Source organism: Etheostoma cragini, chromosome 11 (genome assembly GCF_013103735.1).
Source record: "Etheostoma cragini isolate CJK2018 chromosome 11, CSU_Ecrag_1.0, whole genome shotgun sequence".
NCBI lineage: Eukaryota > Metazoa > Chordata > Actinopteri > Perciformes > Percidae > Etheostoma > Etheostoma cragini.
In genome coordinates, this window is record NC_048417.1 from 16,303,176 (window position 1) to 16,364,259 (window position 61,084).

Sequence of the window (61,084 nt, forward strand, 5' to 3'; positions counted from 1 at the left end):
GTCTGTCACAAACCCCCCCCCCCCCCCCCCCCCCCCCCCCCCCCCCCCCCCCCCCCCCCCCCCCCCCCCCACTTCCCCAACACCACACTGCTTTGCCCCAAAAAGGCAGGCAAGCACGCAGGCACACACACACACACACACACACAGCCCTTTTGCCTTGGATGCACATATGTACAGTATCAAATCTATGCTTAAATCCTGCAAACATGCACGTATACTAAGTGAACAAACCAGTCACTTTGAGTAATATTTTTTGCCGATTTCTCTCTTTTCCTCTTGAATGTTGCTTTTTGTGTTGTTGGTGCACCCCGCTAGGAGTCAACCAGCAGGTCAATATAGCAAAGGTCATACACCTCCTTGCCAATCTCCTGCTGTAACTGTACACCACACACATTTAGTGATCATAATGATAGCCCCGGTTCCTTCTGTCCTCAACAACTTGGCAGGGGTCTCACTTGCCACTGCCCCCCTGCTGTGATAGACCACCTACTCTAACAACAAATCATACAGACCGCACAGTCACTGTTTGTGGGGTTTTCTAATTGGATTGGATTATTGGTCTGATAAAGATGCAGGGACACCAAACTTTGGTTTGGAAAAGAAAGATCATTTGATTTAATCCTAAATATTATGATTTTTTTTTGGTTTCTCAGTGACGTGGTACATTAATTAACCCTTGTTTTTACTGCCAACTTTTAGTCGTTAAACAATTAGGAATTTAAAAGTTAGATGTCCTTATAACTAATGGAAGGTTATATGTATTTGATTGCGAGACCATCCTGTAAAAAGGTCCAAGATGCTTGTAAAAAAAATAGCAATATCCACAGTTTTACGCCAAAAGAAAACCAGACACACTATGGACACAGAAGACAATATTGGATACATTTACATCCAGGGACAACTTTAAAATGCTCTCTTCCTACAATATCTGTGAATCGCAGCTACTGTACTTTGTAAAAATATTGTGGGTATGGCATATTATCTACGGTTCAGAGTTAGGGTTCAGACGAGTAAAATCCTTAAAGAGAGATTGTGAATACAGTTAATACAAAGGCAAATGTTAACTGCAGTGTTAGAAAAGCTCCACTCCCTTAATTTCCGTCTTGTATAGAATCGTCCAATATGGACATAATGCAATAGCACGGACATTGGGCTGAGAAGATTGGAGGGCAGGTGAGTACATACTTCACATATCTTACGTTGCGCTGAAAATATTAATATTAAGGGTTGATATTTGCCTTCAGAGATTTCTATGACCAAAGAGAATAACTGTAGCGTGACACTGAGCAAAACTCGAAAGGAGAGAAAAGTTTAGCTGAAGTTCAACAACGCTAAAAGCTTCGGTTACTTACAGCTTCAGCTTCTTTATGACATATTAAACCCAGAACAGCTGTGGTATTTCCTGGCTGTTGATGACATTATTTACCATACAATGTCTGACGCTCAATCACACCTTCAGAGATTGGAAATCTGTGGCACATAAGTACAATATGGTTAAATCCAATTGAGGAAAATTGCATGCATTTTTAGGGATCATTAAGTTATTAGCATCACTAGAGGGGGCAGAAAAACACTTCACCAATCTCTCTGCTAATTGCAATCAATTTTTTCCTTTCAGAGAAACTTGTGATGCCTTCCGGGATTCTGCTCTTTATGGATTTAACGTGGGGCTTGGCGGATCTTATCTTAACAACAGCAACCTAGTTGTTGGCACTAACAACGGATCTGTTAAAACGTGTCTGAGAGAATATTGTAGTTTACTGCAATAGCTAATAAGGTACTGGTCTGCATATAGCCTTAGCCATAAAGTGCAGACAGGAAGGACCCATAAAAAGACCTAATTAATAGGAAATGGGTAGCCTGTGATTGGCAACCGCTGAAAGTGAAACAGACAGAACTAGGAACTGATAATGAGTTCTGGCATTGGTGAATAATTCCTCTTGCTCCGGGGTGAAGAAGAAAGGTACCTTTCCCTCCATAAAAAGAAAGGATAAAAGAAATAAGTTGGAGAAAATCACTGGCCGGCTTCCCTCCGTCAGCTGAGTGTCAGGGATTTGCTGTCATAAAGATAGTGAAAGCTCAAGAGCTGGTGCTTACCAAGAATTAATCAGTTTAGGTTTTGGTCCTGAACATAAAATGTCAGACATTGCCTCTCACTCTTGTAGGTGATTTCTTTGAGCCGAACAACACAATAATCCCACACTCACTTCTATTGAAGGTCAAAGTTGGTCAGTGAGCCAAGAAATACCATATAAGTATTCCTTCCTCCTCAATTGCCGCAAGTATAAATTATGGAATTACTGTATTGATTGCCGACGATGGCTTCAAGCAATCACTTTTACAGCCATGACAAGATTATTTTATCCTACTTTTCCTGTATTATTATAGGTTGTGTTTGAGTTATTCTACCAGCATAGGAAGTGACAGCTTGAATTTATTCAATAAAGCGGGGCAGTTAGAGGAGCCAGTGAGGCAAAAAACAGAAGACATGGCATGAAGGAGAGAGACAACATTCCTGCCTGCAAGCCTGCCATCCTAAATAAAGATAGATATCTGCCCAAATGGAGCGCTGATCAATACATTCATACAAACACAAGCACATCATTTGTTAACTCTTTGGTGAGTGTTGCACAGGGGAAACTGCAGGAGTGAGACAAAAAAAAAAGACATCATAAATTACAGATAATAGAGTTTGATGATTTGTGATACTGCACATAAATGGAATATGCCTTGTTGTGTTTGATTTCATATTTGTTAGCAAACTACAATGCGTCGAAATAGACAACAAAGTGATATCATTTTTCAAATTATTCAACTGTGTCATTACACTTAGGTATTTTTTACATGGATCAGATTGAAGATAAAGGCAACCTGAGGAGGTCTTGACTATTACTGTTATTTTAGAGAGCGGTGTTTAGCTGAATGGGTCCTCATGTTGTTTGTATTGTGTCTTTTAACAGCCGGCACAAAAGGACTCACATGCACCCGCATAGAAGTGACAGGACACATTTCAGTTGCCTGAAGAAGGCTGTAAACTTTATGTGTCTGAAAAGAATTAAATGTGTTTGTTAGGCCTTAATAATAAAAAACAGCTTTGGTGAGAAACACTGACTGTAAACAAAATTGCATTTTCAACAGAGATGGGAAGTAACGAAGTACAAATACTTTTGTTTCTGTACTTTATGCTATTTTTACTTTACTTTTTATTTATGTGCTGTCTTTTTACTTTTACTCCTTACATTTGAACACAAATATTGGTACATTCTACTCCTTACATTTAAAAAAATTGGCTTGTTACTTTATTTTCAAATAATTTCACTGGAGTTACCGTTATTATTTCTTGCATCATCAATCTCAAATTCAATCTAATTGGATGGGAATATACGTTGCACTTGACGCACCACTACAAGGCGACTCGACAGATTCGGCAGCATTCATTTGAGGCAAATCATAGGCAGTAACGTTAGCACATAGTATGGATGGCAATATGATGGAAAATGAAGAAAACAGAGATCCTAGAGATGCGGCAGACAAGCAGCAAGACATTCCCAATCATCCTAAACCTTATCTGAGAGAGATGTTTGAGATAGTAGGCATAAAGAATGACTCCTGGCCTATGTGCTGCGTAACTCTAAAAGTATGGGGAACTTCTTAATCAATGTATGTTTAGTAATTCATATTTCATCCTTTATTTTTTTTCCAGAAGCCACATTTGAGTTCACAAACAAACATGTAGATTCCTTTAAATGTGAAGGGGAAGATTAAAAAAGAGAGACTGGATCTGTGAATTCTCACAGAATCTTATTAATCTGGAGTCCCAGTCTTTGTCACAATAATCATATTTGTGATGTTTTAGGCCTATTGGAAGACATCCATTTAAAATGTAGGCAATGGCAAATAAAGAGCCTTTTATCCATGTCCACTGTAGTTTTTCAGCACTCTAGTAAGTGTGTGGTCCAGGTAGCTTTGTATAAAAAATGGTTGTCATTCGCAAGGCTACTTTTACTTTTATATTTTAAGCACATTTCCAAGCCTGTACTTTGTTACTTGAGTAAAGAAGTTAAATCAGTACTTCTATTTTTACCAGAGTATTTTTTTAACACAAGTATCTGTACTTCTACTTGAGTACGGGAAGTTAGTTCTTTTGCCATCTCTGGTTTTCATTTCATTGAACTCTACAGGACACCATTAAATGTGTCTAGGAAAAAGGCACAAAAATCTAAAACTTCCTTTTCCACAGGTCATAAAAACATCGTACTCTCCAAAGTTAATCACCAAGCTACGGGAAGGCAGTGGCATCGCTACAGTGACTGGCAAGAAATGAGCAGACAAATATGTATTTTAAAGTGAACTCGATTTGGCTGTAATAATCACTCAATAAAAATCTGTGCACAACGTTGAACCAGTAATTCTGTCAGTAAACTGTGATCGATGTTTACAATGGTTGGTTCATAATATTACTGTTCACCTTTGTTCTGTTTTCCAAAGTGCACTAATCTAGAGGTTTGTTTAAAACCTGTACGATCATCTGACTGCTCCTGTTTTACCGTTCTTTTAGCAAAGCCACGTTTTTAGTGAACTTGGGGTGTAAAATGTTAAAGTGCAGGTTAAGGGCATGTAATGACTAAAAAATGATAGTTTAGATGATGCTGAATCATGCTTACAATGTTACTCAGTGGCTTGCATGCACACACACATTGAAGATAAACTACAAAAACCCCTGCACAAATACAACTGGCACACAAAAATGTATCAAAGAAACCCAAAATATATACAAAACTTAACATGTAATAGAAACATTTTTGGGCCTCTGTTTATGACAAACTGAAGATTCTTGCTCTTTTGTGCTGCAGCAGCTGGTCGAGTGAAAAAGCAATAATACACGTGTGATGTGATTGATGTACCTTCCTATTCATAATCAAATTTGTATTGATTTTCACTTATTCCCAAAGTGCCTCAAAAGAATGAAATGTAAAGTATAACAATGAGACATACTGTATAAACAAGGATAAACTACAGGCATTAAACAAAGGTCTATTCTATTTTTTAAAAATAAATTACACACTTATTATATATATTACCATAGATGTAAAATATTAAGCGCAACCCTTTAAATGAGATAGTGTTGGGAATTTGTAACGTGGTTCATTTTTGAAAACATTCATTTTTGGAGTCCTAGTGATCAGAGGAGCGAGCCGATTCAGTTTCCTCAGTGACCAATTAGAGACTAGCATGATGTTACATTAGACTATCTACAGCTGTCTTCAATTAAGTTGTTAAGATGAATATCTAGAAACTAATCTGTGAAAATAGCATTACAGACTGAGACAATTCCTCAGTCTTGTACATGACAAACGCGCGTCTCCGGCTTGTATAGCATCAAAATGACAGGACCCAACACAAGTAATCTGACACATCTTGATCACAGCACAGTCCTGATCTTTCTGTCACACTGGGGATTAAAACAGAAACACAGGGCTAACAAGGGTCAGATATGAAATTTCAAGGAAGTGACACATGACAGGACAAACAATTAAGTGTCAGTATGCCGACCTTGGGGCAACAGTTTTACACCATGACCCTCTATGGAGTCACTCCACCCGCAGCACAAAGGGAGGAAAGAGGAGCCTCACTGCTCTTGTTCATCCAATGCCACAAGCCCAGTGTTGTTCATTGTTTAGTCGTTGATGATTAAAAGATGTACAGCATTATGGAAATTGGAGAGCTTGTGATTTGTCTTTGTCCGGTCAGCCTCCTACAGTATTCTGTGTGAGTTGCAGAGGTGCAGCTCAAGGTAGTTGTGTCTTTATAAAGTTACACAGAAGCATGGATCACAGAATACATGAACACATGCAGAAGTCATTACATTAAAAAGTAAAGACATAATATAAATGAAGATTCCCTCCTTACTGGCTTTTGGTGCTTGGTTCACTATTAAAAGGTGCACCTGGTAAATATTTGGTTATTTAAAAACAAACTTCTTCTTTTAATCACTCTTTGGCTTTTTCTACTGTGGAAGCTGTATAACTGCACCTCAGAAATCAAGGATGTAATTACTCATGCAGAAAGCACAACATGAAGAAGAAAAAGCCATGTTCTGCTGAGTTTTACTTTTAGAGGAGTTAACCAGACAAGCAATGGTGGCGCTGTAATCAGTCAAAACCTACGGCTAATTCGTCAGCTGGGGAGGACTGCAGCATTTTTACCTCAGAAGTATCAATGTCCTTTTTTTGAATATATAAATAATAGTGCTGTCAGTTAAACACCGTAACGCAAACCAATTTTAACGGCGTCCATTTTTTATCGTGAGATTAACCTTCTTTTTTTTTTTCTTTTTTTTTCTTTTTTTTTTACACATGAAGTTGCACCAACTAGTAATGTTTGAAAAACTATAGCGCCACACCGGATGTAGCTAGATTGGAAATAAAACAACAGGCACACCGCACACACTTGTTTGGGTTTGTGAGCCGGCCAAAGATTAGTAACGTAACGTTTTGAGTGGATGGCGAATGGAAAGTTGACTTTTTAAAAGTTGACAAATGACTCCATTGACAAGACCAAAGTGATCTGTGTGTTTTGTCAGTGTGAACTGAGCTATGATCGCAGCACGTCCAGTCTGAAACACCACTTGATGGCCAAGCACACAGCTGATGCAAATTCTCCCCCACTCGCCGAAGTATAGTTTTCACCCTTTTATGTATGGACAGTGTTACACTGTGTGAGAGATTATTTGCTCCAAATGTGAATCAATGCTTCAAGTGACAATGTTAGGTGTGATATTGAACACTATATTAGGCTGCACGCCAACGTTGTTTTCTTTAAAAAAACATTTGCACAAAGCTAGCCGATCAACCTTTCCATGTTGATAAGAGAATTAAAATGAGAACGAAATAATGGAACAAAAAGAAATCAAGGGACATTTAGAATAGATAAAAATGTGCGCTTAATTGCAAGTTAGCTATGACATTAGTGTGCTTAATCACAATTAAATATTTTAATCGATTGACAGCACTAATATATAATTATATTATCTTTTTACAAACTACAGAGCAGCTTCCATTTCATATCTTTTAACCATACTTTTAACCCAGAAGACAGCTTCGCTGTTACATATAAGTTTTGATGTTTCAGTTTTCTAGTTTTTTCTTCTACCTGTTGAACAAATTTGAATGACATTACAATGTTTTGCCTTAAAAAAACACTAATTAACAACCTTATTAAAAATGACACGTTAGGGAAATAATAATGACCGGAACTACCACAGACATGCAAACAAACAAATATCAGCAAATTAATTATTAATTTCTAAAGTTTTTTAATCATCGTAGACGTTGGCCAGCATGGTCTCATTTCTCTGTGACAGCTGGTGATGCTTTCCTGTGATTCACAGTAATCCACTTTTTATTATGAAGAAAATACTGGTATTTTTTTATACAGCTGGGAGTGAGTATAATATTGTATGTGGTAGGGACATATGGTCTAAACAGAACAGAAATGACTAGCCAAATTTTAGGAACAACATTTAGCAACTACTACTTACTCACTGTACTATCTAGGAATAATTAAACTGTTTTGGTTGTGTTAACTTAAAGATTCATAATATCATTACAAGTTGTAGGAATGTTTGTTTAAAGCTGTCTAACTGTTTTAAACCCAAAGATTAGTTTCCTAAAGAAGTAAGTAAGCACTTTTTTTATTTAAATAAACAGGGTTTTATTTTCTTATTACTGGTGGCAGATTAGAGTATGCAACAAAACCACATCCAGACCACTAAATGTACTTAAAATCTCTGGACATCTAAAAGAAAAAAAACTGGGCAAAGTCTGTATTAACCAAATTAACCAAGGCTAACTGCCACAGTTGAGTTTTACATTGTGTTATATCCTATGTTTGCAGGCAGAGCAGCAAACTATATTTAATAATACAGAATCCCAAACACATCAACTTTTCATGTAATAAGGTAACACACCAATGATTAAGTGTAAGCACTTTGCCTCATACTGTAGTTTACCTGCTTTGATAATGCATACTATTATGTAAATGAGCATGACCCAAATCTGCTCTGTGTAAATTAATGTATTTTACCTTTAAGATAAGATGTTGCATATCCACCTAGCAAATGTTAACAGGAAGGAATAGCAGAGATTTAGTAGCTAAAAAGGGGCATACATTACAATAAGATGAAGCTGCTGAGCAACTCTCCACTAAATGATTTGCATACAAAGCATTAATATTATTTTATTAGTAATAATAGTATTTTCAAAGTGCAAAACAAATGGCATTACTCATCTGTGGTCTCTATGGTGAAGCTGGCTGAACCACTGTAGAAACCTGTTCAGTAATTTAATTATGGCCCAGTCAGACCTCAATAAAGTTGACACTGGTGTTGTTTTAGCTCAGGTACAAACCTACAATGCACTATAGGGGATGTTTATAGTTTATATAGCAATCTTTAAATCTGTGGTACTAACAGTTTTCAAATGTAAATTGTATTAAGTAATGAAGATCAGGCCTTCAAAATAAAAGAGGAAAGTTTTCTTTTCCTTTTCTTCAAATTTGACAGAATAACTTTGCGTTGCACAGGCAAAAGGCATTACAGTACTTACATTTCAACATTCCTTTCTTCAGCATAATCTGGAGGGCAACATTTACAAAGAATAAATAAAGAAAGACAAAAGAGTAAAATCCTGACAAATGTAAGCCTGAATTAAAACCATACAAAGAAATGATACCAGGCTTTGCAAATGAAAACAAACACACACAAGTTTAAGAAGCAGATAAGTGGGGTTATGACCGCTACAATATGAAGCAGGGAGGTTGACTGGATGGAAACAGAGGGCTGGGGACACCTTTTTTAACTACTTCTCCTGCAAACAGCATTATCTTGATTGAAGTTTAATTAAGGATCACATTTGGCTGTGCCTTTCATAGCGATCTACATGAGCAGATTTCCTAGGGCTTAACTCTATCGCTGGGAAAATCCTCCTTTATTACTTTCAACCTGTTGTAAAAGCTGTTGGCACGGAGGGACGGCTGCCTCATTCACTGGCCTTGTTTGCTGCTGGAAAAATCCTGAGTCTCAGGAGATCTCCCCACAGTGGCTCAATTTAATATCTGTCCTATCACTACAAGGCTCGGGCTCATTATTAATGATACTATTCATTAATTTCTTGTTGGGCTGATGTTATTTATTAAAATATTAAAGAAAGCTCCTGAGACACTCTCACATAATGAGGGATGTGTCCTCCTTCCACAAACCCCCTCCTCTCTCCCTCCAACCCCCCTCTGCTGGATGGATGGTGGGTGGAATTACCCCACTCGGACGCTGCTAGCCTGCGCACCCTCATTAGTCGTTCTCCAGGGCTGAGTGACACCATAAATCCATTCTACACGTCCACCATCGCCAGCCATATACAAACGCACACCGCTTGCCTCGCCCCGTTAATGAGCCATTCCCATGCACAGGGAATTGACTAGTGTCCATCCACCGTAACTGGACACTATTTTTTGGAAGAGCTAAATAGCAGCCTTGGTATAGATTTAGGGTGTTGGAAAACAGTTTCACTTCTCATTAATAAACTATCATGGTATAAACTTGAAATTGAACCGATTGGCCACGTCTGCAGTAGTAAACAGAGGGGTGCCGATTGTTAAAGCAGCACTGCTATAACGCCTGTAGATGTACAGTAATAAGAAGAGAAATCTATTTTTCCACTGAATTTATGGCAGTAAAAAAAATTGCATACATATTTAATTGTGAAATAGGAACAATCACTTCTCTAAAGTAATGAAGTACCAGGTTAACAAATCTATAATGCAAGCCAACTAAATATAAACACAGACTTAAAATAACGCCTCTGATGAAAACGTTGTGGTTTGAGAGGCTTAGGCATATATTGCTCTGGCACCTTAAATTTGTGTACGTTGCCTGTTTCAAACCCCTAGTATTAATGGTTGCTCACAGAAACCCAAGAATCCATTAATCATAATAATTTATCTGATCCAATTATATTGCAAAGAATATAACAAATTGCAGGGAAAAATAATGATCTATCACTGCCATGTCATCGGGATATGGGACTAAAGCCGTAATTAGACAGAGGGATTTTAAACAGTACACAGCGAGCAAGCAGCTGATGGCTCTACTGTTTGAATCTGATGATGTAATTAGAGAAAAAGTTGAACACAGTATTTTGCTGGTTCAACTAATGAAGGAAAGGTAGAGGTTTGGCTAGCTTTTTAGAAGCAAGATGTAAAAGTAATTCATGATTTTTTAACGGCTGTAAGTGCAACAATGCAATTGTGTTCTTGGGCAAGATTTGGACTTTGTGTAGTACCTTTTACGTAATTATACAGGATTCCTGCAGAGTCAAAGAATAAAAACTTTTAATTTGAATGATTATTAAATACTACATACCGTTTTCACTCTGACTGTTGCGTTTATTTAGATTGCTGAGAGCTCATGAATGGGAAAATATGTGTGGTGTGTGATAGGAATGCAACAAGAAGCTTCAGACTATGAAGATTTTGATCTTAGTGTTGAAGATGTCAGACGCTTATCACAGCGGCTCAAGAGCGTCAGCACAACAAGACCTCCGTGATGCTCTGAAACATGTAAGACGCAATAATTGTCACAGAGCAGGTAAATCCTCAGACATGAAGCACATCCGACATACAGCAAATCTTCTGTTCATTACTAGATAAAACACCATGTACAAACCATCTCAGCACATACAGCACTACTCTGTAGCACTACTCTACATTACTCCGCCTAATCCCAAGTAAGCTAATAAAAGGACAATACAACTGGACGTGAAAATAAACCGCAAAGAAAGTAAAGAGACTGAGAGTTTTCCACAAAAAGCCCTTTAGAAATTCTCTGCTCCTTGTTGTGGAATTGTTGGTGTCTCGTGAGTACAGAATTAATCACCTGCCGGCCTTCCTGATCTCTGTGCTAGGACAGAGGTAATAAGACAAGCCCTTCAGGGACGCACCGCCGAGTATAAATATCAGCTGCTGTGCATATGTAAATCACTCCCAGATTTATTAATTTTTTTATTTCTTCTTAAAGGCTCAAGTGTGCTAATATCAAATAGCAAGCTTTTAGGGAGTGTTTAATGGCTGTTGGTGGGTGGTAGGGGAGCGGCGGACTCTGGAGCGCACGCCAGTTCATGAGTAATTAAGGGGTGTTTTGCCAGGCATAAATAATGCTGTTTGTATTGGCCCTATGCAGGAGTGGAGCGCAGTGAGAAGAGAGGAGGCTTGGGTGGTGGTGGAGGTGAGGCTGGTGGTGGGGGTTGGTGTTGGACAGACTGGAACAGCAGGGGTTAAACCCCTTAACACACACACACACCTCTCCTCACCACTCTGCACCTCTTATCGCAGGCATGGAGAGGCTCATTTGTTAGTTCTATACCACTCAGCATTACTTAAAGAAAATGATTGTTCACGAGGATCACTGTGACGTGGAGAGAATTACTGCGTTTCTTTTCACTAACCTCCCTAATCGTTCTTTGATGAAATAAATGTCATAACGTAAATGCATACACAGCACTGAGAACTAAAACACTACAAAGGCAGACCATTTTTTATTATAATCAATGAATGACGATGAAGCAACATCGAATATACCTAAAATGAATCGTGAAAATATTAAAAAAATAAAGAAAAGAGGATGCTATGTATATATCATTTACTTCATTCGTCATTGTTGTTGTTTTACTTATTTATTTGGACACACCTACTGTACACTGGTTATGCATTTTGGTAGTGTTTAAGATTTTTTTTAGGCTTTTCCTTTTATTCGATAGTGGATAGACAGGAAAGGGGCAAGAAAGAGAGGGAATGACACACAGAAAAGGGCCGCAGGTTGGACTCGAACCCGGGCCGCTGCACAGGACTCAGCCTACAAGGGGCGCACACTCTTACTGGTTGAGCTAGAGGCCGCCCCCTTTCATGTTGTTTTTATTGATCTCATTGTCATTGATTGTCATACAGCACTTTGTAGCATTGCTTTAAGTGTTTTATGAATACTATAATAGTCCATTATTTTAAGTAACCTTGGCACATCATCTTTAAAGGTTTTTCTGTGGGTATGACTTCCTAAACTCATAACACTGTGTTACCGTAAGACTATCATCATGAGGCTTTTGTAACAAATTCAATATTAGAAAGAGGTATTCTGACCAGTGTGTACTGTAAGTCATGCCCGAGCAGATGATTTTCACTAAGATGCAAAATAGAGTTATTTCATCATACATTAGTAGAGGAGTTGACAAGCCATAGAATGTACTGCACTTGAGCGCACTAATGGTCAGTGAGTGACCCCCTCCTCCCCAAAACCACCACTGCAGACACCAAAGAAGAAGAGTCACTTATAGATCCTTTGCTCCAACATGTTCACCTGCACTTAAAAATGATTGGATATGTACAGCGTCCCAAAGATATAACTCCATGGTGAGATTTTCCCAGAAAATAGCACAAAACATTATTTACAATTTGAAATATATATTATAAATTAAAGCAAGTTTGTTCATAATTACAACAAGATCTGAGCTTTATTTTCTACAACACAAAACGTATATCATGCACATGAAATACTGTATGTATCTGGTTAATATGATCAAAACACAGCAAGTAGATTTGTCATGAGAGAAAAACAAAGCTCCAGAGGAAATAAGTGATTCTAAACGGTGCTCTACTTTATGAAACTGTGATCCAATATGCCTGTAACAAAGAGGGAATACATACCCTGCCCTCCTCCTCCTCACAGTTGTAGGTGCCTCAAAGGACTATGTTCGTGAAGAGAAACAGACTCACAATATGGGCTTACAAGTTCCTCTGGGTACAATTATACCATATCTGTCTAGTAACAAGTGGCTTAGGTAAGGGGGACAAGAGGACAACCTCTTGAGTGAAACAATTTAGCTGTCATGACTGTGTGGCAGGACCCAGTCCTGTTTGGGAATCAGTCTAATCCCCAGAGTCAGAGGATAATCGTGTCCAGCCCAAAGAACCAATAAATCAATCTGGTTTAACATCCACTTTTCACAGACCTCGTTTCACTCTATCAACAAAAAAGAAACATTGGTCCTTTTTAAACAAGCCTCCATTAATTTTCACCATTGAATTGACACTCATAAACACCAGTGCACATCAACAGGAAACACATCTAATCTGATTATTTCTCTGAAACTTTTCTCTGTCTTTAAGCTAATTAAAAATGATAAATGCGTCATTGCCGGTGATGCCACAGAACTGTTATTGCTGCTTGATGAAAAATGATCAAAGACAGCTAAGAGAATATAAGTTTATAGCACTCCATGGTCCTGCAACAAAAGACTTGTTTATTCATTAGACTTTTAATAAGCTGAGGTATCAGAGCAGACACATGCTGGGGTTGTTTGTGACTCACCAGGAGGTACTGTACGGCTAACAGGGACTGGCAGCACCTGTGCCCCCACGTTCCAGCTGCCAGCACTGTGCTGCGGGGCCCAGGAGAGCCACATTAGCCGGGGCCGCGACTAGAGCTCTACTAGCCTGGTCATGCTGGGGAAATGTCAGCCGCGAAACCAGCCAGGTCCACTGAGCCCTGAGCCTGGCTCTGGCGCACAGCATGACTCTGACATGATCATGGACGGCGGTTGTGACACATGTAAGCAATGACTCCACACAGCTATCTGATCAGCATTACGCCACTGTCAGAAGGCTCTGACTACAGCAGCGTGATGAGAGCTATGATAGGGCTCCCTCTCTCATATGGGTCAGAAATGAAGGTGGCTGGTCCACCTCCCTGAAAGGACGCAGTACAACACACACTAGCTTCTCAGTATTAACAGCATTTGATGTTTATGAAAAGACTCCAAAAAGAATTTCAGTCAAAAATCTTTTTATTATTTCATTCATTCATTTATTTCCATTTATCTATTTATTTTATTGTTTCTCACTTGATGAATCTATTTTTAATGAACACAAAAGCAGGATTTAAAATACACTAGGAGCAAAACAAGCATTGTTTGTCATAAGCCCGCGTGTGCATCAACCATCAATCATTGCCATCAGAATTGCCACAGTCTGCTGTCAGGCCCTATTAACGTTGAATTCATTTCCCTCAATTAATTCAAAAATCTAACCCCTTGACAGCCACCAATGTATGTTTTTATATCCAACCGCCCACCTATTTGTCAAAATGGACTCAGTGACAGTACAGTAATGCATTTATTATAAAACGAGAAATAATAGTGCAGACATATCATTAATTAACTCAACATTTAGAAAGGACAAATATACAGCAACAGCATTTCTGCAAATACTCTTGTTGGCACTCAAGTCAACATTTTAAACTACATTCTTGGATATTGCCAGTATAAATCCATTATTAATGTTATTTATATTTTATCAGAGAAGAGTTGCCATCTGATAATGTTTGCTGACCCCGCTCATCTTTGATAAAACTATGTTTTTTTCTGATGACAATGAGCTTATAAAGCCAAAGCCCACATACAGGATCCCATCAAATGTCATCAGCAGTGCATTACGGTCTGACCATTTGTCTTATCTAAATCCCCCCTCACACACACACACACACACACATAGTCATGGAGATAAACAACAAAATAAAAAGAGTATATAATTAATGAACAGCACAAAGCACAACTATCCTTATCAAAGAGGCTACTGTATCCTATTAAACAACAGTTTTGTCTTGAGGACGACAAGAAGACTTGCACGCCTAAAATGTAGTGTTGAAATTAATTAAGTGTGAGCAAGATTTAACTTCATCATTTGAAACTATAATTGCCCAGAGGGATTAAAATGAACTCGGTAGGCTGTAGTGTCACCCCACTGGGCTCCCCATGTTGGGAAATGTCCAGTTTTAAAGATTAATTTACATCTTTGAGGAGAAATCTCAATCTTTCTCAAACGTTAAAAGAAGAAAAAGAAAAGGAATTGGCAATCAGATGCCACTTGACTAAAATGTTCACCATGCAGAATCCACAATTACATTTTTCCTGTGCATGATTCCAATCACGTTAGGGGCTGTGCAGGGAGCATTTCACCGTGTATATTAATTACACAGGGGCTTTGTCATGTGAGGGTCACAGCAGCCTTGCTAGCTAAGCTGGGTCATTTAAACTGGGAGTGCAGCTTTGTGAGCCTGCTGTGCACATCACGGCCTCAGTCACAAGGCAAAGAGCTGCAGAGATAGGTTGCTGGTGTGATTACCAGTTCAGTAATAAATACCAATTTCTCACCGGCACCTGCAGAACTCATGCGTCTAAGCAGCTCACAATAGGATTAAAATATGCCTATTAGACTGTGTTTATTACAGATTAGAAAGTTAGGACAGCCAATTTTTACGCCCACCTAAAGTACAAATCTATCAATTCTAGATTAAGTGAAGTAACGCTTGAATACAATGGTTTTCACACCAGTAAAAGAATGAAAATTCGGATAACTTATGCTTATAAGACCTTAACTACAGTTAATTTAACACCATATGTTTTGCTATTCTCCATTTGTGAAACTCTGAAACCTGTTTTTTAAATACATAGATCAATGTGGGGGGAAATTGATACAGCATTGTATCGCGGTATTTTCAGTGGCAATACTGTATCAATACACAGGCGCCAAGTATTGATCTTTTATTATATTTGTGTTGGTCAGTTTGCCGGCCTGACAATCCCATTTTGCCGCAATAAAGTTGAAGTGAGATGAACAAACAGAGAAATGTTTCTTTTTAGATAAAACAGATGTTGACCAAGCTTCATTTTGGGGACATCATATGAAATTGGGAACAATTTGAAGTTGGAAAAAAGGTTTTAAATTGCAATATATTGCAGAATATCGCAATATGTTTAAAATTGTAGTAATATTAATAAGTATCGTGATGACATCGTATCGGGAGGCGTCTGGTGATTCCCACCCCTAGTGTCAACTAAACTCTTTTATTTGTGTTTTATTAGTGTTGGCTGACATGAGCTTATGTGACACTTTGGAAAAGGAACGGCATGAGTTGTCGATGGTTAGCCCTACAGCAATGACTCAGCTTGGTGATGTGTGGGACATTTCTCACATCTCTTTAGGCAAACACGGCAAATAGCTCCAAATAGCTCCCAACAACTCCTGGACCAGAAGAAAAGGGATGCTCTTCCTGATAATTCCAAGGAGCATTTTTAACATGAAATGTTTTGCTTTTAATACATTGTTTTTTTTAAACTTGCATGTTACGAAAAAAGAATACATACCAAGAATTTGAAAAATAATTGGGATTCTTGACAAACTTCTAAAAGCACATTTAGAAGAAGAATAGAAGAAGAAGAATCCAAATTATTTGGTGTTAACGTGACAGTAAAGTGTTGTTTATTCATTATTCAGCGGAGCACAGTAACTAACATCATTACTCTGTATTTAGGAATGAAATCTCAATTAAATGTAACCACACACAAAGCAATCTGCACAGGGTTGGTCGGTCATGTTTATAAAAAAGTGAGGATTGTAGTGTTAGGTTTTATACAAGTGTATGAAGAAAAATAAAGGGGCTCAAAGTATACAGCATACTGTAAATTATATTTCCTGCAATATCAGAAAGCTACACCTACAACTCTGTTTCCTTGAAATAATTACACTTGTACTGTTATGGAGGTCATAAGTCATCCTCATTGCCATGAACTATCCTGTACAAAAGAAAAATCTCAACACACTCATGCTAATGTCTGTAAGCAGTTATTCAGTGAGAAGCATGAATTAGGCCCCACTCAGTATGAAGAAGTGATATCCAAATCCTGTGATGTGTCCTTCTGAGGCACACCTAACAAGTTTCATTTCTGATTAGCTCAGCAGAAACTGTGTGATAGTTTACCTTGATAAATTAGAGGAGGCAACATTTAATGAATGGAACATGGGGGTCACCTTTGTTTCTTGGGGTGATACAATAAGACAAAAAAACAAACAGATTTTTCTTACTGCCACATGCCTCTCCTTAATAATCAGATTTCTCATCCTCCTCGTAATAGAGGGTGCAAAGAATCTCATTACCTCCTCTAGCTGAGGGAAGAGAGGCAACACTTCTTCTTTGACTTCTTCTGTAAACCGTGGAGGGGGAGGGAGAGGAGGAGGTGGTGGAGAGAGCATGGGACACAGAGTTCTGCTTATTTGCACATACATCGACATCCCCTTACAGATATGTAAATGACTCAGGCAAGACCCAAATGCTACAGTCTACACCATTAGTTTTCCACTTCATAATCTCCACATGGGGCCGTTAGAGGGATAATGTACCATACCATACATGGTTTACTTTTAATTAATAGGAAAAACGTATTTTGAAACAAATATTAAATCTAGATTAATGTGAATAAACCTCCCAGATCTTTGAAAGGCTCTGCTCATTTCAAAGAAAGAGAGAACACAGCAAAAGGAATCCACTTGAGAGAATAAAAAAAATAAAAATATTAACTTAATTCAAGCGGCGTGTTAATTGTTAAATGGAACAATGGGATATCCCAAGTTTATTTTTGTGCGAAATAAAAAGGGATAGCGTGGTCATCTTGTTACCGGAGAAGAGATGAAGTCATGCAGTGATTTTTTTTTTTGGACTGACAATATAAACTTTTATTTATTGATTGAGCTGCTGTAGATATTGATTTTAAAGGTGAACAATTAATAAATGCATTAGTTGATCAGCTAATCGTCAACACTTTTTATAATAGAATTGGTGTGTCCCATATAATGATACAGGCTAGATTTTTTCTTTTATTGCTTGACATAGTGCCAAATTTCCATTGCGTTTCCCCTATAATCATTCTGCCGCTGCGCATGCCTTGAACTGCAGTGACGCACTGCTGGGAGTCCAGTAACGAGGAAACTCTCTGTGGTTAGTCCACGCCTGTAACAGCAGGACGTCGAGTGTGTTATCTAAACTGCTAAATTCAGTTGAGCAGGTGAAGTGAAGATAACGTTGACGGTAACTTTAGTCTACCAGTAGTCTCGCATTGCCAGACTTATCTCCAAAGCGCTGACGAATTCAGTGTTTCTAGCTGAGCTAAAAAAGAGAATATGTGGTCAAAAAAGTTCGGTGATGCGGTTTTGCCCTTGTTGTTTTCCGTGATGTTTGCTGGAAGTGATGTAATGATGTATTGTAGCATTTTATGTAGAGTGGAGATCTGCAGGGGATTCCATTGAAAAAAAAACAGCCTTTTAAATGCTGCATTGCTGTAAGGGAATAACAGGAGTTACAGGTGAACAAGCTTTAAAGTCATATATTCATGCCGATGTGAAGCGTTAAAGAAGAAACTTGTAAGTGTTAAGTTGAGAATTTGGTGTGGGGGGTAACACAAAAAAATATCAGAATCATCAAAGTCTGTAGGATTCAACCTCTGGAGAACATAAATCTCTTCACTTAATTTCCTGCCATCCATTCAAATAGTTTTTGAGATACAGTCTGAAGCAAAGTGCTGGATCAACCATCATTGCCATCCATAGAGCTGGCATGGCTAAATATATCAAATATGTGTTGTCTCAAGCCTCTAATAATGAGGTTTTTCACCTCTATCTTTTAAATCATTTTAAATTGAGTAGGTTTGTGTTTTGGACTGTTGGTTGCGCTAGTTGACAGTACCTTGAACACTCATCTTTCTCCAATTTTCAGAATTATTTATAGACAAAACAATTGAAACTGAAAATATTCACTACAGAGTAATAAAGACTGAAAAGCGTCATAAGTTACAGCCCTAACTGGTTTAATATCCTAAAAACACTAGATTCTAAATGCTCATTTCATCAGTGCGACTAAGAAATATATCACATAATACAAAATAAACCAATCATCAGTGTCAGTTTTCTATTTAAGATATTTCAAACTGAAAAAACGCCTATATATATATAAAACTTCCATTCTAAACTCCTAGTGATAAAAGCCTGCAGTGATACAGATTTGGGACATCAGTCTTCTTCTGAGGTTTTAAAAAGCTTCGGTTTGATCGCCTTTGATCATCCTTCTATCCGACAGAACACAAAGTGAAAGGAAAAGGTACAACTCCTCCACCACCCAAAGTGAAAGAGTGCAGTAGTACCCTCTGCATGCTCTGCTCTCTCCAAATGCCAGACTTTATTGCCTGGTTGAGCCCTGGTTAAACCAATCTGCACGTCTTAAATCCCAGGTCCCCACATCCTTTGTGATAAATCCATCTCTCCAACATCACAAACTCTGTTGAATGATACACTGCTCCGTTCCTTCTTCAATTCAACATACATGTAAGTCAAGCCTTACAGCTGAAGATGTGTCTGTTTACATATCTGTCACCGATGTACACTGAACAAGTGGCTCTCCGTTTCTGAGCGCATGGGGTGCTCCTACTCCCTTAAGCAAGAGGTGACAAGGCATTTAGCAGCTCCTCTGCAGTAAGTGAGACATTTGGCTTCAGTTTGCATTAAGCACAACAATTAATGCATGTTAATACTTAATTATCCTAATTTCATTTGAAACGGGCTGTGAGGTTCTAACAGGGTGGCTGGGTGAGAAAGGATGCTTTGGCAACATGGGCTTGTTGTTTTCTCTGGTAATGCTCCTAGCACATTCACATGTCCTCTGGTGTTAGGGACTCTTAATGAGGATGGAAGTTCAAACATGACATGCTCTCAAGCTTATACAATTAATTGGGCTGTTTTTTTATCTGCCAAAAAAAATCGGAAAACTATGTAATTTATTTGTATGAATCCCTGCTTACAAGAGCACTGTAAAACACCAGTGGCCTTGAAAAGTACCTACCCACAGAAATATTCTATGTATGAAACTGGGCGTAGGCCAGGTCCTGTGCAACTTTCCTTTGTAAGTCACAATCAACGTGAAAATGAGCGCACATGAAGAGCCACCGACCCCACCTTGCCTCCTCCCAGTCATTAACATGGAAATTACTGTAAATTTGATTCCGACGTCATTCTTTATCCAAACACAACTTCTTGGAGTTGGAAGGGATGATCGCCGAGGTGGAGGAGAGAAAAAATGTTTTGTTTGGAGGTTTGTCATCATGAATAAATAAAATAATAAATGCCCAGAGTGGCAAATGGTGACCGGGCAGGTAATGCACCGAACCATAGCAGAAATAAAAAGATACAGATACAGAACTTGCATCTCAGTGTCAGTCCAAATTACGCACAATAAGCAGTTTGAACTCACTGATGTAATGACATTTATTTTAATATGTGTTAGTAGGCTCAGTGAGACTGAGTCCAGCGTGTGGGATACCCGACTCAGCGGATGAGAGGTTAGTGAAGCTAGCGTCTCCACAGCAGGTGACAGCGCGCACGGCTCCACTGCGCCACGCATGGATAAAATAACGAAATAGTTAATAGGACTGCAATGACAGAGATTTGTGCAGAATCAAGACAGTCATGACGACCCAGTGTTTGGTGGCACGGGTACACCTTGTTCACTTACATAGTCTACAAACCATCCACGGGATCAATTACACATCCAATGAATTTGCCTACCCGACACGGGGTTTGTTCTTGGGGAGACGGATCCATGCGCCCCGTTTCCTGTACGCCTGAGCCTCAGCTACTACAGACTCACAGATACTATTGCATTTTCCTGTGCCGATCTTCTTACTGCAACGTGAGTAAGATATTTCATCCATGGGGAAAAAAAGATGATAGAAAATATTTTCTACATTGATTTTTATTCATATCCAGTCCTCACAGAGGTCAAGTAGGCTGCAAATGAAACAGTTATTAGTGTGAAAGATGTAAACTATTATCCACATAAATGATCAAACTATTATGGAATATCAGTGGATATAATTATGTTTTGTTCATAGAAAATGTCAAAGAAATATGCCAGTTGGAACCCTTATTTTGTAATGTTTGGTGATTTTCGGCACTTTTCAGTTAGATTTTGCCACGTTACAGAGCCAGAAAAGACATTGCGGACTTTCTGCACATTCCCACAACTGCTCAACAGTTTGCGCGACGGCCCGCACATCCTCACATCAAGTTACATTTTTTATACATTACAAAGTGTCTGTGAAAGCCAGCGTACACAAGTTTTTCGTGCATTTGCAACTTTTATACATGAGGGCCCCAGGGGTCTCATTTATAAACCTGATGTATGGGGCCCAAAATGTGCGTACGCCACTTCCCGCGCAAAGGTTGGGATTTATAAAAAAAAAAAAAACTTGATGAGAAAATGGGCGTACCTTTATGCAAACTCTGAACCATGCGTACAAACATTTTGGGGACAATGGGAATTGGTGATGCAGATGGTGAGGTGGTGAACTGAAGTCTGACTGCAAAACGTAAATGTTGTAATAAGGATTACTCGTTAAACTCTTGCGCAATAGTTACACTTTATGACCTTGTTGTTGGTCTGAACTTTAATACTGTTTGTAACAAAATTCCCAAGCATCTGAGTTTTTTTTTGCTTTTTTACCGCCAGTCGTCATAACTTGGCGTAGCGAAAAGAACAGCTGCCAGGGTAATTTACTGTACATACTGATCAGCATTCGTAAGCTGCTTTGCATTGACTATATATGGTTCTATATAAAATAGGTGTGTCAAAAGAGGCTGATTCATGCACACATTCTTGTGGGTAGTCTGTGATTTATAAAGGGAACATGGCTTACAGGTATGTATATGCACAGTTTAATAAATCTGATATTTTTTTTAGCCGTACGCCATTTTTGGCTTTTGGGCATACGTACACTTTAAGTAAGGATCCTACAAACATTTTTCTAAATAAGACCCCCTGGACTGTGTTTTCAACACAAAAGTATGGTGCAACCAAGACACTTTGAAGGTCTTTCAACACCCATTTATGTTGTAAGAAAAATAAACAAACTACTCAGCGTTAAGAGTATGCAAATGTAAGGTACTTGTACTTCCCTTGAGGCTTTTCTTTTCATGCCACTCTAAATCTCAGAAAGAAATATTGTATTGTTTACTCTACATTAATCCGACAGCTTTAGTTACTAGTTACTTCACATATTAAGATGTATGTGCACAAAACACATGTAGTTTATAAAAATATTATGTTTTAACATAAATTGACCTACCCAACAATATAATGGCCTACAAGTCCAGGTGAAATGATTAGCCAATTAAATGCAGAACTGTTTGGATTCATACTTTTACTTTTAATACTTTGGGTACATTTCCTTGATGATACTTGGATACTTTAACTTAAGTAAAAATACAGGTCTTTTAGTTGTAACAGAGTATTTTTACAGTGTGGTTTCGTACTTTTACTTCGGTGGGCAAATTAAACTTTTAGGAAACTGGGTTTATACATCTTAAATATACTGAACCACATGAAAACCAAATGGTTTAAAGAAAGACCAGTTCAAATGTTCTGTCTGTACTAGTTCATAAACTTTAGATTAACGATACAATAAATCTCAGAGACATCTCGTGTTGACCGTTTTGGGTCTGAAGTTGTTTTAGGGTTTAGCCCTGTGCCTGGTCATAGCATCACACTCAACATCATAATTCCCCTGAGGAACACAACAAAGCCATCTGTCTGGTGGGTAATGTACTGTACACATGTGCTGTAATGAGATACAATTAAATCAAACCAAATTGTGTGGACAACTAAGTGTATCTAATTTTCTAATCTTTTTGCCGTAAGCAATGTTTAAGCAGATTTTATCCGATGTTTGTGTCAGAATAAATGTGTCGGTTTCTTAAAAGTGTGCCATCTTATTAGCGTAATTCCCCAACCAGAAACCTGCAAAATGTGCACTTCTGATTTTACAGTTCCATAAAATGTCTCTAATTCTCTTTATTCCCCTGTGTTTAGGGTATTCCAGAAAAATGAACAAGGCATGGTTCGCACTGTTAAAGACTGTGGCAGTTGGAATATTTCACCTGACACGGGCTGTGCAAGTGGCATAGCACAACCAACCACAACTGGGCCATTAAATATATGTAAATGAAGAGAAACACAAGAGAGCCGGGTATAATAGCAAGCACAAGGGAGAAATGGATCCTGGGTAGTGATTAATTTATTTGATGATGCCTCTAGTGAGGAATTTTAGGTCACAAATGAAGTGACAGGATGACAAATTACCATTTTAAGGAATTTACTGGGAATCATTAATGAACAATTGTCAAGTAGTTTACAGCAGGCAGAGGATATGGAATAAATGTAGATCTCTTTCCTTATCAAGGATTTTATTCTTTTTTTAGCGCATCCTTTGTCTATTGTATAAAATGCAGCAAGCAATTCTAACTGGACAGCAACATTTTAGAAAAAACTGTTAAATAGCTGTTTGATGGAAGGTAGGAAGTGTAGTTTGATGTAGATAAGGAGCAGTCGTCTTGTTTGCTTGTTTATCTGGATAAACTCAGCTGTGATTGCACATTAAAGATTCTTATCTACAATGGCACCGAGAGCCATGCTCTTATCAACATGCAACTATGTAATAGGACTTTCTCTTCACATGCATAGCATGAAGCATCAAACTTCTGTTATTACAGCTCTGTCACCTCTTCAAGCCACATACGTAGAGCAGACACCACGATTTAGCCCTGTGCATCACAATCATACCATGTTGTTTCTAACTACTTAAAAGTAATGCTGATTCCACTGTAGATTAACACCTATAATGATGCTTTATAATTTCAAGCCCATGTCTAATTAAGAAAAGGATTATACAGAGTGATTAAAAGTAGTGCTGCACAATATGAGGAAAATATGCAATAGGGTTGTTGAATATCGAGATAGCGATATTTCTTGCAATAAATAAACAGATATTAAAGTTTACTCAATTGTGCATTTCAGGAGTTTCGGGGACTTTATTTAAAAAAAGACTTGGACCTCCCTTTGGCAATAATACATTTTTCTATGACCCTCCAAAATGATTGGGGAAAAAAGGCACGACCCTCCCTAAAAATGTATTGATGTTCTGGTTTGCGCTTGGCAAATATGTACAGATGCCATTGTTTTATTAAAACCATGACATACATGACTAACCTCTGCCTTCTCATCTTACACATCACACTCCACTGTTTTGGTGGCCATTTCAGTAGATTTACTCACTAACATTGTTGTGGAAACACAATAAGTACAGAAACTAAATGCACACTTCCTTCATTGCTTCAAATACTAAGTACTCCTCTAGTAAACTAGTATTCACATGAAATAATACAATAAAACATTGAGACCATTCAACAAAGCACACTGGGTAATAACAAATTCAATATGCGAATTTGTTGCTATGGACTCATCACCAGGCTTCCTTAGTCATTGTGTATATTAACACAGGTAAAGCTGCCGAAGCTGAACATTATCCAAAACTCTATTTCTCAGACGAGCGTGAATTTGGGAGCATGCATGCTACCATTCCTTACTGCTCAAATGACTTGAAAAGGCTGTCATTTGCACAATTTCACAAATAATCACCAGGACCGAAAGGATTTTGAGTCGGGTATGGCTGCAGCCTGGAAACCTCTCGCCTCATGCCCTCCTGTCTACGTGTTGTCCGCGAGCTTTGACTTTTCAAAATAAAAGCTTGCGTCTGGTCCGCTATGTTTTTGTACGTTGGTGTTTTCTATGTTTTCAACATCGCAATATGTTGTAGCCTTCTGCAAAATGTATAATGCAACAGTTGATATTTTGATTTTAAAAAAACAATATTGTGCATCCCTAATGTAAAGCACGGCATATTTCTTATAGGAAGAAATAGATATATTGCTTCTGGCATCTTTTAAACAGTTTGGCTTTGTCACTGACAGAATAAATCAATTCATTAATTAAAATGAAGCTCATGCGTAAAACATGGTATCATAGTTTATTTAAGTGTTCAAGGAGACAGATGCTCTTTCAAGAGTCGCTGTCAAGCTTGTCTGTCCTGTTCACTTTGTTGCCTTTAGATGGCTTTTAAAAGCCAGTGGTAAAATAGAGCTGAGATGACAGGAGGAATCTTTACTTCGTTTATTAATTCGACAGATTTCTTGATTCCCCTCCTGGGCCCCTCTGGAGGACCCAATGCTTCAGTGACTCGATGGTGCATTATAGTAGGTGTGACAAATATCTTTGGTTTAGAAGTGCTAGCGGTATGCTCACAGATGTCATGTCACTGGGATATCTTACAACACTCATAATTGCACTTTCCAAAACAAAAATAGTGTCCCAATTTGGTCCATGCTGCAATAATGTGTTCCTGAGATAAGGCTACTCTGTGTCTGATATCGTTAAATTTGTTTTATATGGGGCATCATACTAGAGAAGCAGATTTCACTTTGATTAAAGAAATTGAAATAGAGCATTGTATTTGAAATAGCAATGATGTAGTAATACAAAACCTGCTGAAATTGTAGTAAGAGCAATTTGCTCTATAGTATACATACATTTACACAACAATATGGACTATTTGTCAGCTTATTCCTGAATGCATTAAGTAAAATCTAAATTTAACTGTAATATAGGAAAGAAATCAGTATATTTCATATTATGTTTTGAGTTTTGTATCTATTTGGTCAAAATTGAAATTGCCAAAAAGAATAGATTTAAATTGGATTTTTTTTTAATTTGTGTTTTCAGCCGGGTCAGTCTTTGGTTCAGCCTGAGATCTTTACTGAATCTTGATGGGTGCTGTGTGGGAGGGAACTTTAAAAGGTTTCGTTGTTGTTAGCCATTGCATCTTTACTCCTTGACTCTATACATTACTCCGTAAATTACTCTATACAATGCTTGTACATTACAGGTAGACCAGTAACACACTTACTGGCAAAATGAACATGCTAAACCTGCACAAAGAAACCTTGTAATTCTCAAAGCACCTACTAACTAGGAACCTGCACCCCTAACTGTGCTGCCAAGCAAATAGCGTCTCTGTGCTCCTGTGCTATTTGCAGGTATTTAAATTAGGTAACATGCATGCATTTGGTGCAAAATTGGCCCCTTTCAATGCAAATCAGCCTCATTAGAAGAAAAAAAAACAGTCCATTTTACAAATATGAGCGCTAATAGCCACATGCAATTCCAGTGAAATTATAAACATCTTCAGAGAATTGGTGGTAACAGAAGAGCAATTTTAAGGGTTGTTCTCTGTTTCAAATCATGCCATCTTCTTTTACAGTCTGAAGGTGTGTTTAAAAACACCAACAGCCCTGACAGACCGGGATATCAATTTTCTCTGTTGCGTTTAAATTTCTTAAGGTTTGGAGAAAGGCCTTTCTGCACCTCGTTGTATGACCTGTAGCTTGTGTTCTTAAAATTTAATATTTCCTTTTCCTACCATTGTGAACATTTAAACTTTGCCGCGTAGATAAATGCAATCAGACGCAAAAAAAGAGCAAATTTCTCTAAGCTGGTTAAACTGTATAAGTGTGTTTGCGTTGTAATATCATTAATATTATTATTAGCGCAATATGTTTTGGGAATTGGATCTTGAAACAAGGCAGATAGCAGTTGCACGTGACGCGCAATTCATGGTGCCATCAGTGGCTGTGTAAATAACATGAATAAAAAGTAACATCTGGGGAATCGGTAGTAACTACTAACTAGCTTCTACTTCATTAAATAAAAACTAAACTTTGCAATTGGTCTTTTGAAATGTTGAATTGTAAAGGGACATTTGTCGGTTCCTAAAAAGTGCTATGTCGGCTTGTTGAAAAAGAAAACTTATTCTCGAAAGACATACAACAATATGACACCAGTGGCACAATATATGTTTTGTTTGAATTCACTGACCACTGCAAACCAGGAAGGGATATAAAATCTCTCTGTAACACAACCATCACAGGATGATATGAACAGCTACAATGGCCAGACAACTATCTTCTACATAACATTTCCTGTACTCACTACTCTGGATTTGCGTTACAGGACAAAGAAGCATTGCGCCCATTTCCCTTTCTTTGTTCCAGCATGCCTTACATCAAATATTACGGAGGAGCGACTTGGTGTTCCTACGATAGATCTTGGTTATTTTGCTCACATTTCCTTTAAATTAATTACATGAATGATTACTTTGCTCAGAAAAGCAACACTCCTACTGAACATAAGTCTGGCAGTAACACAACAGCCTATCACAACTCACTGGTGCAGACACAGCCTATTTTTGCTCACTACGCAAGTACTGCATTAGAGGGAAACGTGGAAATTGGATGCTGAAATTGAAAAGTCTTCTTTGGAGAGCTAGCTCTGCAGAAGAATGAACCATTTTGCTTGTTCTTTTTCAACAGCTCAAAAACTAAATCTAATTTATTGATTAGTTAATGGGATGGTTAATCATTTGTCAAAAAGTTTATTGAAAACAATGTACATTTCTCTTAACATTTTAATAATTTGGTTTTGAGAGCAAGCCTTAAGCTGAGGGGTCATTGATTTACATTCTTACTTGACTGCAGCAATTCAGCTGACAGGCATTACAAATACATTTTTTTTTAGTATGTCTAATTAGGTTTTTAATTTGAGGCACATCCTGTCATGCTTCTAGCAAAAATCTCAGAGACAGCTTTAAGATATAGACAGACAGACAAAAAGAGAAAGATGACAGACAGGTAGACAGACAGTTTGGCAGACATACGCAGGACATGGAATCCATATCTCCACTGTAAAGTATTGTTGTTTTTCCGACCATTGGGACATACTGGTACTCTACCTCTGGATAACCTTTGACCAAACCTCTTTGGTGTCACATCTGAATGCATGAGTGACCAGGGTAATGTTCATACTCTGCATTGGATACACATTGCATGTACCATGAAAGTGACTATGAGCTTCTTTCCAGATTGTGCCCAATTTCATGGTGCAATACACACAGCATCAGTTGATCAGTTGTGGATCCTCAACAATAGAACGAAGCATTTTGCATTTTAAGTTATGCAGTGAGTTCTTTATGTAAGACTTATCGCTCCAACATATTTAAATAAAGACAGTAAAGAATGATTTATCACAGACATCTGTGTGTCTGTGTTTTAAAGCTGATACCAGAGAACCTACTGAGATCAACTCTCCCAATGATGCTGAAAAAATAGAGAGGATATTCTCTCTCTTTCTTTCTTTTCCGCTCTTGGCCTTTGTGAAGGTAAAAATACGCTGAATGCAAGTGATCGTGTGGTTGTGGTTTGATTAACCTCTCCTCCAAGCTGTTGCTCCACACAATATCATTGCCTATTGACCCACAGGTGCTCAGAGGTAGGGCTGGTGTAAAGGGCTGGTGTAAAGGTCTGGAGGTGTGGGACTAGCAGTGGTAGCAGGCCCTGGCCTAATTGTCTGTTCTTTGTAACTGAAGTTATTGGCAGCTGCCACTGTCTCAACCATCCTGGCTCCAGCAAAATGAGCCAGAGCCTGCTAATTGCAATGGCCTTTTCATCATCTCAAATCAAACACTTTCATACAAGCCGGGAGAGGCAGCATCCTCTCAGACCATTAGTGAAGTCCTGTAAGTATAGCACTGAGTTCAGATCTGGATAAGCGCATCACCTACACCACTCCCAGGATGTTGCGCACTCTACCTCACTAGCTATGGGAGCATTTAGCACACAGCCCCATTGACCTCCTCTCTCTCTCGCCTTACCTGAATGCCATAACCCGATTTTGCCAGTCATTAAAGAGGGTGGTTGGCAGGAGGGCAGATAGCGTGTGTAAGTGGGGATGTGATGTGGGTGTGATGGCGGTGTTCAGCGGTGCTGGATTGTAGGAAGGCAACTGGTCCTCCTGACAAGAGATCAATACTGTCCTCAGAGTGGCTGCAGTCAAGCTGCTGGGTCTGACAGGGGGCCGTGTGGCGTAATTGGATCAGGGGGCGCAGCAAGTCGCCTTCCCACCCCCCCTTCAGTACTGTCACAGCTGTCACATGTCATCCCCCTGCACTGCTGTCACCCCAGGAGGCTAGTGGTTCTCTCCCTCTCCCCTTCACTTCGCACCCATGCAAATGTCCACTTAGCAGATGAATGCCGCCGATATTAGGCACATTCTTCATGCTTTTATGCAAAAGTAAAATCTATGTCATTTGAGAATTTCATGGAAATAAAGTCGCCATTTATTCAGAGCCAAAAGAGTGAAACCGCCTGTAAAAAGTGAAAATGGTTTGGTTCAGCTTATTAAAAATGGAAAGAAAATAAGGCTTTGGAAAAACAAACAATGAGGGAGTTGAGGATTAGAGGAAATAAAAAGAAAAGCGAAAGAAAAAAACTTTATAAACAACGTACAGTAATGAAAAATCTCCCACCTCTATATTACCTCATATACCAGATATATATCCCCAGTAACACTTAATCCAAAACTATTGATTGGCATTATGCAAGCCTGCAAGAATGTCTGTAAATTGAACCACGCATCTTGAGGTGGCAGTTGTTTCCCAATAAATATTGTAGCACCATTGTCAGATGTGACTTAAGTTGATAGATTGTCAAGCAGAAACGTACAAAAATAAATCTCCAGTATTTTAATTATCTTTATTTAAAAATTGTACTTCATGGTTAATCTGTCATTTTTCAGCATGGCTGAAGGGAGATGAAGATCAGTTTAATGATCAAAACAGGGAAGACTCACTGTAAAAGTCTCCTTGCTGTAAAAAGACAATAATGGAAATAGTAACTCTCTGCTGTTAGTCTAGCCAGTGTGGATTCCAGCTGAAAGCCATTTAAAAACAGTGCTCTATCAAATACCTGGAGGATACTGACAATTTTTTGTCCACCATGAATAAAACGCTTCCCAAATCTAAACTGTTTGAAAGCTTCAGCAATTGTTTCCATTTCATCCAAAGCAGCCTGAGCTTATTTAGAATAATCACACATCATGTGACAGACGTGGATATTTCCAACTGCAGACATCACAGAGCTGGGAGGATTAAAGACTGGTTAAACATTAAACAGGAAAATATGTAAATTTCCAACGCTAATTAGGAGATGCTTTCTGTGACGTTATCCTCCAAGAGACTCTCTGCCCTCAATTTTCACACACTTAATCAAATTAAAAGCTTACGAGCAGCATGATTATCGGATTATCGCTGATACATGTACAATTCCTTTTAGTTTGGGCAAATAATGGGAGGATTCTTGTACAATCTATCTAATGGCTTAACTCACTGTTTGATTTAGATGTCTATGGTTTGGGTCATACTAAATCCATTACATTTTTCATAACATGGAATTTATTTTCTAGAAACAAATCTAGCTTTTGTTATTCTTATCAAACATACATTTACACAATGGCTTGATTTTGACAACAGATGTTGTAAATGTGCCGCAAAGGCCCCTTTTTTTACATTTTTGTCTGTGGTGATGAGGATATTGGATCTAGACATTGGTTATGGCACAGTTCAGATGGCAGTGCTTTGATCGTGAGGCCTGAAGACTCATGGACCTCAGGGCTGAAAAGGCTTTTCACACAGGCAGAACACGTTTCATACATGTACACGCACACGCTGTGATGGTTAATACACTAAAAGAACATGCACAACTGGACTCACATAAAAACACACGGGTGAAGCTGAATCACCATTTCAGTGATCTATGACAGCAAAGCCTTCTTCTGGGACTGCACGTTCACCTCAGCAGTCTCAACGGTTCACCAGGCCCAAGGATGTGGTTAACAAATTGGGAGAAAGCTCGCCAACTTCAGGGCGGTCGCAGGCTTGTGCTAAGTGATCTGTATTCCCTGTGAATCTGCGGTTCCTTAACCCTGTGAAATTAGAGAACACTTGCTGAAACTCGCCCCCAGACCTCTCACATAATACAGAATTCAAAAAGCACCATGCATCAGTGTCCTTGTGTAATGTAGATGGGAAGAACCAGCCAGAACAGAGGCAGGTTTTCTTCCCTAAACATTGTTGGAAAATTATTATGACTATCTACATTATATATACAGTAACTCCCTCTTACTGTGCCACAATATACAATTGATTTTTTTTCTTCTTTTGTCTCTCAATTTTGGAGGCTTTTTGCCACAGTAGGAATTCCACGACGCTATACCCAAGTTTTGTCAAAGTGTTTTGTAGATATAATTTACCAGATACCACCTGCTGTAAGACAGTTAACAGTAAAAAGAACAAGGCTCTCAGAGTATCGAGGAAAGTAAAGATTGGCAGGTGAAAGTGAGGCTTACAGGCTGACCTACACACAAGACCTCTTCATCCGTGACTCATAATCACTACTCTGGGGGAGTCACATGGTCTGCTAAAAGGCAGCCAAAGCCATTATGGGGGTGCTTAAAACTCCACTTAAAGATCACTTTATAGCCTATTACTTTAACTGTGGTTAGGTATTTACATGACACCTCCAGCAGCTTTTTGGTTTGGTAATACATTTGCTTGTGGGTAGAGCATCTTATGTGTCTGCTGTGACAAAGTGGCCAGCATCCAGGCAACCACAATATAAGGGTGTAGCGTATGTCGGCTGAAGATACAATTGCCCATATTGTAAGGAACAAAAAACATTGCCTTTTAATAAAAATATATATATAGAGCACTATCACAAAGCCGGAAATGCTACATTTTTCTTAATTAGTTGAAGGACATTTGTATGTCGGCATGAAACGCTGCTGCTGTTGCACTGTGCATGACATGACCAGGACCTGGTCTCCCAGCAGGGTAGGCTTGGATCAGTGGAGACAGCCCCTACCCTGGGGTCAGCTGCGACCGTGCAACCCCACCACTCTTACGTGGAGCCTGGGCGATGGAGTGTAAATAAAGGGAGAGAATTGTGAATCTTGTCATGGCAGCAGCAAGCGGAGGAGGTCAAACAAAGATAGTTGCCCGCAAACCTGACTTGGAGGTTTTTTGTGACTGTGTGGAGGTGGCTGGTTGGCTGGCTGAGGAGAAGAATGACTACCATCACTATGTCCCCTAACATCCTCCCTCTGGCCTGACAGCTCAGGAGTAATTCACCCGGCTGCTCACGACTGACATATGACTTAATCAACCATATGTGCACTAATGAATGGCCATATGAAAACAATTAAAGCTATCAGAGTGGCCATGGCATGTATTCAGCTGTTAACAATTTAATTTTTTTCTCAGCTGCTTCAAAGTATGCAAGAGTATATGATTACATATATAGCAATCATACTTTCTTTCTTGTCACTGACTTTCTTGTCACTGACAACTTCCAACAATAACTCATTTATCTGTGCCACTGAATGTATTGTAGATGACAGTAAATGAAAGGCCATTACCAGGTATTTTCTGACAATTAAGCCACGGATAGATCAAAACTTTAATTTTACTTCATTATTTCAATATCCTGCTCTTGTGCAAATGTCTCCTCAACAAAGGATAACAATCAATTAAACATTTATGGAAATGGCATAGCATCCTGTAACACCAGGCTATTTCCCCTGACATTTTGCACCCATTATATTTTCAGACATTTGATGAAGCTCCTGACTCATATATGGACATTTTGATAAACACTGACATGTACAAGTCTGGGACAAGGTAACCGAGTGCATGTCTCTATTTGAGACAGTATCTTGTGTTTGCAATGAGTATTACAATGAGCCAGTCCTAAAATTGTCTTAAACTGACAAATCACAGGATTAATTGTTACCTATTTAAATTTCTTTAGAAGAGTAAGCGTTGTTTATAACTTCAGGTTGACTTTTTATAGGCCAACGAAGTTTGGTGTGTGTCGAAAACATTCTTTTCCGAAGCACAGAGAAATGTGCTGTATTTTCCACTAAAATGCTTAAGTGATATTATTAGTTTTGGGGTTTGATATATGCAAATATGCAAACAAGAAAAAGGAATTTGCGTAGGGCATTGACCACGGCTTCAACTGGCAGACATATTTACAATGTAAAAGATTCATATCCTCTGTTTATCATTCATATTCGTGGTACTGCATAATACCACTTCCCATTTTATGACTCAATCAACAGGAAGTGAAGCAGAATCCTTCTCTGACAGTTTGTCTAATATGAGTGAGGCTATGGGGAGTGTGTGTCAATGTTTGCAGTGGGTTTGCTCATGGATGAGACTGTGTTCAACATCTTACCTCTCTATATGTCGCTGGTTTTACATTACAGTAAAAAGCAACTCACTTGCCACTCAAAGCTTTGAAGTTTTGGAATATTTCACTAAAAGTAAATTTTAGACATTTAACATACGTAAGTAAAGCTTCCAAACTATAAATTACATGAATCATATATAACCTTTTGCCTGTGTTTGAGTGGTTGCATCCTATCTTAAAGAGGGGCGAGCAAACAGAACTCCGATGTATTCATTCTACATCTCCTTTCAGTAATGCATTATTTTAAGAGTAAACCTTGAAGTCTTGCTCGCCTTTAGGCATGTACCTTAACAAAAGGTTTACAATTCATACGGCTATTCAGAAAAAAAAAGAGTTTGGATAAACAACATGATTCATCAATAAAATTATTTTCAACTGGCATATTATGGAAATTTCAACAGTCATAGCAGATTAACCTTGTGAGTGCTTTTGATGGGCCCCTCTTTGATACAGTACATTAACACGAACCTGTTTGGTGAATTATTTCATTTCCGTTTTATTTTTTAATCCCCAGCTTGACCTTCCTCTAGCAAAATATTCTATACTATAATGTTGGAATATGTAGTCATAGTAAATATATAAATAATTAATTCTTAAGGTAAGAAAACTGTCAGTGGACCGTGTGCAGAGAGCTTGTCCTAGCCACCTTTCTAGTAACACATTGTATAGTAAAGGCTTCTTATCCAGTGTTCAGAAAAATCACAACTGGAAGCTCATACTAGGTAACGTGAAATAGGGGAAATAGGGGAAATAGGTCCCCCCCCCGTCCCCCCCCCCCCCCCCCCCCATTGTAATGGAACATGAAATGTTTGTTGCAGTGCCGTAGTGTGAAAACGTCATAACTTCACTTCAGGCCTGGTGAAGCTCACAGTTTAAATGGAACATCCACATTAAAATAATGGCTATATGTTATATAGATTTATAAAAATTGTTAGTTCAAAAAGTTAGGCAGGCTGGGGGGGGGAACTCTTATTAATGTTAAAAAACCTCAAAGTTAAAATTTACATGCCATGGGACCTTAAAGTTGCTCTTCAATTCAGCTTTGCACAAGAGGATGGACAGACCATTAAATATATGGGGATTTCTTTTGTGTGTCCGATTATTGTGAATTATTTCTACAGGTAACATTTAATATAACCCACCGTGTTCACTGCGCACGCACGTTTCTTAGCCTGAAGTATAGCAGCTTATAATGGCAAAGGGAGCAACAAGTCAGCAAACTGCCAAGATGCTTTCTCTGCTCTCTGTCTGCTCAGCTGCTAGACCGCTGTACTGCAAAGCATCTGCCATCAGCATTGTCGGCACCGTTTTATTTTTTAACTTTATTGACAATAGAGATTTCTGAATTGTCTGTGAAATGGAAAAAAGCAGAGTAAAGAAAGTGCAAGCGTAAAGGCTCAGGCCATAGCACAGCAGCATGGGTTTGATTCCAACCCTTGGCATCATCCCCCTCTCTCTCTCTCTCTCACTTTCTTGTCTTAAGCTGTCCTATCCAATTAAAGGCAAAAAAGCCAAAATATAAACTTAAAAAAAAAAAAAAGATTTTGATAAAGCTGTTGATTCTATAAAATTCACATCAATAAATGTGCTTTACTGAGGTCTGTTTTTCAAACATGTGTTTAAGACTTAAGTGTATTGATACCTTAGATGCCATCTGCCATCATTTTAGTGCTCATATAAACATTTTCATGGGAATCATCAGTTGGATTGGCTTTATTTGGACGGAAACTCATTAAACCAAAGGGTTTTTTACTGGGATGTGACTACATTTCTTTGTTTCAGAGATGTAAGCTTTTAAATGTAACTAATTGCATGCACTGTGTCAAACGGCTGTTCTAGCAGCACAATGATACAATGACAATACACTAACTTTGAGTGTCACCACTGACTAACCCCACTCAATAAAGTATAGAGATAGAGATAGAGGTACAAAGCTCAGGGCGCAGTAACTTCCTGAAGTTGATCACATTGTAACTAGAAATAGTTTTTTGATAAATCTCCTTAAAACAAAGACATTCTTATGTGGCTTAAACAAACAAGATATAACATGTTAGGGTTGGTAAGCAGATTTTGTTACCTTTGGACAAGGCCAGACTGGACGATTCCCCCATTTACAGGTTTTCTGTTAAACTAAGCTTACTGGCTGCTGGCTGTAGCTTTATATTTGCCAAACTGACATGAGGGAATCTTCCCATTTAATTCATAGCAAGAAAGCAAATAAGCAGATTTCCCAAACCGTTGAACTATTCCTTTAAGGTTTAGGATGGAGTTTCATTTAAACTTTAATTGAATGATTAAATGCTTCTCTATGGAGGAAGTTACACCAACATCAGTCCTACGATACCTTTTAAAACCTTACTGGATGAACTCGAAAATGCATGGTTTTGAATATCAAAGCCTGAGATTGAGAGTGACTTTGTGACAAACAATAAAAACATATTTTCTAACAAAGCAAATCTTCAATCAAAATCAATTTTCAGTATTTTCAAATTCAGCTCCAAACACATTCTCTTTTAAGTGCTATTTTTACCTCCATGTAATCAGAACTACCCAGAGCAACAATGATTATGCGGCAAATATTTCTTTCATAAAAAAAGGTGCCATGTGCTCAATGAGCTTTGAATATGGTTTAATACCCAGGTTGCCCATTTCTCTCTTGCTAAGTAACAAGTAGCACCTCTTACATGATGTGGTTTGTCCTCTAAAGCAAAGTTACTGACATTGTTGAGGGATGAGTGAACACATAACAGAGCAGTGCAGTGCTTGTGATAGTGCTTCACATTGGACTCTATTCACCCCACTTTAAAAAATTAGTAATGGTATCCCCCAGGTGTAGCGCACAATATACAGTGTGATTACAATATCCATATGCACTGTGGGAACCACGGTACGTAGAGGAAGATATGAATCCTCCATACAAATATAAAAATCAACAGTGTTCCCCTATTCCATATATAATCAGTCAGCCCACTGCGGGACGAGATATCAGCCTAGCTTTCCATTTGCTGATAGTGGCATGCAGCGGCATTAAGAAATCACCCTGAATGTGCCGGGGTAGATAACTGAACATGTTGGGTGTCTACGGGAGATATATTTACACAAAACAGGGAGCAGACAGGGTAGATCTAATTGACTAGGTAGCGGTTTGCCGAGGTCTGTACGGCAGGTCTTAGAGTCGAGTGGATGAGGGGCTTACAGAGAGGCCGTCAGAGAGCAAAAGATTAGTGCTGACGTCTCTGCCACATCAATTACAACCCGCTGCTTGGCTGGGGAGAAATCCCCACCACTGTCTCTTCAAGGCCACCAAGCACAAACTGGGTGTGTCAGAGGTCATCCAGGGGAGGAAGTGCAAGGCCCCAGCCCTCCCATTGGGAGTCACTCCTGTGGGCTGGTGGTTCAGAGTCCCCTGTGGAGGGTGGCGCCACAGAGAGTTTCACAGCAAACACCAGACCTGTCATTCACCAGAGCCACATGGTCCTGCTCAGCAGGAGGGGAGTGGCAAGGATGAAGAATATAGCACAGGCTCTGCTATTTTTCATTCAGTTTAATGGTGTTGCGTAGACGTGTGACAATGTTCTCATAATATGTTATTTGGTTTTTGCATTCATTTTAGATCAAAAATCATTATGTTTTAGCTAAAATAATAGTTCAAAGAAATGTTGGACTATTTGTTCTCAGTCCAAAATAATGACTTCAACTTTACCAACTTTACATGCAGTGTGTGGTTGATACAAATAAACAGATAATAAAAAGTTCAGTAGCTCAATAAGAAAATACTATTACCTTTGTGGTGCAGATTATTGAGTTATGCGAAAAATGGATGAAATATATTTAAACACAAATCTCTTAAAAATGAATTATTCTGTCATTGCTAGGCCACACAATTGCAGTGATGCGTTTAATCTACACTTCTGTTAAACCCAAACAACCTCTAATTCAAAACCCTGCTGACTACAAAACCTATCCAAGTCTCAGCAAACACGAACACAATGTCTTGGTGGGCTGGCCACCGGGCCAGAACAGCATGAAGCCATCACACAGAGTTAGCCAGCCTACTCTGTCCGCCGGTTGTTGTCGGACCAGTCAGAACCCCCACCCCACTGCATCCAGATCTGCATCACGGTCAGTGGGGGGCTGACACAGGGCATTAGCCAGCAGGGCCTCTGATAGGACCAACACCTTTACCCTTGGCTCAAAACCCCTACCATGAACCTTCACCACAAGGATGAGAGGCCCTACTGGGGTGGCCAAAATCTTTACAGACCGCTCGGTTTATTCACATCAACATTATTTCAGCTGCAGTGTCGAGAGGATAGTTTTCACTTCGTACTATATTTTCCTTCCGTAATCTGTATTTATTATTTTGCCACTGCTCTGATATTGACTATCTTGATATTGCTTCTACTTTTTACTGTACTCAGTCCCAGAGTAAAGTGAATGATCTAATTATATTATGTACAAATACTGTGCAGTCAGTCAGTCAAGCATAGAGGCAAAGCTTAGTGATAATGCACTAAGCAGAACAATATTTTAGTTTCCTGAACAGCTATGAAACAGGACTTCACAGACTCCGAGAATGGGATCATAATCCCATTAACTTTAATTAGATTTATGTGGCGCTCACCTTTCTTCTGTGACAACAAATTAATGATAAGCTAAAGAGAATTAAAACATTGGTACGTGAAATCCTTTTCTTCCCCTCAAGGCTCTCTACTGGGTCCCAGCCTCACCTAAAAGCTCGTGAGAATTTAGATCAAACCCCTCCTGTGTAGAGCTAAGGGAGACCAGCCATAAATTGCTAATAGACTAAATGAAACGAGGTAGGAGGCTCCTGCTCTGCAGCAATTACCCCTTAGATGTAGTCATTCATATCCCTGCATGTCTCGTATCATCAGGGCAGCGTCGGCATTTTGTCAGGCTGTCTTTGTTGAACAGCTCTGGGTTGGTGTTAGAAGACTGACCATGGAACCGATACGCAGGGTAGCATTTGAAACAACAAAGTGCCGTTTGACTGGCTGGCCGCTCACAAGAATGGCACCTCTTCCTGCCTTTCATGTAGCATGGGTTCATATAATCAATTATTAATCAAAGTTGCGTTTTGAAATTCAAACTCAAAGACACGTCCGCCACACTTAAGTATCTCCCTGTGTTTTTTATTTTTATTTGCTTGGGTGCCTTTTCATGCCTTTATTTATGATGCTCTTACAGTTTGTGTTTTTTGATGAGCTGCTATTAAGGTACATCTTCATGCAGCGGTGGGTTCATTTTGTTTTTTTGGGGGGGATTTATACTAGACAAAATACATATATCATGAGCATGAATTACTTTAGAGCTCAAACAAATCAGTACACCACATCCAATCAGATTATAGGACTTAAAATCAAGAGTTGCTCCATTTTATTAATAACGCTATATTTTCAGTATACCATACATTACAATTAGGTGTCTATTTGGCCGGAAATATCCTGCAAATAGAAGTTATTTTAGATTATTTTTCTACTCTATACTTGATGTACCATGACTGCAATGTTACTTTCCGCCTGTAAACAAGTTCTGTTTAATATAACAATCGATCTATACTTAACAACTGAGTACAAATAAGATGTGATGTCTGCTGCTACAATATACGAATGCAAGAGAGATGCATATACTAAAAAAAAACATCCAAACTGTTTGGTTTGCTTGTCTCTGTTTGGACCGTGTGTTCGTCACACGGTTCGACGCACGTGCAATGTAGCTTCGTGCCTGTATGTGACATCAGACAGTGTGTTTCCCCTTCATGCAAAACAGAAGTATGGACAAGTTCCCAACAAAACGTACAGCAAAAGACGGTGCAAAACATTTCAGACCGTCCTGCCAACCTGTATACATTTTAACATCACTGTATTGTAACCGTTTTTCAATCTAAAGCCGCTGAAGCGGCTGCTGTTTCCATCCTGTCGGCTCTGCGCATAGTGGATGCAGGAAAAAAACAGATTAGACGTACAGGATGACCTAAATTGAGGACAGCCACGCTCATTATTGTAAGTGCAATGATGAGTTAAAGAACTGAACAAAAGAATATTGGAACTTTTTATGTTTAATCTATTCTGACTTATTCAAACGATGGCGCTTTAAGAGTTCCTCTCTTTTTCTTTTAAAGGATACAATTGTTGTAAGAGCTACATGGAAGTTGGCAGTTTGATAAATGCAAGTTATTTCAATTGATTCTGTAATATTTCAATCTTTGTGTGCTAAAAAGCCACACAAGTTCCTGTAGATGGCAATACACATTCTCACCTCATTCTCACCTAGCTTTCCTCAGAGTTGGTCCCAATAACATGCTTAAAGTCAAGTCAAACTCAGTTTGTGTTTGTTTACATGATATGAACCATTTTTGAATGCTGTATCCTACATTTTTGATAATTAAGCTATAGATCATACGCCAAAGTATATTTTCAGAGTGATAAAGATTAAAAGAAAAAAATAAGAAGAACCGTACAGAACCGAAAACCCTGACCCTAAAACCGTAACACAAAACCGAATCGTGGGTTTTGTGAACCATGCCACACCTAACATAAACCGTAGGGATAAATCACACACACATCATTGATCATATCTGTGATTGAGCATAGTTGCGATAATATTAAACAATGAAACAACATGAAGTACTATGAAATATGATTCATCAATTCTGTTTATTGTAGCTAGCACAGGATACAAATAATATAGGCTATATAAACCTTTACACTTGTTGTATCACTTACTTTTCAATGGAATATCTCTGACTAAGACCTATGAATAAATATTGTGCCTCTTGCAACTCAATTCAACCATTCGATAAAAAATTCATCCATTGTTTGGGAAACTCCAACTCTTCTCTACACCTTCTACTGTTAGACAAATTGAAGTGTGCACTGGGAGGGAGGCCAGCGGTAAACACAGAGAATCTATTTAGCCATCCCATTCCAGGGCCGAGAGGAGAGCGGCTCCCTTCAAAGGCAGAGGCAACAATGTGAGTGACATCAGGTCATCCTGCCTCCTCACAGTCACCTGGCTGATAGAATTGTTCTGGGGGGAGATAGGAGGGACCTGTGAAGCACAGCTTTTTTGTCATTGCCATATCTTGTGATTGATGGCTCCATGACCGCAGTGAATCTGCCCTTTTTAAATAATTTATGTTGCCCATCGCTATGGACAAGTAGCTTATAACCGGGTTGTTATTTTTCCATTGACTGGAGAGATCAATACTTTAAAGACATGACATAGCCCCTAATGACCTACTTAAATGGTTCTCTGGAGTGCAAAACAACTGCAGTGTTTACTCAAAGAGTGAAAGCTGTTATTGCTTATTATTATTATACTGCATTGTACAGTTTTACATTGTAAACAAAAAAAAGGTGCAGGTCAGAGTTTGGGTCAATTCCCTTTACATTCAGCTTGTTATTAAAACTTGCAATCCAGATCAAAACAATGGACCCTCCATTGTCACATTCTCAATCATTTTATACAAAACATTATGATACAGTATTTGGTATTAAACTGTGATAGGAATTCACATCTTGATAGGACAAAAAGGTAAGATTAATCGCGTGATTAGCTGCTCTGGATTAAACTGTAAAGGTCTACCTAATAAAGTGATACCTCAGTTTATAATCCAAGAAATAAGCAGTCTAGTTCCCTAAAATAGTCCAGTACAGTGGTGTTGTGAATCAAAAGGCCCTTGTTCATTCTCCCTCTAACAAAGTGACAAATTAGTTAAACAACAGTGTTGGAATTCTTATTAAAGTTGATTAATTCATATCATTAGTTGATCGCATAACAGCTCATAAAATATACTAAATTAATTTCTTTACCAAGATTAATACATGAAACACTTGAATTAACATCAATAAATCAATTTGTGAATCAATTACATTATCATGTTTAAATACAGAGCTAATAGTGTACATTAACTAGCGGTGGAGAAGTGATCATATATCATTTGGCATTCCAAAGAGGAAGAGCAGAGGAGCATCCTTAAATGATCAATGATAAAAGAGATCCAACTCTGACCTTAGTAGGCCCCAATACATTTTGCATGACGTTGTTACTGTGAAACCAGTAAGTTATCATGCTTCCATGAATCTTAGATTTATTATATCGGACTGATAACACTGTTCCTATCAAATAAGTTATAATTAGCTGCTGAAAAATGGCAGTGACGTGAAAAGGACTCATGTCAAATGCAAATACTGCAAGTATGGCGGGATTCCATTCAAATCATTACTGAAATTTGATTGTAAACTTGGATCAAAGCTTATTTCCTGATTAAAACATAACCGGTTTTCCTATATATTCCATTATACTGTAAGTTGAACTTGTTTCTTTCATATATGTTAAGTATACTGTAAGGGAAGTGGAGACACTTCAGACAAGACGCTTCATCCAATTTAGCACTTGGAAACTTCCTTGTAGAAGTGACTGCTTGCTGCAGCATGAACAAGCCAGCTATGAAACACATGTCAGGGCTTCTTCGTGGTTACACTGCAGAGAGCTCCAGACATCGCTGCTCCCTTACAGGGCTGCTGCAGATGTGAGAGGTCCTCTCAACCAGGTGTTGTGTGGAACAGTCAACAGAGTTAACGTGACACACTTTGTAGAGAATTACACCTCTACCACAGCGAGCTTTGGGCCTATATGGTCTCGCTAATAAACCTGGACCTTGTAATGGCTGTCTGATCACTCAAACGTAGGAGCTGCAGCAACGGGAGGACAAGGAAATGTCATCCAACACGGATAGAAAATGTACCTCCACCTTTGTTTAAGGTTCATGTGGGCTGAGTTTGATTGCTCTCTGTGTTTGTGCCAGGAATTGGCTTGTTACATGTTATACAGTATGGGCACAAGAGTATTTTTAGCCACTTAGCCTGCCTAGGAACTTCGATATAGAATGAGTTGATGAATAAAAGCTATACATTAAGGAGCAGTCGTGCACCTGAGTGGAGGAATACTTTAGTGCATGGAGTTTTATAAAACTAATAATAATAACAATATTAATAATAATAGTAATGATGCAAAAACAATAGCTTGCAAGAACATTAAAGTCCATTGCTCTAATGCAAAAAATACAGACAATGGGCAATACGTTTAATGTAAAGGATATGGCTGGCAATATTCTATATTTTTGTTTTTGTCAACAAATCTCATGAAAGATTATTATATAATTTACTCCTGCATACTTTGCACTCTTCACTGCACTACTGTATCAACCAGTCTATATTGTTTCTGTTTATAGTGTGTGTATATTGTTTGTTTTGTTGTTTGTTTTGTAGGAGTAAGCGCATGGTGAGCAGTACGACCTAAAGCAAAATTCCTCATACCTGACAAATAATGCCGATTCTGATACACGAATCTACAAACATTTATTACAAAGTATATACTTTAAGTTAATCAAATAATTTATGAAGAAGGCTAAACAATTTCCTAAACCACATATGCACTGTGGTTTTCAGCAAACGTTACTCAAACAGGAATAAATTGTGCATTTGATGGGGACCGTTTTCCACTTTTTTCCATGGATTGGGTGCGCTTCTTAAGATGTTCCCCACCAGGATGGTGCATGTGGGATCAACTCAACATAAACTGCCACGTTAATTTAAAAAAAGTATTACATTATTACAATAGCATATACTATTTTAGGCTTTGGCTAAACAGGCAATACTTTTTAGGATCAATACATTGGTTTTTTTGTTGACAATATGAAAAATATTGAATATCCCTTGATTTAACCTTTAGATTTCCTTATAGTGGGTACCAACATTTTGTGGCATGATATAATGTACTTGACACCGATGTATGACAGACACACAATGATGACATATGATCAATAGTGTAGCAGTCTATTATTTGCATATCACTAGAATACGATCCATGTGTGGATACATTTTGAAATAAACAAAACACATTCTTATAAATGCATAACTTAATCCAAATGCTTACCAACTTAAAACAATCCATTACATAGAGGGGATCAAATTAATTCCTCCTCTTGCACCAAGAATTGCTTGATGCCTCAAGATAATTTGCCATGTAATTCTTTTCATCTACACAGATGCACTGACATACAGTACATGCTTCTTTTTTTTGTCCCCGATAACAACCGTTAATTCATCAAGAGTAAATAAAATGTTTAGTTGGGATGGGACATTAATTATCACATTCATCTGCTTGCTGCTTCCAAACTGGGCTATAATGAAATGTGCTGTAATAGAGATTGCTCTTGTGGAGGCAAGCCGTTTATGAATCGCTAGAGGTGCAGCAGCTGCATTCCCCCTTGAGAGATAGAAATTTATGCTGTATACCCTGCTGATTGTTGAGAAGGTAAAGAACCAATAGCAGCATGTTCAGAGGTTTAATTTAAAGTGTGTTTCTCACTAGGCTGCTCACAACACTTAATTAAACTCTGCTGTTTTGGCAATGACAAATGCTGTGGTGCAAGAGGAAGCTGGGCTGCTGTGACTGAGAGGCTTTTGTAATTTCTTTCATGTGCAGCGATGGCCAGATCCAGGTCAGAAACTGTAGAATTAAAGAACTAAACAAGATTTAGACATGGGGAATGGGAGGGCAAGAGAGTGTGAGGTTACAGTCATTTCTTTCTCAGGAAAAAAAAAAATCTCTTTTTTTTCTTTTTTATGTGTCCTCTCTTTCATTTTTGGAAAGTTTTGTCATAGATTTATGAGGGTTAAACTTCTGTACCTGGTTTCTTGCACTTTCCCACTGATGTTTCCTAAGGTGTGTGATTTTGATGGAGACTTTCAAATTTTACTGAAAAGTATGATGAAAAAATGAATTACTATTCCTGCACAGCCTATTGTTCCAATTATTTGATAACAGCCTGATTTTTCTATTAAGCCTCTTAGCATGTCTTTTAATTTGCCAAACCAAATTTTCACCAAAGGAAGCATTAAGTTTAAAATAAGCAAGTAAGTGTGAACCAGAGGTCTGGCATCATATTGGAAGCAGTCCAGTGACAGGGAGTGACTAATAGCTTTTATTCTGGGTAGAAATCCAATTCATGCCCAACAAAAACCTTATTTTGTTTCTGTAACGGTATGACTGTATTACTGTGCATTTCATGAGATCCATTTAAAAGGTGGAGCCAGTCTAGCACATAGCCACTGCAAAGCCCTGCCTGCTGCTGTGTTATGAAGTCGCAGAACTCTGGCTACCCTGCCAAGTAATAACCACAAAGATGCCTGCAAGGCACAAACAGGAGCTGGAGCATTTCATTCAATAATGTAATCCATACTTTTAAGTAAAAAAAAAAACTCAATTCCTATGTCCATTTTTATGACTTGAATGAATGGAACTACACATTTTTTTCTGTTGCCAGTGTTATCACAAGAGTATATGTTAAAAATAAAAAGTCGTTGTTTTACTGGCTGGGCAGCCACAAATAAATGCAGTCACTATGTTCAGTTTGGAAATGTGTGCCACAACACAATCACTGACAATTTAAACATATTTTAGTGTTTCCATTTAACAATCTTTAATCTCACTGAAGCATACCTTCTTCTTATAACCTAATAAATACAACTAATATTAACCTTTAAAAATGCTACATATCAACTCATCTATTTCATACAAATCTACTTCCTGTCATAGGAATTTATAACTTAGTTTAAAGGGTGCACATTAGCTCATTTACATTGTACTAAACCAAATTTTAAACACTGATCAGTGAAACACATTGATATATATTGACAGACAATTATAACTCTTTTCAATATAATGTAAAAAAAAAAAGAATCTGTTAATTTTTAAATAATTACACTAAAAAGGTGAAAAATGTTTTAGCTAATCCAGAGAACGCAATCATGAAAACAGGAGCATACGCATAAAAAACAACCACAGTATTTACCATGTTTCATATAGGGGGTGCAAACAGCTCCATATGTATTTTGGTGTTCTGTAAATGCCAGGGAGACACGGCAGCATCCGTTGGAGTTAACGGTGCAGCACTTTTGTGTTCAGTAGCACAAATCATTAATCATGAGGCTGGCCATATTCTTGTAGTGCCTGTGCTTTCATTACTGGGCCTAATTAAACAGTTCTGTGAACTGGAATCTCAGATTCCTCTGTTACAGATTATCATTAATTATGGTGAAAGTGCTCAGAGATGTTGGACTCAATTATATTCTGCTCAACCCTGGCAGCGGGGTGATTCATTGTTCTGAGCACTCCACAGCCATACTGTCTCTGCTTATCACCAACCTCCACTTTTGTAAATTGGGCTCTGCCAGCCAACAAACTAAGAATTATGTGCTGCTTTTTTTCATTACAAACATGTTGGAGGAGCACAGACCAATTAAGGGTGGGATATTTTGTGTGGAGTGATGAGGCAGGCATTGGTGCAATGAGATGGGGGTTGGATGTCGCTACTATGGGAATGAGCTGCACCATGCTGAAGTTGTGGCTTTATTACCATGTATGTGTGGTGCAGCCCTCCACCAGGTCCACTGACTGATTATGCTCAGCGTATTTCCCCAATATCAAAAAGCTCTCAGTACTGAGAGGTAAAATTAGAATATGGACTGAATATTATATTGATATTTCTGTGCAAGAGCTGTACAAACACATTTCCATTGTCCTGTAGGAAGCTTTAAATGGAGATTTCTACCATACTGGCAGCAATAAGTGTGTCTAACTGGAAGGAAAGAGTTAACTTTTCATAATATTTGTGTATGACATGCAACTTTTAATGCAGCTGACTAATGTCAATATTACTTCTATGGTCTTATGTAGGGTACGTGGGGGTCTCTCATGGAAACAGTGTGTGAATGAGATTATTGGCCACTTTTTTTTAGGGTCAGAGAATTGAGAGTAAAATCTGAATCCAAGAGAAGCAATGGTTCTATGGTAAGCCTAGGCCTTAGCGGTTTGCTCAATTTCATATGCCACAGTAGGTAGTGATTTTAATATATATGAAAATCAGCCAGAGCTGTGTGCATGTGTCTCTTGTAATATCACCGGTGGGAGATTTTCACATGCCTTACAAAGCAGGACTGTTTTCATTTTCCCTGACTACAGTGTTGTCTCAGTAGGGCTCGCAATCAGATACCCGTCTCAGTTCCAATTCTTTCAAGAATTAACAGAATAATGCAGTTGTCGTGAAAGGGATGTAAGAGGAAAATAAAGCAAAATCTGAGCGTAAATATACATTTTACAGTATCTCTGTTTACTTCCTTAAACTATGGTTGGTCTAATCCCACAATTCCCCTGGCAGAAGAGCAAGAAATGGGATTGTTCCTTCTAGTGACATAGCGGCAGCTCATTGAAAATGTAATACACTACTTCCAAGTCACAGGTCAGCTGGCAATCTGAATTTTAAAAAGGACTGTGAGTAATATTCTATTTTATTTTGAAAATGAACTTTGTGGCCTCCATCATGAAACCAATATATGTCTTAATCTTCAGGGCTCTTGAAGCTCACAGCTCTGGAACAAGGCCTTTGACTCCTAAACTTAATAAGGAAATCACTTGTTTTCTCATCCATCTTCACACTTTTATAGGGGCTGACACAAAATTTCCTTTATTTTAAAAGTAATTGATGAAGCATAAACTATGTTATCAAATATTACTACTTTTTCTTACCTTGTATACATACATTAAATGATCCTGTTATGCAAGAGGCCTGACACACTGAAACAGAACACACATACAAATTTTATTATTAATAAAAATACTCTATTTGTATTATTTACATGCATTTGTATAGGTCAGTGTGCACAATGTATGCTTTAGAAGAAAGCTTAAGATCTGAGCATCTATTGTAATTCTGAACTGAACATGGTTGACAGTAGCAGTGAATTTAAGCGTTAATTACACACTAACCTTTTCAAAATGGATATTTAGACACGCTCTGTCCTGCGACTCTGAATGTTCAGGAAATGAAAACATCCAACGACCAATCAGTATCTACTCACATTAGCATAGTCTTTTAAAGCCCAATGCCCCCAAAACATGCCACGGAAATCCTCTCCTATTTATCTTAAAATAGCCACTTAACTTTGACTGACACTAATTCTTACTACATGGAACTGTAGAAACCCCTTCATTTCCCCCTTCTGTCTCTGTCAGAAAATTACAAAAGACAGAGTTTGTGATGTCCCCAGTGTGCAAATCCCTTTATTCTGTCAGATTACAGCATTTGATATGACGTAGTGCGGCATTCTGGCCTCGCATGCCTGACAGAGAGAAGGGACCTGTCAGCGGCAGGGGAGAGCAGTGCAGATCATCACTCTGACTGATCCACAGGCCCAGAGACTGTCATCTCCTCCGACTGTACAAGTCAACACAAATAAAAGTGAGGAAGCAAAAGCCATAATGGCTGTGAGAGATCCAGGCTCATTGTGGCCATTACTTTTATTCAAACCTTACAGATGACATGATGTGAAAAATGAGCCTGTGTCTAGTCGGGTGCCCATTAGTGAGTGAGCACATTATCTCCCCTTTTTCACATTGAATCTCCTCCCTGCATGCAGTGGCAGTTGCTTCAGAGGAGTCACTCACTTTTATGGGCTTTTGACTGCCGTACTCTTTTAAATACAGGAGGCCTGCACCAGGCAGAGATGACGTATGGCTGTCAGCGCTCTTTACCACACTGACATATGCCTTCAGAGGATCCCTCCTTAAACCTTCTGTCTAAAACTAAGGGGGACAGCTAACCTCTTCCCTCACAGAGCAGACAAGAATGCATCAAATTGATTATTACAGAAAAAGAGGGTGATTTCTAAAAAAATCTCTATTTCTACACAATTATCGTGTGCAGTCTAAGGGCAATCATGAAACACAATTCCCCAAAGCCCTTAAGAGTATTTACAGTTTTTTAAGAAGTACTGAATTTATTAGGAGGATTTTTGGGGACAATAATTGTAAACTTGTTAATTAGGCAAACTAAGTACATATTCTACATTTACATTTTTTGGCAAGTATTGATGTTAAACATCAAGTGTAAGGCCCTTTTTCTTCACACCTCTAATAGTCGTTAGAGCACCTCCCCCAGCTGATGAAGGAAAATCAATGACTTCACTGTGTTCCTGTCACATTGTTGTGGCTGGAATTGACATGACGAACAAGTGCTTCCTCCTTGCGTCGTCCATCTATCTACACTGCGAGAAGTTCACATCATATGAAGAAGAAAAAAAAAAAAATCAACTTGCATGAAGACACTCCAATGAATATTTTAACACCCATACAACACTCAAACTAATTTTCCTGACACAATGTCTAACACATTAAAGCTTAAACTACTTCACATCCACTTAAGTTAACTAAACTTAAGTTGGTCATCATTTTGTCTAATGGTGTTTGGGGAATAAATAGAGTGGGCCTTCCCTTTAGTCTCTTCAGTAATTCTTTTCAAATTGCCAAGCAGAATAATTGTAAATGCATGAAATAAGAATTATCTGAAGGATTAGGTTAAAATGTTGAAACATGTACATCATTTTACTTCATTCCCAATGGCCATAAATGCCCCAGTGTAGAGTATACCACAGTTAACACATTTTCAACAGTAGGCTATGGAAGCCCCCAGGGTTGTACCTATTTGGAAATAACATATTTTTCATTCTACAATGGGAAATAAATCTGGATAAACTAATACAGAACAAAGCTCAGAGGTTGTGGTTAGTTCCAGGGAGTACCGGCTTCTCTCAGGCAAGAGTATGAACCAGAGCCGCTTGGTTCAATCTAATCTCTGACAAGAAACAACAAGCCTTTGGGACCCCCCCGCGGTCCACCTCTACACCGCACAACATCATAAGCAGCATAACGCAGGGGGTTAGATCTACTGTAGCTGTCAGGGGAGAAATATGTTCCCATTTTACAACTTCAGTGGCAGAGAAGACCATACAAACGCTCCTCTTTTTCCCTCACTATTGCTCACTCGTTTGAATCTCTCTCCTCTCTTTTCTGCCCACAGTTATGTCAGTTTTCCCTCAGTACCCACACACTCAAAAGGAGTTCCCTGGTGACTGCGTCCCATTACTATCCGGAGACTGCTGCACAACACAGCTGCCCTGCCCACATCCCCGGTGATACCACTCAAATTCCCACATTGCCAAGTCAAGCAGTGTGCAGGTCAAATGGGATTTGGTAGGCAGCACAGTTTTAAATCAACCTTATCACTTCTGTGTTAAAAAACTTCAAGATGTAAACGCGATATGAACTGTACGTAAGCACCAAACGTGACCGACTACTGGAAGGTTTGGCTCTATAATTAGAAATCTTTCTATTCGTTGATGATGCAAATTATTGGTATCTATTTTAGCAGTTATTCCACAATGTTCTTCAAGAGCAAAGCTTGAAATGCTTATTCAGTTTTTAACCAAAATTTCAGTTCAGTTATATAATTTTAAGAGTTTACGTTTTTCATTTTTTACTTTTATCATAAAAAACAAAAGGCCAGTTCATCATTTGGCTAAGAAAAATATGAGCTAATCACAGATATATCATTACTTGTTGGCCAATAAGTAATATGCTTTTACATTTCATAAATGACAAGTATATCTCATTACATAGTTTGCCCACCAGAGATCCTTAGATAAACTAATGCAATTAAAGCTTGTGTAAAAAAAAAAAAAAAAAAAAACATACATCTTGTTATACATTTTTTGTAAACTCTTAAATATCAAATTGCATCATCGTCAAAAATCCAAAAGTAGGCAGGCTGTAGTTGAAATTCTCTGCTTACAAATATTAAGGTCAACAGATATTGGCCTATCACAGACACATCGGTGTCAGCATATACATTTTCTGATTGGCAACGATATAGAAACTTTTTTTTTAACAGAACATATATTGCAGAAAAAGATGCTTAGGGGGATTTAGACATGGTGTTATGTAGTTCTTCATTTAAATTTAAAACTGATAAAGGGTAACATTTGATTCATACAAGGTCACGGTGGTATTACTTTATACCATTCATGTTGATATTACCCGGACAAAGCTTGGTTATACACAGTATACTGTACAATAAAATGGTTGTAAGGAGTGTTTAAAAAAAAAAAAAAAAATACAGTAGATTGTCTGCACTGTCTGTGTTTATTCTAATAAGTTACTATGATTCCACAAGGATCTCAGGCATGATTGTGCTAATCACATGACACACCTGATTTCCCAATTCATTTCCCCATTTATCTTGAGAAAATGTAGCGACAGCTTGCAATCTGTTTGTTTTGAGTTGTCAGAAAGGAACCAAAGGCATGTATCAACATGGAATAAATGCTACTGCAAGATGTCACCAGCTGCACATGATATGATGAATTACAATCATATGTTAATCAGCCAGAGTTGCAGTAATAGGTTGTTTACACAGCGTTCTATCACAAACCTTCTTGAAATGTTTTTCATATATAGATATGGATTCTTGAAAAGACAGGAGTACACTACCATTTGCAATACTAATGAACAGATTTAAGTGTTTTGTTTTTGTTCCTCTTTATTGTCTGTTTTCCAGCAGCATAGGAACCACTAAAAATGCATTTATGAAATCAAATGTGTCTTCAATGAAAGATTAACGGAGTTTGTTCATGCGTTTATAATTACTTTGTTTAAGTCTGCCCGCCTGTTTTTGTTGTTGTTATTACACAACTATGTAAAACTGCCTCCAAGACTGCCTGATAATATTGGAAACCCAATAATGTTTTCATCTTTCATCACTCAATATATTTCTCTCTGTCATGCATGCAAAATTGTGTGTGTTGTGTGTGTGTGTGTGTGTGTGTGTGTGTGTGTGCGTGTTTGTGTGTGACGGAGCGTTGGCCACAGAGCAAACAGCAGTAAGTCCAGCAACAAGGTCAATACTAGCGCAAGTACCTTTTTATTTCCCTAGCCACACTCCTGCAGTTTGTCCAGCAAACTTACTAATGACTGGAATGGCCTCACTGCTTCACTTTTGTCGTCCTCATCCATCAATGGGTGAATGAGGAGGATTTAGCAGGTATATACAGTAATGAATTGACCCTGGTAGTATAACACTTACGTGATTTGTAGCCTATTATCTAGATAAAAGGGATTTAGATGAGAAAATCAATATTTAGATTTAAAGAGTCATAGAAACTGGGACATTTCCCTATTCCAGGCCAGGTATTCTTCATAGAATTTAAAGGATTAACTGATTTTCTCTGTCCAAAAAGCTATATTTATTTTGGAAAATGTTGTTACCTAACAGTAGCAACATAATTTTTGATAGCATTTGAAAAACATGACGCTTGTTTGCATTTTAAATGACAAAATTTATAAATCAATTCTACTGTAATTTTCAAAAACTAACCTCAAATTCTTTAAATACAAATTTTGGACAGTGATTATTAAATACCAGCAAATATTGGCATTAACAAACATTCATATTATTATTATTATTATTACACAAATGCAGTTGAATAAAAATATTAGATGCTATTAAAGTGTAGACTGGGTAAACCCCGCCTGCATGTTTTATTCTCCTCCTTCAGGTCACAATTTTGTGGGAACCAATCACAAACTGGCTTTTCTACCTGGCGCGCTTTTAGAGGGTTTAACATGACAACGATAGAAACGACCATGTAGCTTCTTGTTTATATTCAATCTAGCGGCCACCAAACGCCACCGAAGCTGAGCAAACCTTTTGATGCCGCTGTCGCTTCTACGTCATCCGGATCGTTGGTCTGATTGGTTGAATGACTTTTCAATTTCGTACAGAGTCATTTGAACTATGCCCGTCTTGTGCAGAGAAAATACAGAGCAGACTCAGCGGACCAATACTCAATCTCAAATCTATCTATTATTGGCTTGGTCTGGTGAAAGCCAGACTAATTAAAGTGACCATATTATGAAGAAAAAAAAAACACTTTCTGGGATTTGGGGTGTTATTTTGTGTTTTTGGTGGTCCCACACGCATACAAACTTGGGAAAAAAAACATCCATACTGTTTTGAGTGAGACACGGGTTTCTGAATATATTCTGCTTTCAGTCTCCAAGTGAGCTGGTCAGTATCGGCAAGGCCGTGTACATATTTGGCCGAAACATTTGGTGTGTGCTAACCACTTTGGCTAATACTACATAAGCAAGCTGTTTCGTCCAACGTCGGTCAATACAAGGCAGGATTAGCTCCGAGACTTCTTCTAAACGAGGCGTACTTCCAAATTTGCGTGGAATACCTGCAGGCGTGGGACATTTAAGTAGTTACAAACAGGTGTTCAGTGACCACTGGTACTGCTACCGCTAGTAATGTAAAACTTCTTCACTTCATCATATCATCACAATCATATCCCAGTAAGCAATTAAGGTGGTGGATTCAGAGTTCTCCAAAAAAGAAACTCACCACCTGACGCTTTTGGTGGTGCTGCTGTCTGAGCTGCATCTTGTCTGACTGATACAACATCTCAAGCATTAAAGTGTGTTGAACATGAAGTCTAATGCTAAAGATGCATGAAGTTTTTAAGTCTTAGCTGACTTTAGAACTTTGAGGACTTTGACAGTGCTGCTCAACGAAAATAGCCATATTCTCATAGGGATTATTAAATAAGTGAAATTGCAAACAAGGTAATATTTCAGGAAATTAGAAACAATAAAGTATTTTTTACAGCATATGAAATATGTAGAGGGAGGCTACTGTGTAAATAAATGAAAATGAAGAGTAAATAGAAACATCACAAGCACAGACATAAACTATGCTACAACTAAATTGCTTCCACACTCCATGGGCTCAATATGCGATTTAAAAGAGCCTGGCGGTGGCAATATTCCTCTGATATGGTGTTTAGTTTTAATAGGAACCCTCAGCTCAAATATGAACTGACAAACACAGCAAGACAAACACAGTCTCTCTCCGGCAATGAAATATACACTATCAAATAGACCTGTACCTTTTTGAATCCGCTGTGTGGGTGAAACTAAAGCGCAGAACAAACAGCATTCTGATATGGCTTTGAGAGTGATAACAGCGTCTGACAGGGTGGAGAGAGCAGGCTTTGGGCTCGCTGCGAAAACACAACCTGTGATTGACATGATTCCCTGGCCTTAGAGAAGTTTACCTTTTAATAAGAGCTCAGAGAACCCCTCTCAACAACCTGGTCCAGGCTTTCACCGACAGCAGGCGACGGCTTGGGAGGTGCATGTGCAAGTATTTGTGTGTGTGGGTATTGTTTGTGTACATGCATGTGTGTGTGTGTGTGTGTGTGTGTGTGTATCGACGCACACGTGTGTCTGTGCCCACTTGTAGCAGATTTCAATCAAGGATTTCAGCTATGCCCAAATATCCCTTCTCTTTTGGGCCAAGTTGTTTGAAGAAAATGAGTGGATTCAGGATCAAGAGCCTTTCTGGAGGAATTTAAGTCTGTTTGAGGATTATGACTTCTTCATCCTGTACAAAGCCTGCAGAGAGAGCTATATAGTAGCCCTTGGAGGACGGGCTTACCAATGCATTCCAGACGGTGATATAGAAGTGATAAAACCAAGGAAAGACATCATAGTTTTGGGCACAGATCTTCAAAATAAATACGGGAGTTGAAAACTTTCCAGTTTAACACTAGAAGAGTAATTCTTTTGGTGTAATAATATGCAAGATCGGGAAATATAACATTATTGGTGGATTATATGGATTTGCAATCATAAGAGGATACATAAAGTGATAAGTGAAAAGTCTTTTAACCTAAACTCACATAATGCCGGTTAAAATGTGTGCATTAAACATAATTGCAAGCCAGTTTAATTGCTTTGTAAATTCTGCAAACATTTCTTGGTTTCTTGTTTCTGCCAGGGATTGTTTCTCTGAGTCCAACAAACTGCTGCAAAAGCCACACCACCTTCCATCGGACTAATAACTATAATTAGCATACTAACAAACCCCGTGCCAGCTCTGATCAATATCTTGGTATCAATCAGACTTTCTGCAGCTGACAACATGCTTAATCTGTTTCTAAGAGATGTCACCGCTGACCTGGCCTTCATCAAAACTGCAATCGCCACTCTACAGAAGCTTCATTAGTTATACCAATTCATTAGGCAACTGCTCTCCCTTCGACCAAAAAGTACTGCACGGGGTGGTCAAAACTGCCCAACGCATCATCTGTTCGTCACTCCCCTCCATCAAGGCCATCCAGTACAAGCGATGCTTGCGTGAGGCATGCAGCATCATCAAAGACTGTTGTCACCTCAACCACAGACTGTTCACCCCACTCCCCTCCGGAAGGCGTGGCAGGTCTCTCCGCACCCAAACCGGCAGGTTCAGAGGAAGCTTCTTTCCTGCCGCTGTCACCCAACCCAAGTCTAGCTCTGCATCCATCTAAGCCCCCAACCCAACCCATAGTGTTCTATTTATTCACATACAAACTTACGTTCTGTAACTACACTTATACATAGCCATATTCTACTGCTCTTCATTCTCTTCATCCTGCACATTCACTTGTTCTTACTACTCTTATGTACTACAATGGTACTGTTACCACACTGCACATTGCTGTACCGTACATACAGTATATGTCTATTTCATACTGAATCTTTTGCACATCTCTGTACATGTTCATACATGGCTTATTTTACATAGCCATATATTCTGCTCTAATATGATTAATACATTGCATGTATTTATATTTAATGTATATACTCTAAACCACCTTCTGTAAGCCAATTGTACACTACTGTCTACACTGCACTATATTTCTTGTCCTGTCTATACTTCTATATCACATTGCACTTTTCTGCTCTTTTTGCACTTCTGGTTGAACACAAACTTCATTTTGTTGTCTTTGAACTCTGAAAAATGACAATAAAGTTGAATCTAATCTAATGAATGAACTATGTCATCAGCACAGCCAGCTAGGTGTGGATCATCTCTGAAAGGAGCTTTGATCAAATCTGTCATTATTTACCCTGTTTAAAGCGTAACCTGAAAGCAAAACAAGAAATCAATAGAAAATGGGGACAAATTACTGTAAATGTCAATATTTAAGACAGCTGAGATAAAGGGCTCTCAGCCTGTAATAGATTCTTTCCATTTACCTTAAGCCTATTGAGCAGAGGGATAGTCAATTGCTGATAAGACCATTAGTAAGTTGTTGATGAACCAATTTAGTATTATTATAACACTAAATATAACAAATGAAGATTGTTCAACGGATAAAATCAACATCCAGCAATTACACTGCCTATTCTTTTACAGTGCATTCTTTGTCTTATTCTTGTCTGCCCTTTCCTTTTTAAATAAACTTTAGTATAATTCCTGTAGCCTATCAACAGAAAGATTTAAGCATATACGGTGTATGATACACTACAAAATCCAGCAAGTAATGTACGTAACTGGGTCTGTAGGCCTATGGCAAGAAACAATCAGCCTTCAGACACTTAGTTACTTTCCTTCGCATAGCAGACTGGAGCATTTAACTCTTTACTTAAACTAGTTAGAAAACTGCTAGAGTCACAGTGATGTATATATATCACCATTATATTATATTTATAAGCCCATTAAAAGTATTCAATGGGTACACAACTTCTAATTCAACACTAAAGAGATGCAGACTCACTGATCTGCAGCAGTACGAGTCTCATGAGAGCTGGCTTTGTTGAGAAGGTTACAGGACTTTGTTTGACCCCAGAGCAGTGTGATTCTTGGAACTGCGGCTTTGCTGTACTTCACACTTATATCTTTTGTTCTCGATCAAGTGCACCCACCCCCATACAAAATGCAGCCAAACAGACCGAGAGAGGTGATCATTCTGGGCAAAGGAAGCCACGAACGAGCAGGAGAGAGGAAGTAGCATCTCCTACAGACAGTCGCTGCAGGGGACGGACTAACTATAGCCACATCAATGACTAACTCTCACAGCAAGGACACCTCCCATCACTTTGAAAATAAATAAATTAAACAACAAAGGGGGACACTGACATTCACTGCCTTTCCGTTTATTTCACCAAATAACGGCTTGTTTTACGTCCAGCACAGAATTATTGTTGAGTTCAGCTGCCAGGAAGACAACAGTGGAATAAAACATTTTAACAACAAGTTTCCTTCCCAACAGGAATGATGATTGTTATATGGATTTGTAGATGAAGCAGAAACAGTTCCGTCATCTACTGGCCTAATATGGTCATTCCAACACAGGAGGAGACCCATCTTTGTACTTCTTCATGAATTACATACACAATCAATAATGGAAAAAAATATATACACTGCGAAAGGCCTTAGTCGCGCTGCCAACAAGCGGCATTGATAAATGATTTTGTGCCAGTTATGACAGCAAGGTGCATACAGTGAAGAGAGTAGAAGGCCTTTTTAATAGTGCAAGCAGAGAATTAAATCAAACCCAGGAGGGCCTCCTCTGGAAAGGAGAGATGCTGCATCTCTCTGCTCTAAATCACAGCTCTACTTAAACCCAGCCCTCTCTTTCCCCATATTTCTACATTATCAGAGGAAACCTGTCACTGCTGTCTATGGGAAAGTTTACAAATCATGATTTATCAGAGGGAGGATCTCTAAACACCTGTGTGAGAAAATAAGCATCCCATGCATTATTATTTATAGGCCAACATTTGTTTTTGCCGTCCTTTGAGTCAAGAAAGCATCTCAACCATTGTACATATATTTTACAATGTCTTTAGATTGTTATCCGTTGCCTGGATGCTTGATGAATGCTTTAAAATGTAAAAACATATTGAAAAAATGCTGATGGTATACAATATAATTGCCATTTTCAATATGGCCTCTGTGTACCTGTAATATCATGTGCAAAGTATGTGCTCCTCCTGTCCTCGGTGTAAAACCCTGTGGCATCTTATTAGCCAGGAAGGGGAAAATAAAAAAAGGTTTAAAAAAAAAAAAAAAAGGAGTGAAAAGTTTCCAAAGGTCAAAAATTAATCAAACTCATTACCTGTGGAAGAGAGGGGTCCTGGTTGCTGCTAACTCGTTTAGCAGTTTTTTAACCTCTATTTTCTTTTCAAAGGGGTGGAGAGTCCCAAAGGAGCAGACGTCCATGGCTTCTCATTTACATCTGGATAAGTGAATCACAATGATCCCCTTAGACCTGCTGGGGACACAAACATTATAGTTTTTAAAAACAAAAAGATCTTACAGCTAACACGTATACAGGATATGTAGACAAACATCATTGTATCACATAGTACTCTGTTAATTACTGCATTACTTATTTTTAATTCTGAGACTTTATGCATTGAGAACCCTAAACCACAATCCAGTTTCAAGCAACTTTACACAATACAAAAAGGCAATGCCACACCAGATGAGGAGAAAAAAATCCTACTTACTGGCCACCAAGGCCAGTTGCTTCCACTTTATCCAGTAAATACTGCAGAAGAAAGCCACAGAGTGAACGTCGTATGAGGAAAAGAAGTGAACCCAGGGTGATGGGCACTCAGTCCACTGTCTGGTCTCTGTTGCTAATGCCGAACTTTCTCTAGGCTGAACTTCTTATCGAGGAAACGCACTGGTGGCAGACAGAGGCAGCCGGCTGAAAAACATAAGATTGAATAGGCAAAGAGTTTTTTTATGTATAGGAAGTATATTCAGAATTCATTACTGCAAATATCAACAACCAAAAACTTAGCTGTCAAAAGGGGAAGAGTGTGTAAATATATGCTGCTGAGTGGAGACTCACATAGTCAAATAATAAAGCCAAGCATATAATTAATATTACGTCAGTTTGTTACCTGTGAAAATGTGATTCAACAAAAACAGTAATGAAACATAAAATAGAAAAGTGTACCCTTTATATGCAGTAAACATTAACAAGACGTAACATGTTAATATAATCTGCAGCTCAATATATTAGTGAATTGTTATTATTAATTTTGTTCCCTTAACATTTCGGTTTCATTTGTACAACAAAAAAAAATGCATTTCTATACACTACTTATCTGAAAAAGAAAGTTGAAATTAATCTATTCTAAAATCAGGATCAGTGTAAGATGTTTTCTCACAGGGAAAAAGATACGAGACAGCATTTAGAGGTCTTGCTCACGCATAAGTGGCTGAGCCTAATTTGAGCTGATTTGGGCTGTTAGGTTTATGGCCTTAATATGCCGAATGTTTGACGGCAAAATTTTGACTGGCCACAGAACTGTAAATACAACATTCAGTTGGTAAAACACCCCATATGGTAACATTGTGAACCGGTCTTTAACAGCTAATTAAACATAAACAATTAACCTCTAACTCCACCCCCCCCGCCCCTGATTAGGAAATATGTTGTTTTTACAAATTGAATGTTTTTATTTAACAACGACACCAAATAAGTTAAAGTTAACAGTAAACTGCGTGAAAACATTTTAGGCCTAGACATAAAAAACAATTTACATCAATAGTAGTAGGAGTGTTAAAAATTTGTTTAACTTGAGTCTTATTTTCCCAACACGGAAAAAAAGAAATCCTAAAAAAAACAAGAAAACCGTTAATGCTCTGAGGGAAGTCCAGGCTGTAAATGTGCACAATATTCCACATTATATACATGTCATTTCAGAGAGCATTCCAAGTGACGCAGTGTCAAATCTGTGTGACAGATTTAGGTGAACGCTGGTGAAGGGAGCCCTGCGTGGGGAGAGCGGCCTCAAGCAGCCAGTACAAGATCTCCAACAGGCAGAAAGGAGCCCTGCTTACTGCAGAGCCGCTGCCCGTCCAGGCCACCAACACTGACAGCCAAGCAGTGACCTGACACCATTGCCATCTTCTGACTACAGTCACATATAACTCTTTGTGTTAGCTTTATACTCACAAAATTCAAACTAATTTAGAAGGAATTGCATTTGCTAAGAGACTGAGAGACAAAGAAGAGGCAACATTTTAGAGTGTTACAACCGTCGTGGTCAGGTGCACTCTGCAAATAAAAAACAACAACATAACAACATATCTAATAATCTGCGAACTGATTTGAACTATAAACGTAATGGTATACAGAGCTTGTACTGAGAAATGAGTAACTGAATGAGACACAGTATGTGGGGGTTTCAGTTGTGGAGCGAATATTTTTCTTTATTTCTAATGTTATGTCTCCCTCTTTTGGTGGCTGATGCACAAAGAAAGCAGGAGAAAGCACTTCCGCAATTAACACCTTAACGTAGATCAGAACTTCAAAATAGGAAGATCCTTTCATTTTATTTTCATTGGAAACTGTTTTCATATACCATTTTAAGGGTATGCAGTGATAAGTGTGTGCAGTGAACACTGAATTTAAATATCTAAAATCATTGGGATAGGCATTTAAATTTAAGAAGTGATGAGATGCAATAGTTTTCTTTAGTTTGATCACATTTGAAAGGTTAAAGGTGACCTATCATATAGCATTTTCAGGTTTCTACTTTTATTTTGCATTCTTACTAGATAATGTTTGCATGCTCTAAATGTTCAATAGAAACTTTATTTTTGTCAAACTAACCGTGACTGCTGCTCCTGTATTCACCCTCAGTCTGAGACACTCTGTAACGCCTGTCTCCTTAAGCCCCCCCCCCCCCCCTCCCAACAAAGCCCAGTCTGCTTTAATTAGCCAGTGTGCTTCCGCATTTCCGAGTCTCCTGGAATCTCAACTCTGCAGTTGTTTCACTAGTAGCAGCTGGAGGCACTGCAACGGAGGTTATAGCAGGACTTTGCATTGTGAAAAATCACCAATAATGGCTTCTAAATGGAATACTACACAACCGGAAATGTCCCAGCGATAATGTTACCCGAATTGGGAAGTAATCATTAACATTGGCCACCAAAATTACAGCTATCTGACCTTAGGGCTGTCCGAAATGATTGTTTAAAATGATTAACCCAGCGATTATGTTTTCGATTAGCCGACTAATCTAACGATTAAATTTCAATTTTTCTCTGTCCTTTCTAAGGGAATTATGAGACCGAGACTAATTTAAACTCAACAAGTTTTTATTACATGGACCGTTATAAAGGAATTGTGAGATATCTGAAACAATCTAGTCTGGTTAGCAATTACAGACGGGGGAGAGCAGCACAGGTTACCTCACACTCAAGTCAGTGCAGGACATACTGTATACAGGTGAGCTAAGGGGGAAGCTGGAGACACATGGGTGAGCACAACGTACAGTGTTTTGCTGCGGTTATCCTGACTCAGGGACCACTTTACAAAGTCTACAGTCTACCAAGTTGTTGTTGGCATTAAGAGTAAAATACTCCCACACTTTAGAAGATCAGGTGCAAGCCTTTTTCTCAACGTGTTTTTGCGAGGAGTCCATACTTGCGCCGTTGCTGGAGGCAAACATCATTTTTAGATGTGACAACGCAAATTATGTTTCAATGCATTTACGTAATCAGTGAAACGTCCCAGCCCTATTTGGAATTAGCATGCAGCTACTTAATAGTTAGGAATAGGCTGATGTTAGATTGTATTGGAATGGAGCAGAACTTTCTATCAACAAAAATCGCAGATAAAGGCTTCTGATCAAAATACTACCCTAAAAACATGTTTCAGCAGGAATGCAACCTAAATTTAACAGCAATGAGAGCCAAGATTACTCTACCAGGTCTCCCAGGTGTCAGCAAACCACTACTATAGTTAGCAGTGGTCACTAGCAGAAAATAGCAGCAATTTCTACAGAAAAAAAAAATTGCAGAAAAAAGGCTTTTAAATCAAATACTGTTTAACCAGAAATGTTTCCTGAGTAATAATGTGACCCGGAATTGGGGAGAATTTAACAACTGACGGGGATTTCTCTGAACTATCATTTGTAGTTTTGGCCACGTTTAACATTAAATCCAACATAATATAGAATATATTCATTTTCATTCTAACAAGTACAACAAAAATTAGGTTCAGCCCTTATCAAGTACCAACCATCTATGAGGTAATATATGCCAGAATACATACATAAATAAAAATGCTACTACTGCATTCATATTATTACCAAATACATAGGAGGCACACCCATACAGGCATCCATATTTAAAAAAGCCTTGTTGACACAGATCAAATTACGGATATGACAGAAAATACGGAAAAGCATAAAAGAGCACCTTTAAAGGTATGATGTCACTGAGAGCTGGATGCTAGTTAATTCATTCTCAAATCTGGGTGCTCCCTGACATCTAGTGGACAAAATCTAAACAGTTCTTCGAGACCACAGGCCCGCTGCAATGCTAGTGCAAATACGTGTCATTACTGTGTGT

General features: G+C 38.5%; 1 long non-coding RNA gene across 1 annotated transcript; it reads left to right on the plus strand.

Moving 5' to 3' along the window:
- The first annotated feature begins 37,357 nt into the window (after positions 1–37,357).
- On the plus strand, positions 37,358–60,162 carry LOC117953506. Its single transcript, XR_004658625.1, has 3 exons — positions 37,358–37,368; positions 40,630–40,636; positions 59,975–60,162. It is a non-coding gene; the product is annotated as an uncharacterized LOC117953506 (long non-coding RNA).
- Positions 60,163–61,084: the final 922 nt, after the last annotated feature.